Source organism: Oncorhynchus gorbuscha, linkage group LG02, assembly GCF_021184085.1.
Source record: "Oncorhynchus gorbuscha isolate QuinsamMale2020 ecotype Even-year linkage group LG02, OgorEven_v1.0, whole genome shotgun sequence".
Classification (NCBI taxonomy): domain Eukaryota; kingdom Metazoa; phylum Chordata; class Actinopteri; order Salmoniformes; family Salmonidae; genus Oncorhynchus; species Oncorhynchus gorbuscha.
In genome coordinates, this window is record NC_060174.1 from 99,941,907 (window position 1) to 100,013,995 (window position 72,089).

Here is a 72,089-nt window from a genome sequence, read left to right on the forward strand (position 1 = left end):
AATACCCGCCTGAGATACTATCCGTCTTATTAATGAAGGGGAAATAATGACTTGGTATGGGTAATGAGTTTGGTGAGAAATGCTGGGATTAGAGTGACAACAAATGTATGCAGCCATGTACAGAATGAGATGGCTGTTCAGTGCTGTGGCCATTGAGATAACTCCCAGATGGAGTTAGTTCCACTCCCTCAACAGGGAAGATTCTACTTTAATTTCTTTGTTGAAAGGATCTCAATGGAGCCGAGGTGTGTTAGTCCATCTGTTGTAAAATGTTTGTAGGACAGTTACATAGTCACAGTGAGGGGACCTGTGTGTGTGTGTGTGTGTGTGTGTGTGTGTGTGTGTGTGTGTGTGTGTGTGTGTGTGTGTGTGTGTGTGTGTGTGTGTGTGTGTGTGTGTGTGTGTGTGTGTGTGTGCGTGCGTGGGCGTGGTGGTGCGTGCACAGTTGGATAAATATGCATTATTCGAGGCGTCTGATCGTGTTTTAATGAGCTCCATAGAGTGGTTTGTTTTGATGTTCTACAGAAAACTGGTGCATCTGTTGTTCTGTGTCTGTGTGTGTGTCTGCGTGTGTGTGTGTGTGTCTGCATGTGTGTGTGTGTGTCTGCATGTGTGTCTGTGTGTGTGTCTGCGTGTGTGTCTGTGTGTGTGTCTGTGTGTGCGTCTGTGTGTGTGTCTGCGTGTGCACCATCACGTGCACGTCTTGTGCTGTGCCGTCTTTAGGTTCTTTATACTTGTGCTATGACATCAAACTGTCCCAAACAGAGCAGTATGCTGAGTGTGAGGGGTCATGTGTGGTCCTTATGATTAAGTGAGAGATTGATGGGGGGCTTCTCATCTGTTAATAGTAACAAACCTCCTTGGACCACATCCAAAGCCAGAACATACCCAAGCCAGGGAGATGAGGAGCAAATATTCACAAAGAGAGGAGCTATGATAGATGTGCTAAGATCTATCCTCCGCTGCTCTGCATCAGTGCCACACACACACACACACATTATCAATGCCATTCCCCACATCTTGCCACAGTGAAAGCCTCTTAACACCCAACAACAAGAGACACCATGCCATGTCGGACAAAAGAGCAGCAACATCAACGGGACCAGGACCTTATGAATCCTGTATGTAGAGCTAAATAAAAAACACACTTCAGCTTGGAGGTGTGAGACAAGATGATGCAGAGAAGGGATAGACAGATGGGGTCCTTTCTAACCAACTACTGTAGCCATGCCTGTTCTCCAATCCCTTCGTAAGGCTGGAGGAGGGGAGAGGAACCAGAGGAAATGGATTCCACAGGGAAGCAGCAAAGTCATGCCCCTAGCCAAGACTGATGCAGTGGACCATGGCAGAGGAACACAGAGGACTCGCCCTCAAAAAGCAGGCCAGCGGTAAATAGACGAAATAATGACCATCACCCCCTAACTGCCTTGGGGCGGCTGTGACTGACTATACATGCATCACTAGACTATACACCCCCCCCCCACCCCACCCCAAAATATTTGACAAATTTAAATCCCTCTCCACTCCTCTTGCCATGTATACAGTATAGAGAAGTTGCTGGCTGCCAGGCTATTAACATCTGAACAGTCCTTCCCGTGTGTGTGTGTGTGTGTGTGTGTGTGTGTGTGTGTGTGTGTGTGTGTGTGTGTGTGTGTGTGTGTGTGTGTGTGTGTGTGTGTGTGTGTGTGTGTGTGTGTGTGTGTGTGTGTGTGTGTGTGTGTGTGTGTGTGTGTGTGTGTGTGTGTGTGTGTGTGTGTGTGTGTGAGAGAGAGAGATAGAGAGAGAGAGAATCTGCCTGGGAAGCGAACTCTGTTATGTAAGCCCCAGGTGGCCGTTGTTGTCCTGGACAGAGTTATCACCAAGGGGACAACTTCCTAGGTCCCCCTGCACCACACCTCCTTTTCTTCCCATGTCATACGCTTGTGAGCGACTGAGACATGCTCTGTAGAAGGGATGGTATGGCAGACAAGAGGAGTGTAAGAAATGTCAATAAATCCAGGGGCCAAATCCTCTTAAAGCATCCTTTAAACTGAATACCTAGAAGCTGGAATGGTTATGCCAACAACAGAAGCCGTCACAATGGCTTCACTGCATGGAAGGGAAACAATGAGACAGTGTGTGTAAAATATAAAACTCATTACTTAACAAACCTACCACAGTGTGAATGTATGAGAAGAATACACAGGCAGGCTGGGTATGCATCTACAGTATCACCACTGTTGTTGTTTTTCCCCCTTTCCTCTCCTCCCTCTCTCTTCTCCTCCCTCCCTCTCATCATATCCTGGGCTCTGCAGTGGTTTGGCTCCAGCAGTCCCGCCCCCGAGGGTGTCTCACCACAGACCAACAGCATCATCTGCACACCTGGTGCACCAGGCGGGAGGAACACGCAAGCAGCTTTCTGGTCCCTGCAGAAGCCCAGGAGGCAGCAGAGCAGCAGTACTGCAGTTCAGGCAACACTGCCATCTACTGGTATATATATGTAAATGGAGCTGGGCTGATGACACGGTCACTAAGGCTGTCCATCTGGTTAGAACCAGATTGCCATTAGACATAAATCTTTTTCCATAATGAGAGCATGATGCTGATTGTTATTAGAGGATACATTCTGATGAAATCATAATACTGTATTAGCTTCCATGCTACTTTCATCAAGCTACTATCACCATGCTCCTAGCTAGCCACCCTCTTCACAGGTTGTCATTCATGCATATTTCATCAGCATACAAAAGTCAGGGGTCAAGGGGTCAAGCAAGAACTGCTGTTCTACAACAGGGAGATTAAATGTGAAGGATTGTTGGAAACTCACACTACCTCTTATGAACTCACTCAGTTGGATCAATGTGCTTGTAGTATAGACTAAAACAACTGTGTTCCATATTTGATGTATAATGCTGAATTAAGCAATAAACAGCAGTTAACAAATTGCATATTCAGCCTTTGGATACATCCTGGCTTGGTGTTGGTTGGCATTTGCGGTTCAGAGAGGGACGTGCAAAATTAGCTTACCGTGATTGTCAGCCGCAGGGTAAGGTCAGAAATAGAATAATACAATAATAATACAAATATGCAAATAGGTTTTATTATTTAATGGCTTAGCCTACATGGACTGTTTCATACAATTGGTTAGGAATTTTATTTTACTTTACAAACATTTATGAAACATTGTCTGGTAAAGTATCACTGATGTTCCACATCCTACACAGGCTCAAATACTAAGCCTAAGTCCCCATCCCCAAATACATTCTTAACTTCATTCTTAACTTAAATAACTTTATTTTACATATGCCGACTCATCTTAAACAAGGATGTCCTCAGAAACCCTAGAATGAACACTACACAATCCCATAAGACATCAAACGGGAACCTGTAGTATGATGACCCCGATAGAGACCTGTAATCACCATTTAGACGGATGTGACAGTAATCTGTAATAGTAATCATCCATCCATCTGTGACATAGTAATCATCCATCCATCTGTGACATAGTAATCATCCATCCATCTGTGACATAGTAATCATCCATCCATCTGTGACATAGTAATCATCCATCCATCTGTGACATAGTAATCATCCATCCATCTGTGACATAGTAATCATCCATCCATCTGTGACATAGTAATCATCCATCCATCTGTGACATAGTAATCATCCATCCATCTGTGACATAGTAATCATCCATCCATCTGTGACATAGTAATCATCCATCCATCTGTGACATAGTAATCATCCATCTGTGACATAGTAATCATCCATCTGTGACATAGTAATCATCCATCTGTGACATAGTAATCATCCATCTGTGACATAGTAATCATCCATTCATCTGTGACATAGTAATCATCCATCCATCTGTGACATAGTAATCATCCATCTGTGACATAGTAATCATCCATCCATATGTGACATAGTAATCATCCATCTGTGACATAGTAATCATCCATCTGTGACATAGTAATCATCCATCTGTGACATAGTAATCATCCATCTGTGACATAGTAATCATCCATCCATCTGTGACATAGTAATATGTAGACATCAGTGATGCACCAATGAAATGACATGAGCCTCTGAAGGTTCTATACACAAGCCAAGTTTGCTATAGTTACCAAGGTTAGATCATGAATATTGTAATATGAATAAGATGTGGTCCTGACCTGGATGAATGAATCAAACACACAGACAGCCATGTTGTCAGGAACACTCTAGTGCAGTGGATACCTTGTAGGTTTGGCTCTTCATCCTCCTCTTCATCTCTCGGATCATCTGACAGATGGCCAGGGGGTAGCAGCAATACACTGTAGTCCAGTCCTCACAGACGCTGCCCTGCGCGCACACGAACACACACACACACGCACACACACACAGCACACAACAGGGGAAAGTTCACATCTGGTCTCAGACCAGTCTTTATTTCTATCTGAAGCCTGGCTGCTGAACTAAATTAGTTTTTACATAAAATATCAGAATGAGTCTTTACATAACAAATCAGAATGAGTCTTTTCATAACAAATCAGAATGAGTCTTTACATAACAAATCAGAATGAGTCTTTACATAACAAATCAGAATGAGTCTTTTCATAACAAATCAGAATGAGTCTTTACATAACAAATCAGAATGAGTCTTTACATAACAAATCAGAATGAGTCTTTTCATAACAAATCAGAATGAGTCTTTACATAACAAATCAGAATGAGTCCTTTCATAACAAATCAGAATGAGTCTTTACATAACAAATCAGAATGAGTTTTTACATAACAAATCAGAATGAGTCTTTACATAACAAATCAGAATGAGTCTTTTCATAACAAATCAGAATGAGTCTTTACATAACAAATCAGAATGAGTCTTTTCATAACAAATCAGAATGAGTCTTTACATAACAAATCAGAATGAGTCTTTTCATAACAAATCAGAATGAGTCTTTACATAACAAATCAGAATGAGTCTTTACATAACAAATCAGAATGCGTCTTTACATAACAAATCTGTCACGCCCTGGTCGAAGTATTTTGTATTTATCTTCATGTATTGGGTCAGGCCAGGGTGTGGCATGGGGTTTTTGTAATGTGGTGTGTTTGTCTTGGGGTTTTGGTGGTGGTATTGGGATTGTAGCTTAGTGGGTTATCTAGCAAAGTCTATGGCTGTCTGGAGTTGTTCTCCAGACAGCCAATATTTGAGTTTGTTGTGGGTGATTCTGTAACAGTTTTCTAGGTGTGGTGAAGGAGAGTCGGACCAAAACGCAGCGTGTAGATTACATTCATGTTTAATGAAAAAAACTAAACACAAACACTACAAAACAATAAACGTAACGAAAACCAAAACAGCCTATACTAGTCAACTAATACAGCGACAGGAACAAAGACACTAAGGACAATCACCCACGACAAACTCAAAGAATATGGCTGCCTAAATATGGTTCCCAATCAGAGACAACGATAAACACCTGCCTCTGATTGAGAACCACTCCAGGCAGCCATAGACTTTGCTAGATAACTCACTAAGCTACAATCCCAATACCACCACCAAAACCCCAAGACAAACACACCACAATACAAAAACCCCATGCCACACCCTGGCCTGACCCAATACATGAAGATAAATACAAAATACTTCGACCAGGGCGTGACAAAATCAGAATGAGTCTTTACATAACAAATCAGAATGAGTCTTTACATAACAAATCAGAATGAGTCTTTAGATAACAAATCAGAATGAGTCTTTACGTAACAAATCAGAATGAGTCTTTACGTAACAAATCAGAAACAAATTTCCCCCCACATGCAATACAAAATTACATATGGTGTACAGCCACGGCTGCGTAGACAGGAGGAAAGTAAATGTGAGGGAGTGAGTGACACATAATTTGTTGTCCAATAATTTGTTGTACATGATGTGCATCCTACATCTCTTGAAAAAAATTGTGATACCGAATTGCTCTGAGAGAACACTGCTTTGGTCCCCATGACACCAGCAGGTCGTTAATGGATTCTAATAACACCCATTAACCCCTGTCATTATTGCGTAACAATCCTCACCTGTATCTTGTATTTCTCCCTGATGCCCACCCGCATGGCGAATGTGGAGCCAGGGAGCAGGGGCAGACACAGACACTCCCCGTACTGGTGGGCCAGACTCAGGTCCAAACAACAGGGCACAAAGGCCCCTAAGAGACCTGGGGAAAATGAGAGCGATACAGGGCTTAGGAAAACTAATTCTCCACAAGATAGTAGCAGTCGGTTATGGAAAACGTTTCCAATTTGAATACATGTTTAGCAACCCTACAGAGTATTGTAGATTGATATGGTATTATGCAAGAGAATCGTCATATTTACAAAGTATCCTCTCTTTACCATTGGGTAACATTGAATGTCCATAATTAACATAGGTAGAGCGTAAGAATATAAGATAGCAGGATAGCCATCCACCACCTGACTATTTCAGTTACTCAAACTGACAACTGTGACTTTTACACTTGAGTGTGTACAATGCAGTGTAATAAGCCCAATGCTGTGTCTGCCTCACATGTGGTCCTGTCTCCACACACGTTGAACAGACTGCTGCTCCAATCCCCTCCCGTCTGAGTGATGGTGGTCACTGTTGTCGTGGTTACCCCCAGGCCAGGCTGCGTGAGCACAGGGAGTTTCATCGCAGCAGAAGCGGCACTCTGTGTGTTCCAGCTTTCTGTTCCTATGTCCCAGCCCCCGGCTTCCTCGTCCTCCTCATCACCTGGGGCCTGCTGCTTTGCAGCTTTGGTGACTGGTGCACAACTAAGATAAACAAGAAAGGAACTATAAAATGTAGAAGTGAATGTAGGCTTAGCTGTGTTGCAATGCTGCCTAAGAACATCAGGCTTAAGAACATGTTGGAATGATTCATTACACCCAACAATGGTGATCTCTACTGGTAAGGGCCTAACACTTACTGGACTGTGGTGACTATGGCTGTGGTATCCTCCATGCTGACGGCTGCTCCCAGCCAGGGAAGGAAGGGGAGACTGGTTAAGTTTCCCACTGAGACGGGGTGTACTACTCCAGAGAGGGCTGGAGCTCAGCGGCTGCTCTGGGAAGATAAGACATTTTGGGCCTCCTCTTCTAGGGGCTCATAACACCCTCTTAGGACAGCATGTGCGCTGCCACAGCAAACAAAGACAGAGCCGGCCTGTTCAAGACTGTCTGGAATGGAGCCTCTAATTCACAGCGCAAATGCCACATTTCCACAGTGTAGGGGCCAAGGCCAAGGCAAGCCAGCAGTAAGTTCATACTCCCAACACATGCATAAACGGGCAGCAGTGACAACGAGAAAATCATTGTCAAATTAAGAGGCAACACTTACCCGAATCACAGACAACAGCAAAGTGCTACCGCTTAGTCCTGGACACAAGTGAGCTGTCTGGCACACATCCTCCTGATCACTTCTGCTTTTTGGTGCACAGTGTTGGTATGAGAATCGGCTGGGGGAGGCTTGTGGTAAAATAAGAAACATCTCACCCGGTTTCTCTGAACAGCCGAGGACATTTTCCTGCTGAGTGAGAGCAAAATGCAGAACATCTATTGTGTAGTGTTTATGGAAACAGAGGCAGACTGGGTTTCAACTGCATGACTGATTTCCAAGGGGGATTTAATTATCAGTGCTCATACTGCCAGTAGATGGCTACAGTCCATTACAGAGATGTTTTTCATGTGATTCACGCCAAACTGGTAACCTAGAAGACCACTGCAGAGGGAGTTTAATGTGGCCCTATGTCGCAATATGAATGAAAAGAAAGAAATGCACCACCCAAATACATAAAAATGTGTTTATTCAAACTTTGACAATTATGCCAGAATATTTTTTGTTTTGTTGACACATTTGTGGAAATTATTAATTGTATACGGTAGTTACTGGACATATAAGTACCGCTGAAGAGATGTTCAGAAAACACCTTTGCCTGGAACCCCTCAACATATGAATACAAAATATATGTCTTGTACCTAGTGGAAAGAGACCGTAGGCAGAGGGCTGTACAGGTAGAGAAGCTTTATTCCGTCTGTACTTTCGCACATAATGGCAGACACTGAGCCGCTGAAACAACATAATTACATTTCATTTCACATAAGATGAGAGGACGAAGGTACACATTCTATTGTACAACAACTTCAATAGAAAAGGTAAAGGCAAAGGACTTGTGCCTGTGTCACGACTTCCGCCGAAGCCGGCTCCCCTCCTTGTTCGAGCGGCGTTCGGCGGTCGGCGTCACCTGGCTTCTAGCCATCGCCGCTCCATTTTTCATGTATCCATTTGTTTTGTCTTGTTCCCTGCACACCTGGTTTTCATTCCCCAATCAATCTACATGTATTTATTCCTCTGTTCCCCATCATGTCTTTGTTTGTGTTACGTGTGTATTGTTGACGCGCCAGACTGGCTTGTTTTTCCAGGTTATTTTTCACAAAGATGTTTATTGTTAAACATATCTTTTTTTTACTGTTTTGGCCGTTTTTCACTTTTGCCTAAATAAAGTGTGCACCTGTTCACAATTCTCTGCTCTGCTGCACCTGACTTCGCTACCAGACGCACACATTCTGACAGCCTGGCTATACGTCACAGAGCTGTGCATGTTATCTACATAGACCTCAGACTCAGCAGGAAAATAGTGTCTTGTCATTCTGCTACAGCCCCAGCGGTTCAGTCCCACCCGTCTACACAGAGAGCAGGGCCCTGTTCAAATACTGTTAACATGCATCCTTCCTACCTTCCTAGAAGGTAATAACTGATATCTATGAGACTAGATGATCCCTTGTCAGACCAGTGATAGAAGTAGTAAAACAGGCCCCAGACCTGTGCTATTGTAGCAGGTAAATCAGGGTGTCTCCTATACCCACGCTGAGGCCACTGTCTGTCATGAGGACCTTCCTGTTGGCCTGGCTGATGCTGAAGGAAGACTTGTCAGAGATGGGCAGCTTACCCTGCTCCTCCCTCCCCAGTTTGGGCACCTGGCGATGCCCCAGGACAGGGTCCTCAAAGTACATCAGCTCCACTTTGGACAGGTCTGCATGGGGACCGAGGGGACATGTAGGAGGTCAGGCACCATGGTTACATTGCAGAGTTAAACAACAATAACCTTGTAGATGCCTCACTTCAGTCAGGTCTGCAGGACATAACAGGGGACTTGTGTTGAACTTCTGTTTATTGTATGATAAAAAGTTACTGTGTGAAAACTAAGAGCAGAGGACTCATCTAAATGACTACTAGACACAAGCTATTTGTACATCTTAAATACAACCCTCAGTAAAACTAACTTTTACATTTAACTAAGGGAATGGCAATAGGCCAAGGCAAGCAATTCAAAAAACATGATCAAATATGGTTAAATTACACGCTATCAATAGGAAAGCATTGAAGTCGCAAGGTCTTTAGGGGATTAGAAATATACCTTTAATTAGCCTGATGGCTTTGGATAGTCTGCAGATGATGTCGTCTCTGCTGTCACCCTGTCAGATGTTGATGGTGATGGTAAAGAGACCGTTGGATGGATGGGGGTTGACCAGGAACACTGCCACACCAAGCTAGGAGACACACACACAGCTCACTTGTCTGACTATACTCATAATTCATAAAGTGTTCAAATCATTTCACAGACAGACATACATGTTGTCATAAATAATATGTTGTGTCAAGTGTCAAGTTATTATTTATCATCGCTTTGAAAATGTTTAAGTAAACATTTAACATGGGACTGATTGAACACGTTTAGTGGTGTTTTCAAGATAAAATAATGAATAATAAAGAGGTCTCTCTGGAAACTATGTTGCTGTTACTATAATTATTCTAATAGCATCTAAAATGCCCTGGCTGTTTCTCTGTGTGGGGGGCTGATCAAGCAGAAAGACAAACTAGTGAAACAACCGACAGGCGCGTCTTTGTGGCAGAACGGCAGCTCAAACAAAAGGATGTGTCTGTCCGTCTTCCTCGGATCTGAAGACACTGAACGGTTTCCCAAGGCAACAGTCCTCCTTTATTGTGTCATCTCTCTGATATGAACACAGCATCTATCTGATCAAGCTGGGGAGAAGAAGAAGAAGAAGAAGAAGAAGAAGAAGAAGAAGAAGAAGAAGAAGAAGAAGAAGAAGAAGAAGAAGAAGAAGAAGAAGAAGAAGAAGAAGAAGAAGAAGAAGAAGAAGAAGAAGAAGAAGAAGAAGAAGAAGAATGAGCAGAAGAAGAAGAATGAGCAGAAGAAGAAGGGAGAAGGAGGAGGAAGAGTAGGAGGAGATGTAGGACAGGGAGGAGAGGGAGAGAGAGATAGGGAGAAAGATTGAGGGAGAAACCATTAACACAGTAGTTTAATATTTGATAGGGCCAGTGTGACATGCAGAGTGTTTGGAGCGTTGTGAATTCATACTGTGGGGAACAGGGGAGATGGTTGGCATTAGCCTGAAATCCTCATGTGATTGGTGCTGCTGAAAAGTTACCCACATTACACATTCAAGGCAACTGTTGTTGTTTCAGTATAATTAAGACTGGTTAGAGAGGGTATTAGAAACTAGATACAGTTAGTTAGACAGGCCTGGTGTGCCAGCAAATGCCCCAAATAAACATCACAGGCTGGCTGAATCACTATGGTCGCTATGGGAGTTATGTAAGGGATAATCAACAAGGGGCTATGCGTTCTATGGTAAATAATGAACGACGTGGAAAGTGTGTTCCAAGATGTTTTAGCAGAGTGCCACCAACCTTCCAGGGAGTTGCATTATTTTCCAGAGAAAGCATAGAGCCATGGTATAATATCACAGAACTAATAACACAGGTGAGATGAATAAAACACATTGGGTTGTATAGATGGACAATAGTGCTCTTAAACAGATAGCAAATAGCTGCATTCAACTCTGGAGGACAAATTGAAAGTCAAACTGAAAACAGTCAATTGGGAGAAGGCATGGAAAAAAAAAGAAACGCTTGATAGATGTTTCAGAGATTACCAGGGGGCGGAGTTAAGAGAATGAATGGCAGGTTGTAGAGCCTATCCTTCACAACTCATTCCACGAAACATGCATAGCTGGGAGAAAGTGAGGGAAGAGTGTTTGGTGTAGCTAACTCCAGAGAGTTTGTCAAACTATGTTCTCCAGGAGCACTGCACACGGCCATTCAGGTCAGAGTGTTCTCATCGTCCGTAGGAAGAAGACGTGCATTTCTCAGGACTTTTTATTGTCGACATTAACACCAATGTCTGAATGTTGTGCGGGGGGCTGTATGGCTGTATGGCTGTTGCTATTCTCATTCATGTTAGATTTGCCAATACTGCTCTGCTTATTGTTTATCTATGTAGTATTATTCCATACTGCCATAAGTGTTATTATTCCATTAGTTGCACAAGTAGGTCATTTCTTTTCTCTCTTTTGCACAGAAGTATCTCTACTTGTACATCATCATCTGCACATACAGTGCCTTGCGAAAGTATTCGGCCCCCTTGAACTTTGCGACCTTTTGCCACATTTCAGGCTTCAAACATAAAGATATAAAACTGTCTTTTTTGTGAAGAATCAACAACAAGTGGGACACAATCATAAAGTGGAACAACATTTATTGGATATTTCAAACTTTTTTAACAAATCAAAAACTGAAAAATTGGGCGTGCAAAATTATTCTGCCCCTTTACTTTCAGTGCAGCAAACTCTCTCCAGAAGTTCAGTGAGGATCTCTGAATGATCCAATGTTGACCTAAATGACTAATGATGATAAATACAATCCACCTGTGTGTAATCAAGTCTCCGTATAAATGCACCTGCACTGTGATAGTCTCAGAGGTCCGTTAATAGCGCAGAGTGCTTCATGCAGAACAAGGAACACACCAGGCAGGTCCGAGGTACTGTTGTGAAGAAGTTTAAAGCCGGATTTGGATACAAAAAGATTTCCCAAGCTTTAAACATCCCAAGGAGCACTGTGCAAGCGATAATATTGAAATGGAAGGAGTATCAGACCACTGCAAATCTACCAAGACCTGGCCGTCCCTCTAAACTTTCAGCTCATACAAGGAGAATACTGATCTGAGATGCAGCCAAGAGGCCCATGATCACTCTGGATGAACTGCAGAGATCTACAGCTGAGGTGGGAGACTCTGTCCATAGGACAACAATCAGTCGTATATTGCACAAATGGCAGCATCATGGTTTGGGTCTGCTTTTCTTCAGCAGGGACAGGGAAGATGGTTAAAATTGATGGGAAGATGGATGGAGCCAAATACAGGACCATTCTGGAAGAAAACCTGATGGAGTCTGCAAAAGACCTGAGACTGGGACGGAGATTTGTCTTCCAACAAGACAATGATCCAAAACATAAAGCAAAATCTACAATGGAATGGTTCAAAAATAAACATATCCAGGTGTTAGAATGGCCAAGTCAAAGTCCAGACCTGAATCCAATCGAGAATCTGTGGAAAGAACTGAAAGCTGCTGTTCACAAATGCTCTCCATCAAACCTAACTGAGCTCGAGCTGTTTTGCAAGGAGGAATGGGAAAAATGTTCAGTCTCTCGATGTGCAAAACTGATAGAGACATACCCCAAGCGACTTACAGCTGTAATCGCAGCAAAAGGTGGCGCTACAAAGTATTAACTTAAGGGGGCTGAATAATTTTGCACGCCCAATTTTTCAGTTTTTGATTTGTTAAAAAAGTTTGAAATATCCAATAAATGTCGTTCCACTTCATGATTGTGTCCCACTTGTTGTTGATTCTTCACAAAAAATACAGTTTTATATCTTTGTTTGAAGCCTGAAATGTGGCAAAAGGTTGCAAAGTTCAAGGGGGCCGAATACTTTCGCAAGGCACTGTACCAACGTTTTTACATGGTCTTTCTAGCCGGATTTAGTGACCAATAGTTTCACATAGTCCGCCATTTCTCCTGATTTAGAGACCAATAGTTTTTACACACACACACACACACACACACACACACACACACACACACACATTGGCCTAAGAGCCTTTATGTTCACAGCTATTTAGATTGGACCTATACAGTAGGGTTTTACAGTCCCAACACAGGCAATCATCTGGCTTGGAATATATTGTTTGTTGGATATTTTATCACTTTGATGCAGTCATACCTCTAGCAATACCGATGCTAAGCTCTGAACCACTGATAAATGCTATCCATTATTGATCACTGTGGTGCTGGCCCGGTAGTGAATATGGGTCGCAATGACCAGGTAGTGAATATGGGTCGTGAGGGCCCGGTTGTGAATAAAGGTTGTGCTGGGCCGGTAGTGAATATGGGTCGTGCTGGCCCGGTAGTGAATATGGGTCGTGAGGGCCCGGTTGTGAATAAAGGTTGTGCTGGGCCGGTAGTGAATATGGGTCGTGCTGGCCCGGTAGTGAATATGGGTCGTGAGGGCCCGGTTGTGAATAAAGGTTGTGCTGGGCCGGTAGTGAATATGGGTCGTGCTGGCCCGGTAGTGAATATGGGTCGTGAGGGCCCGGTTGTGAATAAAGGTTGTGCTGGGCCGGTAGTGAATATGGGTCGTGCTGGCCCGCTAGTGAATATGGGTCGTGCTGGCCCGGTAATGAATATGGGTTGTGCTGGCCCGTTGGTGAATATGGGTTGTGCTGGCCCGTTGGTGAATATGGGTTGTGCTGGCCCGGTAATGAATATGGGTTGTGCTGGCCCGTTGGTGAATATGGGTCATGCTGGCCCGGTAGTGAATATGGACTGTAGAAATACAAGTGATCTAATGACGGAAACAATGTCCTCAATATGCTTACCAACTGTACAGAGCCATATATGTTTTTCAAAAGAATGCAGAGAGCCTAGCAGAGGTCAGCCAAGGGTTGCGTTATAGTGAGACCCTGGCCCCCACCACAGAGACACACCAGGGCCCTGGGGGGTGGAGAGGGGCCAACTCTCTTGTCCTCAGCCTCACCTTGATCACAGCAAGGAACAGTATACCTCTCTCCATCTGTTTCTAGAGCTCCGGCAGGGCACCAAGCTCCATGGCAATGACCTTGGTATCAGGCAGAGTGCCCTTGTTGCTCTGAGAACACACATCCAGGGAAGAACAACACCCCCCCCCCCACACACACACCCACACACATACACATACACACACACTACACGTGGGAGTGTCAGTCTATCATCAGGGGGATTCCAGGCCGTCAGCAGCATAGCGACTTTCTCTGCCTGTGGGCGGATCACAGCTCACAGTAGGGTCTCTATATTCTGTAGCCACTCCTCCCCAAAACAACACGAGGGACAAGCTGAAATATAGATACGTTTCAGAACCATCTATTTCTGTGTCTCAAATTGCACTCTATTCCCAAGCTGCATTTATTGACCAATTAGATCAGCTCTTCAGTCAATAATTGGGCAAAATAAGCACAGCAATAAATTCAGCCATTGTGCACTACGTTTGACCAGAGCCCTATAGCACCCTATTCCCTATATAGTGCTATTTGGGACATAGAGTCAAGTTCATAGGCTCACTCGGTCTTCCCGGTCTGATTCCCAACCAAGCAGATTCCTGGGTGTTAGTACTTGCTTTGTAGTGTTTTCCCAGCACAGAGAAGGCATTGTGCTGCCAGGAGGGTTATGTCTTGGCCACGTAGATGGTGCAGTAGAAGGGCTTGGCCAGGGGTTTCACATCACCCTTCTGTAAAGGGAGGGAGGGGAGACGGAGTAACAGACAGAGAAACAGACAGACAATAGAGAGATCAGTCAGTCTGCAGCCTGCTAGCACAACAGTAGTGTTAGCCCGGCTGTGATGCTCATCAGAGGAGGAAGTCCTGACCCAGCCAGACGTCCATTAGCACCTGGGCTAACATGACATGACTGAGAAAAGTCACTCTCTAGTTAATGCTGCCAAGTCTACTGTGTTATATAAGATCCTAAACCTATCTGGAGGATGAGTATTCATTGTCCCCCCTCTAAGAGCTACTGTGTGAACTAGTCTCAGTGCCAAGTGGAGCCGGGCATCCGTGAACTCATTTAACATGACAGCTGTCGACTCTCTTCCAGTTACCACACGGGACACTGCCGCCACGTTCATTTTTCTCTCTTCTCAGAGTAGTGGAGGGTGTGTGAGCCATACATTAAAGATTCTGTCTAGTCCCTATGGCAGAAAGCTACAGCTAGGCTAATGGTCTGTAAATAGGTCTCTTTGAAGAAGAGCTGTTTTCACTGGCTGTTACCAACTATCCTACTCATAGGGGATGTGTTATAGCCGTGTCTATGTTTTCTATGGAACAAAATCATTTCTCTTTACTACATGCACCAAAAAATATAGACAGTGACTGAAGAGCCATCTGCCGAAGCTGGCAGAATACAGCCTCACATTGTCAATACACTCCTCGCCTTAGAATTACATATGGAACCATCTATGGAGATGTACACAAGATAGGCTACAAGATCAGAGTAGTATTTTAACTTCTATCTAGGACCCCAGCCACTTGACTGATAACTCATTGGTCTCTGTGATAACATTAGAATACAATGAGACCTAAATGTCTCCATTGGGTAATTGTTGTACTTGGTGACATATGTCTGTATGCAAGGCTGCTCGGTATTTTCAGGGTTTAATGAAGAGACTTGTTTTCTGGCTCACTGTGCTGTATGAAAGGGAGAGGATTCCGCAGGACCATTATGTCCCATCTAACAATTAAGCTATTCATCAACATTGACCACAAAGGTACATTTCAAACTTAGTTCAGCTCCATTAACCCTTTATACTCATGGGGAATTGGCCTACATGGACAGAGCTAATTTGAAATGTTTCTTACAGAAGAAATATGAAAAGCATTTGCATAACTGTGGTAGCAATTGAAAGGGAACAGTTTGGAGATTATGATGGAATTATTAGACCAAAGTTTAGGACACAGAAGTTCACCTGACAGAAGACTGAATCCAAACAGGACACTGTTGATTTGGTGTGCATTTTAAATTGATTGTACTTTTCGCCGCATTTGTTGATAACAAAATCAGAAAATACTCTGGATACATTCAGTAACCTGATAAGAATATTCCTGGAAGCCTCCCGGGTGGCGCAATAGTGTAAGGCTGATTCTGGGTTCAGGCCCAGGTTCTGTCTCAGCCGGCCACGACCGGGAGGCCCATGGGGAGGCTCACAATTGGCCCGGCGTCGTACGGGTTAGGCAGGGTTTGTCCGGCAGGAATATCCTAGTCTGATCGCGCACTAGTGACTCCTGTGTCGGGCCGGGAGCATTGCACGCTGACCAGGTTGCCAGGTGTACAGTGTTTCCTCTGACACATTGATGCGGTTGGATGTGCATTGTGTCAAGAAGCAGTGTGGCTTGGATGGGTTGTGTTTCGGAAGACGCATGGATCTCGACCTTCGCCTCTTCCGAGTCTGTACAGGGGTCGCAGCGATGAGACAAGACTATAACTAACCGATTAAATACCATGAAATTGAAAATAAAAAAATATCCTGGAAAATGTGGTTTAGGTGCAACATAAGACAAAAAATGACAAGGGTTTGAGTGAGAGGACTACTGGTGTCTCCAAGTGGCCACACACCTCTCCAAAGTGTGCACAGCTCCGAAGTAATTTCAATGCACTTTTATGACTCAAAGAAGAGTCTTCAACTGCAGTTGAAGTCGGAAGTTTACATACACCTAACCCAAATACATTTCAATTCTGTTTTTCACAATTCCTGACATTTAATCCAAGTAAACATGCCCTGTCTTAGGTCAGTTAGGATCACCACTTTATTTTAAGAATGTGAAATGTCAGATTAATAATAGAGAGAATGATATATTTCAGCTTTAATTTCCTTCATCACATTCCCAGTGGGTCAGAAGTTTACATACACTCAATTAGTATTTGGTAGCATTGCTTTTAAATTGTTTAACTTGGGTCAAACGTTTCGAGTAGCCTTTCACGAGCTTCCCAAAATAAGTTAGGTGAATTTTGCCCATTTCTCCTGACAGAGCTGGTGTAACTGAGTCAGGTTTGTAGGCATCCTTGCTCGTACATGCTTTTTCAGATCTGCCCACAAATGTTCAATAGGATTGAGGTCAGGGCTTTGTGATGGCCACTACAATACCTTGGCATTGTTGTCCTTAAGCCATTTTGCCACAACTTTGGAAGTATGCTTGGTGTCATTGTCCATTTGGAAGACCCATTTGAGACCAAGCTTTAACTTCCTGACTGATGTCTTGAGATTTTGCTTCAATATATCCACATAATTTCCCCTCCTCATGGTGCCATATATTTTGTGAAGTGCACCAGTCCCTCCTGCAACAAAGCACCCCCACAACATGATGCTGCCACTCCCGTGCTTCACGGCTGGGATGGTGTTCTTCTGCTTGCAAGCCTCCCCCTTTTTCCTCCAAACATAATGATGGTCATTATGGCCAAACAATTCTATTTTTGTTTCATCAGACCAGAGAACAAAAAGTAAGTTATTTGTCCCCATGTGCAGTTGCAAACCGTAGTCTGGCTTTTTAATGGGGGTTTTGGAGCAGTGGCTTCTTCCTTGCTGAGCGGCCTTTCAGGTTATGACGATATAGGACTCGTTTAACTGTGGATATAGAAACTTTTGTACACTGTTTTTTCCAGCAATTTCACAAGGTCCTTTGCTGTTATTCTGGGATTGATTTGCACTTTTTGCACCAAAGTATGTTAATTTCTAGGAGACAAAACATGTCTCCTTCCTGAGCGGTATGACAGCTGTGTGGTCCCATGGTGTTTATACTTGCGTACTATTGTTTGTACAGATGAGCGTGGTACCTTCAGCATTTGGAAATTGCTCCCAAGGATGAACCAGACTTGTGGAGGTCTACAATTTATTTTCTGAGGTCTTTGGCTGATATATTTAGATTTTCCCATGATGTCAAGCAAAAAGGCACTGAGATTGAAGGAAGGCCTTGAAATATATCCACAGGTACACCCCCAATGGACTCAAATGATGTCAATTCGTCCCATCAGAAGCTTCTAAAGACATGACATAATGTTATGGAATTTTCCAAGCTATTTAAAGGCATAGTCAACTTAGTGTATGTACATTTCTGACCCACTGGAATTGTGATACAGTGAATTCTAAGTGAAATAATCTGTCTGTAAACAGTTTTTGGAAGAATGACTTGTGTCATGCACAAAGTAGATGTCCTAACCGACTTGGCAAAACTATAGTTTGTTAGCAAGAAGTTTGTGGTTGATTAACTTTAATTCAGAAGAGGATACTTTTTTCTCAATTTCCGCCTGACTGATGTGCCCAAAGTAAACTGCCTGTTGCTCAGGCCCTGAAGCTGGGATATGCATATAATTGGTACCATTGGAAAGAAATCATTCACACTCTGAAGTTTGTAGAAATGTTAAAATAATGTAGGAGACTATAACACGATAGATATGGTAGGAGAAAATCCAAAGAAAAATCAGACAGAATTTATTTTGAGAGAGAGCCCATTACAATGGAGTAAGACGAGTAAGAATAATGAGTTTTAGTACAATGACATCTGCTTGGAAATTCGTGTGACCATGCACCATGAAGACAACGCGCACCTGCTAATATCGCTTTCCTATTGACATACTTATTTCCATATGAAAAAATATAGTTTGATGACATTTTAGGGTATTTGAGGATTAATTAGAAACATATTTTGACTTGTTGAAACAAAGTTTAGGGGTATATTTTCATTTGATGACATTTTAGGGTATTTGAGGATTAATTAGAAACATATTTTGACTTGTTGAAACAAAGTTTAGGGGTGGATCCCTGAAATCGATGGCGCCAAATAAACAAACCTTTGGGGATATAAAGAAGGATTTTTTCTAACAAAACGACACTATATGTTATAGCTGGGACCCTTTGGATGACAAATCAAAGGAAGACTTTCAAAAAGTAAGTGAACATTTAATCTCTATTTGTGAATTTATGATACCTGTGCCGTTGGAAAAATATTTTCAGCTTTCGCTGTAAAGCCTACTGTAAATCGCACAGTGCGGTTAGATTAACAAGAATTTAAGCTTTCAACCGATATAAGACACTTGTATTTACCTAAATATTTAATATCCATAATTATTATGATTATTTATTTGAATTGCGTGCCCTCCAGCTTCACCAGAAGTTGTCCCGCTAGCGGGACGCCTTTTTAATGACTCCAACATAAGTGTAAACTTCTGACTTCAACTGTATAAGCTTCTATTTTGAGATCTCCTAGCTGTGCCATTGGGGAACTAGAGAAAGCACACGTATAGATTTTCTGAACATAACCCTGCATCCCCGTCATCACACAATTAATGTTGTTCATGCCAGGTATTCCCAAACTGGGGTACGCAATGCCGTCGGGGGGTAAGCCAAATTAAAATGTGATTCACATTTTAAAAAGTACCAGCAGTACAACACCTGCACCTGTCGACGACACAAGTTTTTCTGCTTCCACGAGCATATCTAATGCTAGCATCAGTAATTCTACATTTGTTGTTAGCCCAGCTAGCATGGATACTGACAGTTGTGAATCTGATGCAGCCGAAGAGCTACTGCCCCTTACCCGGAAAAGCACCGAACAACAGACAGGGACGTTGGACCATCGAAAAGGCGCAAATATGATGAGAACTACATTGATTTTGGGTTCACCTATATTGGGAGTATTGCCTTTCCTCAGCCACAGTGTGTTAAATGTGCAAAAGTACTATCTCACATCTCGATGAAACCTTCACTCTTGCACAGACATTTAGAAACAAAACATGCCCATTTGAAAAATAAGCCACAGGAGTTTTTTGAGCGAGAATTAAGAAGACTTTTGAGTTGTAAGACATGTATGAAAGCAACAGATACCATTAATAAGAAGGGGCTAGAAGCGTCGTATATGGTGAGCTACCGAGTGGCTAGACAGACAAGCCCCATACTAATGTGGAGGACTTCATTATTCCTGCTGCCGCGATATGGCTGGAACAATGCTGGGGAAAAAGACCAATTAAGGTTCAATTAAGGAAGACATCCTCTTCTGCAAACCACTGGAAACCACGACAACAGGAGAGGATATTTTTAAAGTACTGGACTTTGGTAGTCAAGATGTGTTGGTATCTGTACTGATGGCGCAAAAGCCATGACAGGGGTGACATAGTGGAGTGGTAATATGCGTGCAAGCAGTTGCTCCCGACACCACTTGGGTACACTGCAGCATCCACCTAGAGGCTCTTGCTGCCAAGAGAATGCCTGACAGCTTGAAAGACGTTTTGGACACTACAATGAAAATGGTTAACTTTGTTAATTGAAGCAAGGCGCCTGAACTCTTGTGTATTTTCTGCACTATGCAATGATATGGACAGTGACCATGTAATGTTTTTACAACATACAGAAGTGTGCTGGTTATAAAGGGGAAAAGTATTGACAAGTTTTTTTTAAATTGAGAGACGAGCTTAAAGTTCTTTACTGACCATAATTTTTACTTGCCTGACTGCTTGCATGATGACGAGTTTCTTACACAACTGGCCTTTCTGGGTGATGTTTTTTCTTGCCTGAATGATCTGAATCTAGGATTACAGGGACTCTCCGCAACTATATTCAATGTGAGGTTCAAAATTAAGGCTAGGATTAAGAAGTTGCAAGGACAACACACAGGTCTTTCCATCATTGTATGATTTTTTGTGTGCAAATGAACTCAAGCTTACGGACAATGTTAAATGTGATATAGCGAAAGACCTGAGTAAGTTGGGAGTGCAATTACACAGGTACTTTCCCGAAATGGATGACACAAACAACTGGATTCATTATCCCTTTCATGCCCTGCCTCCAGTCCACATAACGATATCTGAACAAAAGAGCCTCATCGAAATTGCAACAAGCGGTTATGTGAAAACTGAATTTAATCAGAAGCCACTGCCAGATTTCTGAATTGGGCTGCGCTCAGAGTATCCTGCCTTGGCAAATCACGCTGTTAAGACACTGACGCCTTCTGCAACCACGTACTAAGGTGAGAGTGGATTCTCGGCCCTCACTAGCATGAAAACTGAATACAGGCACAAACTGTGTGTGGAAAATGATTTAAGACTGAGAGTCTCTCCAATACAACCCAACATTGCAGAGTTATGTGCATCCTTTCAAGCACACCCTTTCTCATTAACCTGTGGTGAGTTATTCACAATTCACAATCGATGAACAAATAAAGTATTATATGTAAGACGGTTAAATAAAGAGGAAAATTATTGATTATTTTTATATTATTATTTATGCCCTGGTCCTATAAGAGCTCTTTGTCACTTCCCACGAGTAAGGTTGTGACAAAAACTCATTCTTATGAGTGTGAGATGTTGTTACCTACCCTCACCACCTGGAGGGCGGCCCGTCAGGAAGTTCAGTGCAACTGGGTACTGGACTCCCTGACGGGCCGCCCCCAGGTGATGAGGGTAGGTAACATCATCTCTACCCCGCTGATCCTCAAGACTGGGGCCCCGCAAGGGTGCGTTCTGAGCCCTCTCCTGTACTCCCTGTTCACCCATGACTGCGTGGCCATGCATGCCTCCAACTCAATCATCAAGTTTGCAGATGACACTACAGTGGTAGGCTTGATTACCAACGACGAGACCTTACACTGAACGTCATCAAAACAAAGGAGATGATCGTGGACTTCAGGAAACAGCAGAGGGAGCACCCCCCCTATCCACATCGACGGGACAGTAGTGGAGAGGGTAGTAGGTTTAAGTTCCCCGGCGTACACATCACGGACAAACTGAATTGGTCCACCCACACAGACAACCTCAGGAGGCTGAAGAAATTTGGCTTGTCACCTAAAACATTCAAACTTTTACAGATGCACAATCGAGAGCATCCTGTCGGGCTGTATCACCGCCTGGTACGACAACTGCTCCGCCCACAACCGTAAGGCTCTCCAGAGGGTAGTGAGATCTGCACAACGCATCACCGGGGGCAAATGACCTGCCCCCCAAGACACCTACACCACCCGATGTCACATGTAGGCCATAAAGTTCATTAAAGATAACAACCACCCGAGCCACTGCCTGTTCACCCCGCTATCATCCAGAAGGCGAGGTCAGTACAGGTGCATCAAAGCAGGGCCCGAGAGACTGAAAAACAGCTTCTATCTCAAGGCCATCAGACTATTAAACAGCCACCACTAACATTGAGTGGCTGCTGCCAACATACTGACTCAACTCCAGCCACTTTAATAATGGAAAAATGTATGTAAAAAATGTATCACTAGCCACTTTAAACCTACACTACTCATCTCATATGTATATACTGTACTCTACACCATCTACTGCATCTTGCCATCTTTATGTAATACATGTATCACTAGCCACTTTAAACAATGCCACTTTTATATGTTTACATACCCTACATTACTCATCTCATATATATATATATATATATATATATATATATATATATATATATATATATATATACTGTACTCGATACCATCTACTGCATCTTGCCTATACCATCACTCATTCATATATTTTTATGTACATATTCTTCATCCCTTTACACTTGCGTGTATAAGGTAGTTGTTGTGACATTGTTAGGTTAGATTACTCGTTGGTTATTACTGCATTGTCGGAACTAGAAGCACAAGCATTTCGCTTGGATGATGATTCCACACTCTGTTAGATTCAATTATCTCATTGGACATTGCAAACTACCTGGCGAAAGCTGGCCCTGTCCTCAGGTTGTTCTGATTGGCTATCATCTCCTTGAAACACTCCACCCAGGTGTAGAGGTGCAGGACGCCAGCATCGGCCATGGCCTCCACAAAGTTAACGTCTTCCACTCTGTCCTCTAGACATCCATGGGCAAGGACACAGACAACATGGTAAGGCTGTGTTTTACACTCAGGACACATAACATGGTAAGGCTGTGTTTAACACTCAGGACACTCAACATGGTAAGGCTGTGTTTAACACTCAGGACACACAACATGGTAAGGCTGTGTTTAACACTCAGGACACACAACATGGTAAGGCTGTGTTTAACACTCAGGACACACAACATGGTAAGGCTGTGTTTTACACTCAGGACACACAACATGGTAAGGCTGTGTTTAACACTCAGGACACACAACATGGTAAGGCTGTGTTTAACACTCAGGACACTCAACATGGTAAGGCTGTGTTTTACACTCAGGACATACACAACATGGTAAGGCTGTGTTTAACACTCGGGACACACAGAACATGGTATGGCTGTGTTTAACACTCAGGACATACACAACATGGTAAGGCTGTGCTTAACACTCAGGACACACACACACCATATTACAGTGGCACTGGTAGAAACAAAGCACTTTGATACTAAAAGCTGAATTTTTGCAATTAGTATAATGATGCATAATGACAGCCTTACATCATCCCTCCTCCATCCCCCCTCCTGTCTTCTACAAAAGTATGTGAAGAGAACAGTGCATTTAGGCAGTCCCACTTCTTCATAAATAACCAGAAGGAAGCAATCAGCCAGAGGAATGGCATCAAATCAGCATGACTAATTTACTACCACCACTCTGGGCCAGACCATGGTGTTTATTTCTACTCTCCAAGTAGGAAGAGGTGGTCGGAAGGAATGCAGGAAACGCTATCTCAATGCTCTGCTACCCCTTCCAATTCTATTTCTGTTTCCCAAATAAAGCAAACCCACCCTTCCATCAGAGGAGAAATAGCAGGAAACGTTTAGCCATCAAGAAGTAAAGAATGACTAATTGATTATGCTAATAACTTCTGGAGAAAAGGCCTGTAAAAGAATGACTGTTCCTCTCATAAAGCGTCTTAGTAATTAGGAGATGTTAAGTCGACCCGACACGCATGCGTCCCATCTAGCCATCTGGAAATGCAAATGCGCTACGCTAAATGCTAATAGCTCTCGTTAAAACGCAAACGTTCATTAAAACACACATGCAGGGTACTGAATTAAAGCTACACTCGTTGTGAATCCAGCCAACGAGTCAGATTTTTAAAATGCTTTTCGGCGAAAGCATGAGAAGCTATTATCTGATAGCATGCAACACCCCGAAATACCTGAAGGGGACGTAAAAAAAAAATAATTAGCATAGCCGGCGCTACACAAAACGCAGAAATAAAATATAAAACATTCATTAGATTTGACGATCTTCTTTGTTGGCACTCCTAGATGTCCCATAAACATCACTATTGGGTCTTTTTTTCGATTAAATCGGTCCATATATACCCTAAATATCGATCTATGAAGAGTGTGTGATCCAGGAAAAAACACCGTTTTAAAACGCAACGTCATTTACAATAAACTTTCACAAAACACTTCGAAATACTTTTGTAATCCAACTTTAGGTATTAGTAAACGTTAATAATCTATCAAATTGATCACGGGGCGATGTGTATTCAATAGCTCCACGTCTTCAAATCATGTTCGGAAATTTCTCATCCAAAACATCCTGTCGGAGACCGGAAGGAATGGGCTCTCTCTCACTCCTTTGACCAAGAAACAAAGCCCAGGCAATTGACAAGACTGGCGACATCGTGTGGAAGCTGTAGGACTTGCAATCTCAGCCCCATGTAATTTGCTTTCCAATAGACAATACATGCAAGTGGCGCATTGATATATTTTCCAGATTTTGGTGATCAGTTTTTCTTGAGCTTTTCGATGAAACACACGTTATGTTATAGTCACAGCCGTGATTTAACCAGTTTTAGAAACGTCAGAGTGTTTTCTATCCACACATACTAATCATATGCATATACTATATTCCTGGCATGAGTAGCAGGACGCTGAAATGTTGCACGATTTTTAACAGAATGTTCGAAAAAGTAGGGGGTAGACTTAACAGAGACTGGAAGGCTTATAGGGCCCTACTTACCGTTAGCAGAGAACTTGGAGATGGCGATACTCAGAATGAAGATGTTGCCATCTGATGAATATGAACAAAGACTGTTAGTAGGATCGCACACAAACACACACAGTATTTGTGCATGACCCTTGGCGTCTTCAGACCATATCAAACACAAAGGTCCCATGATGCCAGAGCAGGCGACAGAGTAATTTCAGTGCATCGGTGACTTGTTTGGAGTTAACAAAACCTCTTTCAGAGAAGGGAAAACATGCCTTTTCAGAGGTGAGTAACAGGTGACCATTCACCCGGACTGCCTGCAGCCATTTTCTGCTGTGTACACAAAGATAATCTCCTTCAAAACATGAGAATCTCCAGAGGGGTTGTCTTCCCATCCGTACCATCTGCACAGTGCCTTATCCCATAACTGGTTACACCCTGCAGTAATTAGGCTTATCCTGCCAATCCTTTCCAATAATATAGGTATGGAACTGCATAATTATTCTACACTTACAAGTTCACCCAAAACTGCATAAATCAGAAAAGACAAACAAACAAACCACTTCCAGATATCTTTAATATACAGCACTCGCACCCATTTCATCATAAAATGAAGGCTCAATTAACTCAATCAATACAGCATTCCAGCATTCAATATAGCAAAACAACATTCCCATAAAGCCCAAATAGCTTGTATCCCTGTAGCAGCCTTAGCACCGTAGAGAGGCAGGCCCGGCAGACAGGCAGGTAGCCGGGCTGGGGGTTCATCTCACCTGGCATTGGGCCACACGGCCACATGGCTGTACAGGTGGTTGGGCACCAGGTCATTCCCAGACACACAGGCATCCATGGGGTACATGTACCCAAACCCCCTCCTCAGCCTCTGCAGGTGTTCTTTGGGGATCTCCATCTTCGGGAAAGAGAGAGCTCTTAAAGAAGATGAAGTCCCACACCTCCCTGCTCATCTGTTCTGGCCTGACAGACAGAGAGAGAGACAGGGAGACAGAGAGAGCACAGACACAGAGACTCAGATTGTAAAGTGGCTCCACTATATATATCCATAACCATCTATTGGGATTTAAAAAGCTCTGGCACACTGCTTTCTTCCTCTTCCACTAAATAAGGTTGAAGTCGGAAGTTTACATACACTTAGGTTGGAGTCATTAAAACTCGTCTATCAACCACTCCACAAATTTCTTGTTAACGAACAATAGTTTTGGCAAGTCGGTTAGGACATCTACTTTATACATGACACAAGTAATTTTTTCAACAATTGTTTACACACAGATTATTTCACTTATAATTCACTGTATCACAATTCCAGTGGGTCAGAAGTTTACATACACTAAGTTGACTGTGCCTTTAAACAGCTAGGAGAATTCCAGAAAATTATGTAATGGCTCTAGAAGTTTCTGACAGACTAATTGACATAATTTCAGTCAATTGGAGGTGTATCTGTGGATGTATTTCAAGGCCTACCTTCAAACTCAGTGCCTCTTTGCTTGACTTCATGGGGAAAAAAATTAAAATCAGCCAAGACCTCAGAAAAATAATTGTAGACCTCCACAAGTCTGGTTCATTCTTGGGAGCATCTTACAAACACCTGAAGGTACCACGTTCATCTGTACAAATAATAGTACGCAAGTATAAACACCATGGGACCACGCAGCCGTCATATGTTCAGGAAGGAGATGCGTTCTGTCTCCTAGAGATGAACGTACTTTGAGGGGAAAAGTGCAAAACAATCCCAGAACAACAGCAAAGGACCTTGTGAAGATGCTGGAGGGAAAAGGTACAAAAGTATCTATATCCACAGTAAAAAAAAAAACATAACAAGTCCTATATCAACATAACCTGAAAGGCCGCTCAGCAAGGAACAAGCCACTGCTCCAAATCCGCCGTAAAAAAAGTAGACTACGGTTTGCAACTGCACATGGGGACAAAGACTGTACTTTTTGGAGAAACGTCCTCTGGGCTGATGAAACAAAAATATAATTGTTTGGCCATAATGACAATTGTTATGTTTGGAGGAAAAAGGGGAAGGCTTGCAAGCCGAAGAACATCATCCCAACCGTGAAGCACGTGGGTGGCAGCATCATGTTGTGGGGGTGCTTTGCTGCAGGAGGGACTGGTGCACTTCACAAAATAGATGGCATCATGAGGAGGGGAAATTATGTGGATATAGTGAAGCAACATCTCAAGACATCAGTCAGGAAGTTAAAGCTTGGTCGCAAATGGCTCTTCCAGATGGACAATGACCCCAAGAATACTTCCAAAGTGGCAAAATGGCTTAAGGACAACAAAGTCAACGTATTGGAGTTGCCATCACAAAGCCCTGACCTCAATCCTATAGAAAATGTGTGGGCAGAACTGAAAAAGCATGTAAGAGCAAGGAGGCCTACAAACCTGACTCAGTTACACCAGCTCTGTCAGGAGGAATTGGCCAAAATTCACCCAACTTATTGTGGGAAGCTTGTGGAAGGCTACCCGAAAAGTTTTACCCACGTTAATCAATTTAAAGGCAATACTACCAAATACTAATTGAGTGTATGTAAACCTCTGACCCACTGGGAATGTAATGAAAGAAATAAAAGCTGAAATAAATCATTATTCTATTATTCTGACATTTCACATTCTAAAAAGGAAGTGATGATCCTAACTGACCTAAAACAGGGAATCTCTACTAGGATTAAATGTCAGGAATTGTGAAAAACTTAATTTAAATCTATTTTGCTATAAGGTGTATGTAAACTTCCGACTTCAACTGTATATGCATGTGCAAAATAGTACATTATAATCATATCACCAACCATTACATTACACACTTTCTCTATTGCAATAATGTGTTGAAAAGGTCATATTAAGGAGTTATAAAGCCCTCAGTCTGCATCTACAGAAGCCTATTCCCAATCAATGAAATTGAGCACTCCCCCTGGAGGAAGTGAGCCACAGTGTCGTAGGCCATGTAAATGGTCGAGTCAGACGGGGACTCGATTAGCCACTGCTGGTCCCATGGCAACCTTGTTCCTATAGCAACAAGCACACCGGACAAAAAAAAAAGACCAAGAAAGAAAAACAATCAACCACCTTCTAGTGTGAACGGTAAAGGATATGCTTATCATATAATTACTGTGGTTTTACACGCTGGGTCCTCCATTGAAATGGAAAACTGATCATTAAGCATGTGAAACATGTTTCCTTCCTGTAGTTTGGCACATTATCTACTAAAACATGCTTCCTTATTTTGGGTATTTTGCCTCCAAGCCAAATTTTACACTATCCCAAAATTCCCCAATGCCTCTGGTCTCAAAAGATGTGTTCCCGGACGTGAGAGGTTATGTTCTGGAACCATTACAAGCCCCCATCTCATTGTCATCTAATTATTAGAGATATACACATGTTTTTGCACCCACCATGCATCATGTCCGTAATGGTCATGTGAGGTGAAATGTATATATTTTTGGATGTGAACACTCAGTGTGTTTGACCTGACGAAGTTCAGTTTCGGGCCCAGAGCTTAGTCAGACTGTATGTTACTGGTAGAACTAGGCCCAGAGTTTTAGTCAGACTGTATGTTATAGGTAGAACTAGGCCCAGAGTTTAGTCAGACTGTATGTTACTGGTAGAACTCGGCCCAGAGTTTAGTCAGACTGTATGTTACTGGTAGAACTAGGCCCAGAGTTTAGTCAGACTGTATGTTACTGGTAGAACTAGGCCCAGAGTTTTAATCAGACAGTATGTTATAGGTAGAACTAGGCCCAGAGTTTAGTCAGACTGTATGTTACTGTTAGAACTAGGCCCAGAGTTTTAGTCAGACTGTATGTTATAGGTAGAACTAGGCCCAGAGTTTAGTCAGACTGTATGTTATAGGTAGAACTAGGCCCAGAGTTTAGTCAGACTGTATGTTATAGGTAGAACTAGGCCCAGAGTTTAGTCAGACTGTATGTTATAGGTAGAACTAGGCCCAGAGTTTAGTCAGACTGTATGTTATAGGTAGAACTAGGCCCAGAGTTTAGTCAGACTGTATGTTACTGGTATAACTGGGCCCAGAGTTTAGTCAGACTGTATGTTACTGGTAGAACTGACCAAGAGTTTAGTCAGACTGTATGTTACTGGTATAACTGGGCCCAGAGTTTAGTCAGACTGTATGTTACTGGTAGAACTGGCCAAGAGTTTAGTCAGACTGTATGTTACTGTTAGAACTACGCCAAGAGTTGTCAGGTCACATGGTCAGTAAAAATCCTGGCCCTGCACAGGATATGCTTTGCTGTGACACCAAACTAACTCCACTGATTCTGTCCCATGTCCCCTGTCCAAACTAACTCCACTGATCCTGTCCCATGTCCCATGTCCAAACTAACTCCACTGATCCTGCCCCATGACCAAACTAAACCCACTGATCCTGCCCCATGTCCCCTGTCCAAACTAACTCCACTGATCCTGCCCCATGACCAAACAAAATCCACTAATCCTGTCCCCTGTCCAAACTAACTCCACTGATCCTGTCCCCTGTCCAAGGTAACTCCACTGATCATGTCCAATCTCCAAACTAACTCCACTGATCCTGCCCCATGTGCCTGTCCCCCTCCTTACCCAGGGCATAGGTACGTGAGCATGCATGCTCCTGGAGCCAGTTCAGAGTGGCCTCAAAGCTCTTCCTGGTCCCATCACAGAACCTAAAGAGTGTGTGGTCACAGAGTGTGTGGTCACACTCACTGCAGAGCTCACCATCACCTGCTTCTCTGGCTCCATAGAGATCAAAGCTTGGCCCTGGAACATTAGTAGAGGTCCAGGTTAGAACACACTAATGCACAACAAAGAAACGTATCAAACACATCAGTGAAGAGCCCACGTCAACAACCGTAGCAAACAGCTCACGTCAACAACCGTAGCAAACAGCCCACGTCAAGAACCGTAGCAAACAGCCCACGTCAACAACCGTAGCAAACAGCCCATGTCAACAACCGTAGCAAACAGCCCACGTCAACAACCGTAGCAAACAGGCCACGTCAACAACCGCAGCAAACAGCCCACGTCAACAACAGTAGCAAACAGCCCACGTCAAAAACCGTAGCAAACAGCCCACGTCAATAACCGTAGCAAACAGCCCACGTCAACAACCGTAGCAAAAGCCCACGTCAACAACCGCAGCAAAGAGCCCACGTCAACAACCGTAGCAAAGAGCCCACGTCAACAACCGTAGCAAACAGCCCACGTCAACAACCGTAGCAAACAGCCCACGTCAACAACCGTAGCAAACAGCCCACGTCAACAACCGCAGCAAACAGCCCATGTCAACAACAGTAGCAAACAGCCCATGTCAACAACAGTAGCAAACAGCCCACGTCAAGAACCGTAGCAAACAGCCCACGTCAACAACCGTAGCAAACAGCCCACGTCAACAACCGCAGCAAACAGCCCACGTCAATAACCGTAGCAAACAGCCCACGTCAACAACCGTAGCAAAAGCCCACGTCAACAACCGCAGCAAAGAGCCCACGTCAACAACCGTAGCAAAGAGCCCACGTCAACAACCGCAGCAAAGAGCCCACGTCAACAACCGTAGCAAAGAGCCCACGTCAACAACCGTAGCAAACAGCCCACGTCAACAACCACAGCAAAGAGCCCACGTCAACAACCGTAGCAAAGAGCCCACGTCAACAACCGTAGCAAACAGCCCACGTCAACAACCATAGCGAACAGCCCACAGTGTAAACAAACAATATAGTTAAAAAGCATAAACATGAACACAATAAATATAGATTGGTGTCGTATCTGTGGCAGCGTGAGAAGCATGGGCATAGGTGAAGGAGTCCCAGTACAGCACCATGGACAGCAGCACTCAGTTCAGCACTGCGGAAGAGTGCACTATGTTCAAAACCAGGCCAGCCGAAGACAGCTCCACAACTCCTCTCACCCAACACACATGGTACAAGATTACTAATCAGCACACCTGCAAGGCATTCCTTAATCAACTGACTGGCACAAGGGCGCAGGCTGGACCTCACACAGCTGGAGCAGTTAGGAAGACAGCCAGCCTACTCACACTGTGTTTTTCGCTCTCCTGCCACAGACTCTGCCAGTGAGGCCACATCGCCGCAAGAGGCTACAGGTGGCCGCCATATTTAACCACCCTCTTTGCCTGAACGGCTTGTGGACAAGAACTCCAGAGACACTGAAAGCTATAGTAAAAGCTTATGAACCTTGAACTCTGTTGTTGTGTGTTTACTCCTTTTCCACTTGTGTAGTCGGGCACACCCCACTCTTCCCGACAGTATCAAATAATGGATTTCAACCAGGGTCCTCCATCATTGTCTTCTGGATGGGTTTATTGACGTCCTGCAATTTTTCGGCCCTTCTAGTCTTCAACCTGCATGATCTGAGAAAAGAGGACAGTTCATTACAAACTATGTTGTTGATTTTTAAAAATATTATTCTAGATTGTTGTATAGGTCTGCTGCACCTCTTTAGCCATAGCTGTGCTACGAGGATAAATAAAGTGGTATTGTAATACTGGTATGCATAGTTGAGATGTTATGTGTAGCCATTAGGACTCACCCCTTCATTGAAGCCCTCGAGGTAGACCCTTTCCTTGGCCTCTGCCAGCTTCTCGAGGTTATTCTGGCTCGGGATCGTCAACTGGTCACAGAACTGGAGGAGTCGACAGGTTCCCATAGCCAGGGATCTCAATGATGGGCAGATGGAGTAGAGCAGTGTGAGTACAAGGCACACAGTACACTGTCTGGACATTTATAACCAAATAAAGGTTGCGAGAGGCAGCTTACCAGCTCAAAAGGTAAGACCATCTTGTATTTGATTCCACATTTTTCTCTCAGGACTTATAAGAGGAATCCAAGTGATCTCCAATTACTTCATTGACCAAAACATATTTTGAAATGCATAGGTTAGCTAATATAGACCAGAAGCCACAAACAAGCACAAAGTAAATTATTAAGTAGTACAGTTAAAGCATCACCTGTTTCTTTTTTATATCCCTGAGGGCAGCGATGTCATTGGGTGCATCGGACGGAACGCTGGTGACAATTCCAGTGCCTGGTGGTCACAAAGCAAGTAGACCAAAGTCACATGAGAAACACAACCAACACCCAGAGGCACAAAAATTCCCCTGCGGTGTCCTCTGAGAATGTTTTCCCTCATTGCCTTCTCTACCAAACACAGGACATTGTGCATCAGCGAGAGAACAAGGCCATAGACATCTGCATTCTGACGTTTCAATTTAGTCAGACCATTTCAATGCAGATGTAAACCCCTGGAGCAAAACAGACCAAAATAATTCACTGTAATGACTCATAGCAAAAGAGGCAATGCTGTGGGAGTTGTGTGTAGCATCCCCTCAGGTCCTAAATCAGTAATCATCATCTTTTTACTTGCTCTACAATGACTTATGCCTCCCTCACTTTAGCTCTTCAAAAGGAGGAATGCCTCAAGCCCGATCTTGACGTGCTGGAGCAGAGACATCATGGAAGCAATTAAGTGGTATTTAGAGTATTCTTGACTATTCCAATACCATTGCCCTGCTTGATGGTGAGCGTAGGCAGAGCATAGATGGTCTGGTAAGATGGCAACGGGGCACTAAGAGCACATCCAAGAATATCCTACGGAGAGAGTTAAACGTGAGTGTGTGTGGTCACATGAGATGTAGTGTGTGTGTGTGTATGTGTCAGGCTCACATATGTTGCAGTGTGTAAGTGTATGTGCAAATACTTAAACATAAGGATGTCATTTAAATGTACATCTCTTCACCCAGAACATCCATGATCCCTGTGACCTTGCCGTTCTTCTTCGTGAATCCCTGGTAAGACATGTTCCTAGTAGACCTCCGTGTGTTGATGAACACGTCTCCACTGGCCGTCTCGAAGGCTAGGTACTTGATGTCAGGATGGACCCAGCAGTTAGTCTGGCCAAACATGCTCTCTGGTCTGAGAGTAGCTGCCACCAAGAAGATGCTCTGATTATTAAGGGCACTCCAGGGTTAGGGTTACCAGGAAAATAAGTGTTCAGACGAGTGCAAAACAATTATTGTATTCTCAAGCAGCACCCTGCAATAATCTGCTATAACCTGCTATTAGGACAACCAACTTGCACCTTATGTCACAATTAACAACACAAAATTGATTGGTTACATCAATGAAAAAGTTGTTCCGAGTCTCATGCTACTAAATAAAATACAGTGTGTCGGGTTCACATAGAGTAGTAACTTAGTTTGCAGGGTAGGGCTCGACAACCTTCATCTTAATGAGGGTGTATCCTGTGGATCCCTAGAATGTAAAAATATGATGATTTTATTTTTACTTCACCTGTATTTAACCAGGTAGGCAAGTTGAGAACAAGTTCTCATTTACAACTGCGACCTGGACAAGATAAAGCAAAGCAGCGTGACAAAAACAACACAGAGTTACACAGGGAATAAACAATCTCTGACAGCTGACGCTTATAGTTAGTGAGGGAGATACAAGTCTCCAACTTCAGTGATTTTTGCAATTCGTTCCAGTCATTGGCAGCAGAGACCTGGAAGGAAAGGCAGCTAAAGAGGGAGTTGGCTTTGGAGATGACCAGTGAAATATACCTGCTGGAGCGTGTGCTATGGGTGGGTGTTGCTCTGGTGACCAGTGAGCTAAGGCGGAGGATTACCTAGAAAAGACTTATAGATGACCTGGAGCCAGTGGGTTTGGCAACGAATATGTAGTGAGGACCAGCCAACGAGAGCATACAGGTCGCCGTGGTGGTAGTATATGGGGCTTTGATGACAAAAGCTGCAGAGCTGTAGTCACACAACTCATTGAGATTATGTAGTGGTAAAAACATTTGACCTCTCCAGTCTGCCTGTCGTGGTCCATACACAGCTTTCCATCTTTCGGTGATTAGATGAAAGACCTGCAAAACGTAATGGCATGACAATGTAATAATGCTCCATGGAAAATGAAGGGATATTTATAATCATTTCCGTCAGCTTTACTTTTACCAAACTTTAATTTATTCCTCTCATTTAGGGGTTGTGATGAAGGCGCGTCACCAGCACCACCTGTGATATAATCACCTTTTTTTAAAACATTGTCAGCACCTGAAATTCTTTTTTGAAAGTGAACTAAAGCATGGTTGTTGCTCTGCACATTCAGGTCTGAATCTTAACTTGAGATCCACACACTTAACTTAGAATTATACATTGATGTAAATGTGAGATTTGCAAGAAAATGTAAGGTATTAGCACAGATCTCGAGTTAGGAATCAGATCTCATGAAACAAATGTATGTCTATTGGTTAACATCAGGCTTCCTGGTACTGAATAAGATAAAATTAAGAAACAAGCTCAGTTTGATGGTTTCTTGTCATAATCAGTCACCTATACACCCATCCTCTTTTGGTCTTTCAAGGCCTGGGGTGAGAAGTTCTCCAGGCAGTGTTCCATGTTGGCAAACGACACCATCTCCTTGTCACTCAACCCCAGAGACCACATAATGTCCCATTGGAACTTGGAACAGCAAACTACAACAAAATAAAGAGCCATGTGTAAAATACATTTTTCACAGAGGATCTTGAATGTAATAAGACCTACACTTACTTAGTACATCTACAAGTCAAATCTCTATATATCTTACTTCGAAAGGCAGAAAGTATGACTGAGATGCAGCCTTCCATTCAAGTAGGGGTGGGTGACAAAGTACTTACATTAGGTTGGGAAAAGTGGCCGTGAAAACTAAAGTAGGATAGTCATATTAACGGTCCAAGTAGACTTACAATGTGCTTTCACAAATAGTGGTGGGTGAGTCACAATCACGCCTTCTTTCCTTCACCCATTTCTGTTGGATTCCCCCCTCTATCTTTTGAGAAAGTCCAACTTTGCTGTTCCGTTTCGCTCCTAAAATGAATATGTATAATTAATTTAGATTGAAGAACAACAACATCCTCGTTCCTCATCATTATTGCTGCAATCAGCAGTTGAAACAATAACAAAGATAATTCCCAGGTAAAAAAGGTAAGGGACGGGGCTGGAGAAATGTAGCCACTCTCATATTCATAGACAGGCCTATGGATGCAAGGGCTGACCATTTAAATTATAGTTTTAACCATGTTTTGAGGCTATATAGTATATGTTTAGATTTACTTTGTTTATAAACATTGGAGTAAAACGAACCTTCAGCACTTAGCTGTTGACATCTACAGCTCATTCACACAGCGTAGACTTCTGGGAAATGTAGTATAAGTGAGGGGCTCTTTCACGGTCAGGGCAAGAAGGGACCAGCTTTTGTCAAATGAACGTAAAAAAATGTTTTGCATTTAGCTAATCTTAACTTCATTCTCCTGACCTGCTACGTTAAGTACCCTAACCTGCTGCGTAATTTCTCCTAACCTGCTACGAAAAGTCCAATCTGACATTAATTTGTCAAAAACTGGATTTCTTCTGGCCATGGACCTCTTTCGCAGCAGAAGAAAGCAGCCTACTTTCTCTGGAGTACGAAAACACAATCAGAATATTCCACACCAATATTTTTTAATTTTTTATTTAACCTTTATTTAACCAGGTAGGCCAGTTGAGAAAACAACAACACAGAGTTACACATGGGATAAACAAATGTACAGTCAATAACACAATACAAAAAGCTGTATACAGTGTGTGCAAATGAAGTAAGGAGGTAAGCCAATAAATAGGCCAATAGTGGCGAAGTAATTTGTTATATGTGCAGACGAGGATGTGCAAGTAGAAATACTGGTGTGCAAAAGAGCAGAAAAATAAATATGGGGATGAGATAGGTAGTTGGTTCGATGGGCTATTTACAGATGGGCTGTATACAGCTGCAGCGATCGGTAAACTGCCCTGACAGCTAACGCTTATGGTTAGTGAGGTCTCCCTAAGTAAGTCTCCTACTTCATTGATTTTTGCAATTCGTTCCAATCATTGGCAGCAGAGAACTGGAAGTAAAGGTGGCCAAAGGGGGTGTTGTCTTTGGAGATGACCAGTGAAATATACTTCATATACCTATCATTGGAAATATATATTTATAGATTATAATTTACATTGTTTAGATTTTTTAAAGGAGTGAAAAAAAAAAGATTTGATATAAGATTTTAGTTAAGAGTCAACCCTTGCCTGAAGTTTGTTCAAAGAATATTGAAACTTCGACATTAATTAAAATGTTAAGTAGAGCTGCAAAACCAGAGTCTCAGGATTCAGTTTCAGGGTGGTTGGTTACTGGTTACTAAACCCTAACATTAACCTTGCCCAGTTAAATAAAGATTAAAAAATATATAAAAATAAAAAGTACCTTAACCATTTTATATATAAACTTCAATTGGGGGTAGGGATGTCTTAAGGATCCCGGATAGCACTAAACCCCAATCTTAGTGTGGCCAGCTGATCTGTTTACGACATTGCCAGTTAAGTTGCGATGCCTGTGTTTGAACGTAAAGCAATTCGTCCGACCTGCAAGTGGAGTGACTATTGAAGGCCTAGCTAAGCCTAATATACATTTATAGACGATGAAAGGAGGAATATCACAACGCACATTGAACTTGTAGTCAGTATTGTTAAGTCGTTTTCATGATGATCATAGAAAATGTGGAAGCTTTGAAGTCTTGGCTGGCAAAACTCCTGGAGCCAATGTGAGTGTTGATTAATTGAAATGACATTTAGCTAGATTGCACGAGTTAGCACTAGCTACGCCACCGCTAACGTTAGCTCGTTATATGGCAATAAAAATACACATTTAACGTTTGTTCTGTCAATTATGCGACGCTACACATTCTGCATATCGGATTTGTTAGATAAATTGCAGACACTAATCTGATTATGACATTTTAGATATGTGTTTTGCTGTCGCTGCCGCAATTTAGCTAACTATTTAAGTAGCTAACGTTACAGTAGTTCATTTGGCCAGCTAACTAAAAGCTAGCTTGCTCAACTCAATCAACATCGTCCCAATCAAGGTGAATTATTTATATTAATGGCTGCACATTACGTTTGGCTTGTGATGAATGGGTAACTACTTAGTCTACTCATAGTTAACATCCTATCATACATTTAGTGGCTAAGTTAGCTGCATATACCCGGCCTTAGACAGTGCTAGCAGTGACGTCTAGCATTTAGCCAACCAGCTAGCTAACCATTTAATTAAGAAGCATGTCATCCAAGTTGATGTAACTACGTGTGTTGTCATTTGCAGCATATGTGTTATGTAGCATGAGATTAGGGTCTAACCTTCTGCCTTAACCTCAACGTTTTCCTTACAACTCTCTTGGTTACAAATGAATGATTCTAGCTAGATATTGTCTAATGCAGTGTTTCCCAACCTTTTTCGGTTACTGCACCACCAACTGAATTTTGCTCTGCCCGGAGTACCCCACATGGGCATTTTACAAGTATCCTATGGTCTTCTAATGTACCCCATGTGGATAGGGAAAGTACACACAGGTATCCTAGTACCTCTGGTTGGGAACTATGCAAACCCTGTTGAGTAATATGGATAATGTTTGCTTTTGCAGCTGTGAGGCCGACCCCTCTGCTTTAGCCAACTATGTTGTGGCTTTGGTAAAGAAGGACAAACCTGAGAAAGAGTTGAAAGCACTTTGTGCAGATCAACTGGATGTCTTTTTACAAAAAGGTAGGCTACGTAACTCCTTAATGTCAGTGTTGGTTTGCATCTCACCAACTAATGTTAGTATTTTTGTTGCGTAAACATGTAGTTGACTGACTGTGAAATCATTTGAGGGAAATTTTTATAGAGGTCTTATGCCTCGATGCTTTCCCTATTGCAGAAACCACTGGTTTTGTTGATAAGCTCTTTGAATGTTTGACCACCAAAAACTACTTGGGGAATCCACCTCCTAAGGAAGTTCCCAAAGAGGAGCCCAAACTCCCTGTGTTAAAACAGCAGGCTGTGGAGGTAAGGGCTTTTTTTGAGCTTCCTCTGTCTTATTATGTCAGTCTTTGATCGTGGGGATATACCTAACTATTGTTGTTTTCTTAAGGCTGAAAATGTAGAAGAGGATAGGGGGGATAACAGGAGGCGGAGAAGTCCACTGAGAAACCGCTCTGACTTAAACGAATCAAGGTGAGGCTGGAATCTATAGGTTTAGTTGTTTCCTGGTGTTCTCAATTGAGTTCCTCTTGACAGTGATGTAGCTCTCTGGGGTCAAGGTGTTAGTTTGATTTTAATGGACTGCACCTTTGACACATCATTTAGTTATTGTTGTTGAAATGCTAGTCACATCAATAGTACAGATTACCACAAAGACAGGAAACTCCTTGAGTTCCGGTGCTGTATTAAAGGTGCTGCTAAATGACCAACCTACATACCTGACCTCACAGGGGACGTGGTGACCGCAGACGAGACGACCGCAAGCGGCGTGACATGGACCGCCACGGTAAAAGCACCGAATCCCACCGTGAGAGGCATGACCGGCACGGAGGCAACTCTCGTGGGCGCAGCTACAGTCGCAGCAGGAGCCGAAGTGGGAGCCGAGGCAAGAGCAGGGACAAGGAGCACAGCAGAGGGAGAGGTGAGACTCACAGGGGCACGGACATGGACATTTGCTTTACTTCAAATGTTTAACCTGACAGGTTGAAAACAAATCTTTGCTATGAACAAGCAAAAGACATTAGTGTATTTATTGGACTTTTACTCTGTGATCCTTAAATGCCCCCTGTGGTGAGAATGTTTCCTAAAGTGGGTATTTTTTCCTGGGCTATGTTGCATTTTGTGTCCTTTTAGGTTAAGCTTTTCTGTGTGTCTGTGTATGTTAAACAGATTACAGGTCAAAGTTTGAAGTGGAGAGAAAGGAGCCCGAGAGTTTCAACTCCACCTCTGGGTCCCTGGTAACCCACCAGCACCCTCCGCCCCTCCTACCTACCCCCCAGCAGCACCCATTTCCCTCCTCCGGGGGCCAAGCAGTCCCCAACTCTGTTACCGTGGTAGCACCCGCTCACTTGCCCGACAGCACTACAGAGAGCTGGTCTAATTACTACTCTAATCACAGGGAGGGCAAGCCGTTCAACAAGGTCACTTCAGTCAAGCACCGCTGCCGTGACTATGACGGTAAGGGCTAACTAAAATGGTCTAATTTCAGTCTGGCCTATATGATACAAGATGTTACAGATTTGCTGTAAATCTAGCAACAATATCTGGGTTTTATTTTTGCCAGGTAAGTCGTTCAGGACACTTTCTCTTTTACAATATCCATTTTTTTTATGTAGCTAATCAGCTTTATCTTTTTGTTAATGAAAGGCACTTATCCATAACCAAAATAATTTCTAATGTATGTACTTGCAAAAATGTGTAAAAGGATGTTGAATATGGAAGCAGGTGGCCTCGCATGGCCTTCTAATCATTGTGTGCTTCAGGGTTCATATCTGTTGACCGTTAAGCTTATGTCTACTCTATTCGAATTGTACAAATATTTAGTAAAATACCAGTCGATCGTGTTTTCTTTGTGGATTAAATGCAATCGGTTGTGTGGTATTCCAACCCTCAGTAGGGTGTTTGCCTGGTTTAAAGCAGCGCTAATGACCCAAGTTGAACATCTATCCCCTGAGGGACACTGTTTATATTCATCCAACAGTCTCAACAGCAATGACATTTCACTCCACCCCACCTTGAGGGTTCAGAGATGAGCCTGGATCTTGTCAGGAACTGTAAACAAAAAGTGTCAAGGTTGCCAAACCGATAATCTCATTTGGGCTGATTTATTTTTAAAAGCTATTATTGGCAAGCATCTTGTTGAGTGCATTTACAGTAGGAATTTTTTTTAATGGAATTTTGATCAGTCTCTGTCTTCCACAGAAAAAGGTTTCTGTGTGCGTGGTGACCTCTGTCCCTTTGACCATGGCAATGATCCTCTGATTGTGGACGACGTCACGCTGCCCGCCATGATTCCGTTTCCTCCACCTGGCATGCCTCCACCGGCCCGCATGGCCATGCCCCCCCACGGCCAGCCACCCCCGGCCATCAGGATGCCAATGCCCCTCCACGGCCAGCCACCCCCACCGGGCATCTTCCCTATGCCGCCTCCTGGTGAGTAATGCTCTCATGTTTCTCCAATTAGGAACTCAACCCGGAATGCTCAACAGTCATTGTTTGACATGGGCTAAGGCTAAGAGTTTTTCCTGGTCAGTCCGTGTGATTAAGAAAAACCCAGGGCCCTAGCTTTAGTTCCTGATGTGGTGAGAGCCTAGAGATGGAGGACTCATCATGGATATAACCCGTTTTAGTGTGGACATTGCCATTGAGGACTTCCACCATTTTTAAAGTAGTCAACTAGGTGGGGATTCCTATGGGTTGTAGCCTCAATGGGGCACTGCCCATGCTGTCACAGATGCTACAATGGCATAAAGACAAGTTCTATGGATGAGTCATTTTAGGGTGCATGGATGTGTGTTTGTATCAATGAGAAGAAAGCTGTTTCCCTGTTGTTCAAGGCTGGCCTGTTCCATGGAGAAATAACATGTTATAAGGACTGTTGTGCTACATAGAAACACACCTCAGGGAAACGTCTGTCTTTGTTGTCTTACCCTCACTAGTACTCACCCTATACTTAATTTATATGTCTGTAGTACTTTACCTAGCCTATTCTGTTAGAGTTTATTAAGTAAATTACCAGTGGCTTTTATCTACTGGGTTCAGCTTGGAACTTTATCTCCCATAGGGCCCCCATTGATACCAACAAGTGGGATAGAAACTCCCAACCACTCAGGGACGAGTTCTGCGTCCTCTCTAGGACCGCCTGGAGTGGGACCTCCTCCTCTTCCTCCACCACCACCACCTCCCTCTTCTGTCTCTCTACACCCCCAATATTCTCAGTCAGAATGTAAGCAACTATGCTTTTTTCAATAAGCTTGGCAAAGTGGTACTTTTATGAGCATAGCTCCCATATTGTTCACATTTATGTCAATTTGTTTTATTTGACATGCACTGACTTTCAAATCCATGTGAACAAAATGGTATTGTTTGACTGTAGTGAGGAAGGACATATAAATGCTGTTTGTCTTAAAGTATTTATGTTCACATGGTTCATTCATGTGTTGCAAATTATTTCCTTTTTGAGTCATGGTGTTAGTTTTGTTTTTGTGCTACTGCCTGGCCTGCATGATCTAGTCGTTTCTTTAGGGTGCAGTAGCATCTTTTCACCAGAGGGTTGCACTGTTGATGAACTAAAGTCCACTGTTCCTGTAAGCTGCACATTATACAGTGCAAAAACTCTATTTTAGTAGTCCTGCCCACATAAGAGAGGAAATTAAAATGCAGTTGGTTTCACTTCTCAATTGAAATGTTATTTTTAGTTGCTCTAGTTTAGTGCATGCATTTGAGTCCCAAGCCATTGAACATTATAGAGCAAAAGCAGACTGTATAATATTGAGTTCAATACTAGAACTGTATTTTCTTTCTCCCTGTAGTTGTAGTGTAGCCATATAGTTAAAGTAGGTGTTGTGATGTATAGGCCTATTTTGGTAATCTCACTGTGTAAAACACTGACTTCTTCTAATGTTTGTCTGTTCTCCCTTGTGTTGCCAGATAATTATGACCCAGAGGGTTACAACCCAGAGTCTCCAGGCATGACAGCACCCGGCCGGCCCCAGTACAGGCAGTTCATCCCCCGCATCCAGACCCAGAGGCCCAACCTGATCGGCCTCACCTCCGGGGATGGCCAGGGATCCAGAGGTATCACATGTGGGTCATACTTTGGTGGTTTAGTTTGGGCTTTCTTTCTGATCCTAACCCATAGTAAACATGAGGACTTCTGTATTTATTTATTATTATTATTATTATTTTGACCTGATTCCATTTAGATTTTCCCAAAACTAAATTGGATGTTCTAAGTCCACAGCAATGCTTAAATCGTATCCGTAGACCACTTTTGAGGTCAGGGTAAAATATTAGATTTTGGGGTGTAGTTACTGTAATTGAATTGTGCACCTATCCAAGAGGTTGTTTAGCAGTGTTTTTTTTTTATAGCGCCCATGTGATGGTAGAGTTTTCAAAACAAATACCTACTGGACTGATTAACATAATCCTGATATAATTCTTCCAGGTAAGTGTAGGGCTTTGTGAAATTATGCAATTATATCCTGAAGTTTGTCATTAGCATTTAATGTTTGGGAAAGCCTTTCCATCAACCAGAAGATTGTTTTCATTAGCTCGCATCATCGCTAACAGCTACACAGTGGTAGAGGTGTGCACCACCCAGACAGTGGCATTCTTTTTGCTCTTCAGAAAGTTGCAGGAAATGTGAATTATTGATGCGTTCTATTCATGTCTTGTGATAAACTTGGGCAAATGAATTCATGTTTAATACATTGAAACTGAACAAGAATATAAATGCAACATGTAAAGTGCTGGTCCCATGTTTCATGAGCGGGAAGAAAAAAGAAAACAAATCTCCATATGCACAAAAAGCTTATTTCGCTATATTTTGTGCCCAAATGTGTTTATATCCCTGTTAGTGAGCATTTCTCCTTTGCCAGGATAATCCATCCACCTGACAGGTGTGGTATATCAATAAGCTGGTTAAACAGCATGATTATTACACAGGTGTAGCTTGTGCTGGGGACAATAAAGGACTACAAACATATATATTTTTTTCTCTACAAACGTAATGTTAGAGAATTTGGCAGTAAGTTCAACCGGCCTCACAACCGCAGACCAATACTCAAAGCATATAAACCTTTATTATTCAAAAACACAAAATTTGAAAAATGTTTTTTTTCCATATTGCCCAGCCCCACTACCATAGCATTTACATTACATTTACATTTAAGTCATTTAGCAGACGCTCTTATCCAGAGCGACTTATAGCCATTTGATCTTTGATATTTTTGAGCTAATGTAATGTTGCAATGTTTTACATAAATGGTGGTTAACCATCCTCCAGGCTTTTATTCCAGTCCCCCTTTAAACTACCCACATTTTAGAAATGAGCTGCTCAACCAAACCTTGATAAACTGACTCTGTCAGGGCAGGGCTGGACCAAAGCCTGCTCACGAAGAAGCTCTCCAGACTGAGGGTTGATCACTTTTTTAAATGTTTATATACAGTTGCCTAACAGGTATTCTACTTTGTGGCGGGGGGTGGTGTTTAAGTGCCTTGCACAACGACAGGATATGGTACATAGCATCAGAGAGCAGTCACTCATGCTTTTTTTTTTATACGTACATAGACTAAACCAATTGTTGGTCATGGGGAATTTGGTGAAAAGTCACAATACCATATGTCAAAATGTGTATGAATCCTGCCTTTACGTATCCTCCGTCTCATCCAGACACAGCGGTCCAGATATCGAGTTGTCATTATGACTGACAATGTGTTTCTCCTGTCCCAGCGGCTAACATCGTGATCCAGACAGAGCCGGCGGTGGCCAGTGTCCCCAGCAGTGTGTGTCGTTACAGCAGCACAGAGCATGAGGGTAGGAAGAGGCCCCTGGGGCCCACAGAGGGTCCACTGCCCAAAAAACCCTGGATGGACAAGTAAGCACATTGTAAAATTGTACCTTACAGTGAAATGCTTTCTTACAAGCCCTTAACCAACAATACAGTTTTAAGAAAATACCTATTTGAAAAAATGTAAGAGACGAATAACTCATTCTCTTCCAGGCCCAACTACCAGGCCAACAACCAGCTCAACTTCCCCAACAACAAGCCCCAACACGGGGGCTTCCCCAAGAAGAATCACTACGTCAACACTAAGCTTGAAGTTCGCAAAATCCCCCGAGATCTCAACAACATCACCAAATTGAATGAGCACTTTAGCAAGTTTGGTACCATCGTAAACATTCAGGTAAGAAATCTGACAATTCCTTGAAACCATGTGTACCACTACAAAAATGTCTTAGATCAATAAATGTTAGGGCGTGTACATGCGTTTTACTTTGGAGGGTGAATAAGGGACATAACTTCTGGCCTTCCTGTTTACTACTTTCTGACCTGTCTCCTCCAATAGGTGGTATTTGGTGGCGACCCCGAGGCAGCGCTGATCCAGTACACAGCCAACGAGGAGGCACGGCAGGCCATCTCCAGCACTGAGGCGGTGCTCAACAACCGCTTCATCCGTGTGTACTGGCACCGTGAGGCCAACACCCAGCAGGGACAGGGCATGGGTCAGGGCCAGGGGGACGGACACGGACAGAGCTCTGCTATGGGGCAGCAGCACCCCAGTGTTCATAAGGTGGACAGAGCACTTCTGACTACTGCTAAAACCTTTTTAGCTGGCCAAGCATTTATTCATTCAAACAGTAGTTTTGATTTTGAATGGAGAGGTTCTAAGTTCCAGGTTAGATGTGATCAACATTTCTTTCATGACTCTTATGTACCTCTGTATAAACCAGCAGGTGATCAAGCAACACAATCCCGGAGCCTATGTGCTGAATAATAAGACGTTGTCCAAACATGGTGTTGGGGCTGTGGCCGGAGGCAAACTGGACGTCTCGCACCCCAGCGCAGACCCTGCAGCGGTAAGCCGTCAGCTCCTATGCTCTGAGAGTGCCCCTATGCAGAGTGTGGTGTTGTATGATGGCAAAGAGAGTAGACTGGGTCCGGTAGTAATCAAAGGGTCTGTCTCTTCCTGTCCTAGGCACTCTTCTCTACTTCTGTGGCCCTTCAGAAGGGGCCCTATAGCTCCACAGTCCACAAGGGAGTGTCCAAGTCACTTGGTAAAACTGCCAAAGCACTTGAAGCACAGGAAATCTTGAAAAAGAAGCAGGCAAGTAATTTTTGCCAGCTGCATTTTGAATGACTTTCATAGTCAGTCATTACCTTTTTTATACACAAATCAAAATTACACTATAAATAATTGCTTTATTCTTGTTTCAGGAGACATTGAAGTTGCAGCAGGACATGAGAAAAAAGAAGCAGGAGATGCTAGAGAAGCAGATTGAATGTCAAAAGGTATGATGGTTGCTTATACTACATACAGTTGAAGTTTACAAGTTTACATTAACTTGTTTTTCAACCACTCCACAAATTTCTTGTTAACAAACTATAGTTTTGGCAAGTCGGTTAGGACATCTACTTTGTGCATGACACAAGTAATGTTTCCAACAATTCTTTAGTCAGATTATTTCACTATCACAATTCCAGTGGGTCAGAAGTTTACATACACTAAGTTGACTGTGCCTTTAAACAGCTTGGGAAATTCCAGAAAATTATGTCATGGCTTTAGAAGCTTTTGATTGGCTAATTGACATAATTTGAGTCAATTGGAGGTGTACCTGTGGATGTATTTCAAGGCCTACCTTCAAACTCGGTGCCTCTTTGCTTGACATCATTGGAAAATCAAAAGAAATCAACCAAGACCTCAGAAAATAAATTGTAGACCTCCACAAGTCTGGTTCGTTCTTGAGAGAAATTTCCAAACACCTGAAGGTACCATGTTCATCTTTACAAGCAATAGTACGCAAGTATAAACACCATGGGACCACGCAGCCGTCATAGCACTCAGGAAGGAGACGCGTTCTGTCTCCTAGAGATGAACGTACTTTGGTGCGAAAAGTGCAAATCAATCCCAGAATAACAGCAAAGGACATTGTGAAGATGCTGGAGGAAATGTGTACAAAAGTATCTATCCACAGTAAAACAAGTCCTATATCGACATAACTTGAAAGGCCGCTCAGCAAGGAAGAAGCCACTGCTCCAAAACCAACACAAAAAAGCCAGACTACTGTTTGCAACTACTTTTTGGAGAAATGTCCTCTGGGCTTATGAAACAAAAATAGAACTGTTTGAGGGGATGCTTGCAAGCCGAAGAACATCATCCCAACCGTGAAACATGGGGTTGGCAGCATCATGTTGTGGGGTTGCTGGCATCATAAGGTAGGAAAATTATGTGGATATATTGAAGCAAAATCTCAAGACATCAGTCAGGAAGTTAAAGCTTGGTCGCAAATGGGACGACCCCAAGCATACTTTGGGTGACCCCAAGCATACTTCCAAAGTTGTGGCAAAATGGCTTAAGGACAACAAACTCAAGGTATTGGAGTGGCCATCAAAGCCCTGGCCTCAATCCTATAGAAAATTTGTGGGCAGAACTGAAAAGGCGTGTGCGAGCAAGAAGACCGACAACCTGACTCAGTTACACCAGCTCTGTCAGTAGGAATGGGCCAAAATGCACCCAACTTATTGTGGGAAGCTTGTGGAAGGCTACCCAAAACGTTTGACCCAAGTTAAACAATTTAAAGGCAATGCTACCAAATACTAATTGTGTGTATGTAAACTTCTGACTCACTGGGAATGTGATTTAAATAAATAAAAGCTGAAATAAATCACTCTCTATTATTCTGAGATGTCACATTCTTAAAATAAAGTGGTGATCCTAAGACATTACTTTTTTACTTGGATTAAATGTCAGGAATTGTGAAACTGAGTTTGAATGTATTTGGCTACGGTTTATGTAAACTTCCGACTTAATTTAAAGGATGCCACCATCACCACCTTTCATTTTAGTCGCAAATAAACCACATGCTGTGATCATCATCGTGTTGTCCTTTCACTATCAAAACAAGGACACCTCTAGACCAAGAGACCCTGGGTGTTGTCCTGGATACCCTGCTCGTCTTACATTGATTAGTCAGTTAATCTCATGTCCTCCCTCCTATAGGCTCTGATCAACAGACTTGAAAAGAACAGGGCCACATTGAAGCCAGAGGAGAGGGCCAACATTATGAAGACTCTGAAGGATCTGACCGACAAGATTTCCCAGCTTCAGAACGAGATGAACCCAGCCTCCCATTCCACAGCCAACACGGCTCAGTCCAAGACTAAGACAGATGTAAGTCTACCTACCATATCATATTCTGTGATTTGTTGAATCAACTCAACTGACATTACAAAAATGACATTCCATTGCATGGGCTTGGTCAGTTACAAAATGTGAATGAACAATAACATGGAAATTATTGCATCACAATACCAGGCAGCCATTGTAAACCCATGAGTTGACCAGTCAAATTGTCAGGGTTAATTAAGCTCAATGTCCACTGGCACTTAAAATTAGGGCATATTAGAGCTGGCTCGATTGAAATTCCTAAATTCGCGCTGGGTCGAGGGAAACCCGGGCCAGCTCCCCCCAGTTTCACAACTGGTGCCAGCTCTATTAGAGTTCGAGCTAGTGAAGACCAGATAGCTAATTAATCACTGCAGGATGCTGACACATTTAGCTAGCTCGTCTGGGCTTGTCCATGTGCTAGCTAACAGCAACAAGCAGTATTGTAACAGTCAGACATTACACAAATTACCACCATAGCTGGATCCTTAATTCATTTTGGCGCTACACAAACTTTTTTATAAGAACAGTTAGCCTTCTGATGCTAGCTACCAAACGTTAGCTAGCAAATCAGTTGAAACAAGCTAGCAAGATACAATTCCTGTTAAGTTATCTGGCCAGGTCATTAAAATCTAGCTTCGCATCAAACCTGTCGTCCGGTTTGCTTGGTTAGCTAGCTAGCTTGTAATGCTAGCGACTACACTAACTGTTTTGGTAGCGAAATGAAATACATGGCTATGATTCTGGCTGGCACTGGCAGGAGTATGGGGTGCGAGATTGCTAGCAACATTAGCAAAAGCCACCTGCATAGTCACAAATTGGCTACCCAGCAACATGACATTTCTAATTCCTGGAGGCACTGGAAACGCAATTTGAGCCAGCCCACCAAGGCCAGCCCAACCTGGGAAACTGGGTTTCAGAGGCTCCAAGCCCCTTCTGTACTCTGTCTATTTACGTCATAAGAAGGAATTCCCCTTGACCACGCCCACAAATTGGGGAAAACAATAATTATTTCCCATTGACCCCCATTGTAAAAGAGTCAACTATATTGTCGATTTAAAAAATATATATGTATAAATAAATAATGTTTAGTTCTACAGAAACAACAAAACATGACAAAGATGTGGTGTTCAATATACATGTAACCTGGTCAAAAATCCGACTGCATGTAGAGAAGCCTGCCAGAAGAGCCCTCGTGGCTACTAGCTTAATTTAAAAGGCGGCATGAGGGAAGCCCTTTAATATTACGCTTTTTCTAAGTAGTGAGAACACTCTGGAGCAGGCAATGTTGAAAGTAATCTTTAGACATGTTGTACTTTTCCTAAATTTATTTTTGCAATTGACTAAAACATGTAGACAACAAGAATATTGTTTTGAAAAGGGTCAAGTTTTTGCTGTGAGCCAGTGGGGTAACCAAGGTAACCTCAGGTTGTTTTCCCCCATAGCAGTGGGCCAGAACATTCGGACTAATACCAACTGGGAGTATTCATTCTATTTCTATGGAGCATGCATTTTGGAAATCCCAAAATAATGGTGCTCTCCCTCAGGCACAAAAGGAGCTTCTGGACGCAGAGCTTGATTTCCACAAGAAGATGAGTTCTGGAGAGGACACGACCGACCTGAAGAGGAGACTGGGTCAGCTGCAGGTTGAGGTGGGTACACAGGGCATCCATCATTTGGGAAGTGCTCTCTAGCATTAATGAACATGTCTGGAATGTGGCAGTCTTCTGGCATACTGGAGGAGTGGCAGCCTCAGCACCTCCAGAACATGTGTACTGTTGGTTAAAATGCAACCTTTTCAAGAATGGTTTGAAGTGAGCAGAAAGGCATCACCTTGGAAGTGAACATATTCCTTGTCCCACAGCTGTTCTGTCTGTCGCTAGTCACATTATGTCATAGTTGATGTCAGAGGATCAGGCTGAAAACAAGAAATTAATTTTTGTTAACAGCCCTCTGCATTGCTTTTCCAGCATGGTGTGCTTAAATTAGCCCCCATGAAATATGCATGGCTTTACCCCTCTTCTGCACATTAAACTGCAGGCACTTACCAAGCCCAGAGGACACCCACTAATGAATCCTAACCAAACAGATCTTACATTGATGCATCTGATGTCATTAAAGTTTGAGATTGTGTTCCTTGTAAGAAAGTGGAGGGATGACAATTAGGATGAGGAGGAGTGTTGGTGCTCTGCTCCAAGCCATCAGGGCCACCACAGTCAGTCTGCTGGTACATGTTCCCTTGGACACATTAAATATGGATACCAAGCCTGTGGGGACACTGGTTCTCAGTAGCACTACATTTTCTTCCTAGATACTGATGCTGCTGCCTGGCACTGTTTGGTGAGGACATGCCAGGTAGCACCATCTCCACCACCTTGGTTTGGGGTCTGGTGACACGGCCAGCTGTCTTATTTCCACATGTGGATCTGTGGCATCACCTTAGTGTCAGCTGGCACCTCGTGCTGTGTGTTGTTGAGAAATGGAAGTTAGTTTTGGATCTGATGACCTTGTTGATTGTGTTCCCCCAGGCCACCCGGTTGGGCCTGATACCAACCGGGCGTGGGAAGGTGGGCGACGCAGCAGGTGTCAGGGGCAGGGGCCGAGGAAGGGGCAGGGGACGGGGACACAGAGGAGGTGGCAGAGGAGGTGGCAATCACATGGTGGTGGACCACAGGCCCCGAGCCATCGCCATCCTGGGAGTCACACAGGAAGAGAAGGAGGAGCTGATGCCTCACTTTGTGGTAAGGAAATACACCCTTATCAAATCCAGCTAGTTGTATAATTTTCCCAAAACGTCTTATTTGAATATTGAAAGTTCTGTGCTAGAACTCAAGTGGTACAAAGCATGAATCATTATAGTTGTAAAAACAGTGCTTCCACCAGAGAGATGTGTAAAGGAGTTTCTACAGGTACTTACGGCTGTTTCTGTATTCTCGTCCTTGTCACAGAAATTTGGTGAGATAGAGGAGCTCCGTGATCAGGATGCTACCAGTGTTGTCATGACGTTCAAGACCCGGAGCGACGCGGAGAATGTATGTCCTGCAGATGGCATGCATACAGTAACATTTTGATGCCTTTATAACCGAGAAAGTTCTCAAGTTTTAGTTTGAATTTTACCATTCACGATCATTTTCACGTTATAGGCTGCAAACCAAGGAGCAAAGTTCAAAGGTCGCGTTCTACAGATTGCATGGTTCAAGCCGAAGACACCATCCGTATCCACAGAACCTGAGGAGGAGGACTCGAAGGAAGAGGTCAATGCGGTAAGTTACTGTACTTCTCTCCCTATTTCCTGTTTTCTTATAGCATTTTGGAAATCCATGTAAAATCATCACTCAATGAACTGCTTGATCTAAAGATTATTATTTAATTTGATTCCTCCAGGAGGAAGTCAGCCCCTACCTGCTTATGGAAGAGGAGGAAGACGACGATGAGGATGACGAGTATGAGAGTCGTTCATGGAGGCGATGAAGGCAATACGAACGTCACACTTTTTCGTGGGAAGGACTTTGATATATTTTTTAAACTAATTCAAGCAGATTTGACGGAAATCACTTCTTTAGGTTTTTTTTAGACCAGCTTCCAGTATTTTGAGACTGAAAAAAAAGGACTAATATGAGTCTATACTTTAATGATACGTGTGAAGCTTGAAAGGGCAGACTGTTTTCTCTGAATAATTATTAAAATCTCACTTTTGCTGAGAAATCTAAACCGTTATAAATAAATGTATGTTTCGATGTGTTTACCAGATAATATCAGTACAACATTTATGACTACTGTGAATAGGTATTTTTATAAATATTTAAGCTATGGTTTCATCCTCTCTTATTTGACTGATGTTGTCTATAATTACGAGGCTCAAGGTCCAGGGATGGCTATGCTGTCACAGCTACAGATTACAGAATCAGCGTCCCTTGTTGAAATGTAAATTAGATACAGCCTCCATCTTGGATTCAAAGAGAGACACACTTGATATTTCACTGAGTATTTTGTTGTTGACTAAATGTGTGGTGCCACTTTGTGCACATATGAACACCAAGACTAATGTTACGCACTTTTGAGATGGTGTTCAACAACTCTATTTTCTCTTTTCCCGAGTCATCTCTTCTGTCATCTGAGACCAAAGACATCTTTGGATGAGGATCTAGTCATCTATTGTCAAATTTGTTTGAGATCTGTAGACAATGGTGTTTGAATGTATACTGAGCATTTGGTTTTATATATAATTTTGCCTTACATAATCAGAAGGCTGCATTTTTATGAGATTTGTTATTTTTCTTGCAATAGGAATTACTTTGATATTTTTTCAGTTTGTCATTTGAATGAATGTTGAAGTTGTCAGGAAAAGAGGGCCCATTTTATTTTCAAGCAAGAGTACTTAATGTCCCTACTTAAGTTAGGTTTGTGTTAAACCAACCCTTGTGGCGTCACTTCACACAACACATTCTTACCAGCTCATGTCTGCCAGGATTTAGCTGCATGGTTTTGAGAGCTGACAAGTAAACCAGACATTTGTAACAGATTTCTCCATACACAATTTCTGATCTTATTTTACAGTAGCAATATTCGGCAGCAGTTTAATCCATTCGGTGTGAGGCACTTAGTGTTAATGAGTGAGGACTCCCTGCAAGTCAAGAAGCATTGTGTTGGTGGCTATGAAATGAGCAAAGTAACATCCTCTTTTGAATGTGTATACTTGATGAAAAAACATATATTATTTGTCCTTACATACTGTATTTACATTTAGTCAGGAGAGGAAAAAACGAATCCTGTATTGCTGCTGCTGATCTATAGATATTGAACTCTAGAGCATGTTCTTCTTTCATATTTGGCCAGGTTCTCTCTAACTCAAGACTAGACCATTTAATTCAACGTTGAGTGCAAAGGAAAACCAGTTTTATGTTGCCGTAGCCCTAACAGATTTTTGATCCCTGTTCATTTTGCAGTCCTGTTGAAAGAGTTTGAGATGTGGAAAGTTGGAGGCTTACTCTTGGACTCCTAGGCTTTGCCTCATCTCCATCAGTGAGGCTTGGTGTAACCATGTAACAGACATCAGCATGACACTTATATCATGTGGCAATATATTTAGTTTTGGAAATAAATAAAATGCCCATTGAAATGTGAGAAAGGGATGGAAGACCAGAAGGAAAAGGCTAAAGAATAAGATCTTTTTCACTGCACCGTACCCTCACACTTGTTTTGTGCTTTTATGAACAGTCCTTTTCTTAAATGTCACTTATGGACAGGACTATTACATGTCAAAGTGGGATTTCAGAAATTGCTTTGAGAAACTTGTACACTTGTTTGTACTGCAATGTGGATGCTACTGTGACATCGTAGTGTAAAATGCAACTCATTTATTGGAAGAATCATTTTGGGATTTGTTACTGTTTATATTTGCGGGATGTGGGTGTATTTTTGATTTATTCTGTTTGTAAAATGGATTTCTAACTCACAGGCATGTTTGCTTTTACCAATAAAGATGGAGGAATGGGGTGCTTGGAAGAGAAACAAAATACAAAATATAAACAATTTGAATTTGACACCAGCAAAAAAAAAAAAAATACATTCAAATTTCTACCTGGGTGGGAGAACATTCCAAAAGAATATTACCTTCAAAACCTGTGTTGTCATTCCTTTAGTAATGTCTTACTAACTTTTTCACCCGTCATTCAGGATTATCCATAATTATGGTAGCACCCGCATTCGTGTAAAAGTGTTGACAAAAGTAATTCCTAAATGACACGATACATTATTCACCATTCACTTCCTATTGTAGAAAACATAATCCGAAACACAACCAAAACAAGCTGGAAAATGCATCGAACAAGTTTGATGTAGTTATTGTGTGCAAGAAATATGTGACCAAATACTAAACTTTCTCCAACTTGAATACACTAAGTGAAATTCGTCCAAATACTTGTGACATCTTCAAATCGTGGTAGTAGATATATAAAGTGCTTTCATTTATTAACGCTAAATCAGATGTATGAAAATACCCTCAAATAAAAGGTTACATTCTGTACTGTTACCTCATGAAACATTTGATCTCAAATCCAAAATGCTGGAGTGTAGAGCCACAAAATGTTTTAATTGCTTCACTGTCCAAATACATATGGAGAGGGGCTGTACCGGCACATAGTTTCTTTTGTATGATCATGGAAAAACAGGGTCATTCTCGGGTGGGCTTCCTCCATGGCACCCATCCCACCCACCAAAACAGAATTCCAACACAGAGAGGAACTTAAATTGGCTTCAGTGACTTTGACATATTCAAATGTGGATAAATAATGCATGAACATTCCTTACTTTAGGAAGTGAAGTGAAAAACACTCAAGAGTCTATTTGATTTAATGCAAGCGCTGTTGGGTTACCCGTGGGACGAAATGTCAACCACAGCCACTCGTCCTCACATCCCCTGTCGCCCAGGTGATGAGCACTACGTGCACGCGCCACAGATCCCAAAGTGGAGACAGACAACAATTGGAGGGTCATTTGGTGAAGGAAACCTTATGAGCTGTACACAGGCTAGGGAGATGAGTGCTGCTGTCACATCTCGATACAAACAAATCCAAAAAAACATGTCAGATGCAATCTTCAGAATGGGAATGCACACAGATGACAAGCCAACAATGACCACTGAATTATACATACTGTTATTAAGAAGTCTAAGAATAAGAGTTCATGTGAGCAAGAGAGAGAAGGACATTATACTTCATTCTGGGTAAAATATTGAATGGAATAATACATGACATAGTTTGTTTCTCAGTTCTGAACATCTTTGCAGCCCAGCCGGGCAATGAGTCGGACTTCCTTTAAAGTATAGGCCTACTGTACAGTATACAAAAGTCTACCCTGACAAGATGTTCTCTCTCTCACTCACTCAACAGGTCCAGTGGTGAGAAAAGACCTTGCCTGTTTTAATCTCTATAATGAATAAGGACATGCCAACGTGGTAATGGATGCCTGCCACCATGCTGCTGAATTATTCACTGTCTGAGGAACCGGAGGAGAGGTGGCCAGGATCAGATGGAAGCGCTGTGTCACTGGCCTGCCTGGCTCCTCTTTCTACTGCTGGGAGATGCATTCAGCCTGCCACATGAGATCTAATGCACTGAGGACAGGTGCTCTGTTCACCTGCATGGGAGGGAGACAAGAGCAAGGCCCTGCCCTGACCTGCTCCAATTATATTCAGCCAATATTGCTGTTGTGTGTACTGTAGGTGTCTTATCTACAAGATCATGTAATCAGATTTGGCCAAAGTCTATCATCTTGAACTGACCCTATCCCAATGCAATGATGGGAAGGATTAAGATCAGGAATACCTGTAAATAACAAGTTTGTCGTTTTGGATGTGCATCATTAAAGTGATCCCTATTTCAGTCAGTCCAGATTCAACTAACATACTTTTGGCTTTAGCCTGGTGCTATATGGGGCATATGAGCCGCAGTTTTAGAATAATTTTGACAATCATATTTTTTAATTACTAATAAAAACAATATTTTACTTTTACCCCTTTTTCTGCCCAATTGGTAGTTGCAGTCTTGTCCCATCACTGCAACTCTCGTACTGACTCGGGAGAGGCGAAGGTCCAGAGCCATGCTTCCTCCGAAACACAACCCGCCAAACCGCACTGCTTCTTGACACACTGTCCGCTTAACCCGGAAGCCAGGCACACCTATCTGTCGGAGGAAACACCGTACACCTGGCGACTGCGTGAACATGCATGCGCCCATCCCGCCACAGGAGTCGCTAGAGCGCGATGGGACAAGGCAATCCCCGCCTGCCAAACCCTCCCTAACCCGGACGACGCTGGGCTAATTATGCGCCGCTTCATGTTCTCCCGGTCGCGCCAGCTGCTCGAGAGATAGACATGGAATTAATAAATATCCCAAATCATATTTTCAAGAGAAATCTTATTATAGATTGCTCTTTCGTTTTTGATAAAGTATGAAGTACGCTAGTTCTTTATCTATACATTTTCAAATCAATGTAGACCTATAACATTACTTAATGTTGATCATTTTTCAAGGAATTTTCTTTTTAATATGACCAAGTTTTTATTTATTTATGTTTCTTTTTGAGCTACCTTTGTTTCTTTTTTGCCTCTTGAAAAAATGTTTGTACATAAATCAAGAGTGGTTTCATATTCTAAGCATACATTGACTGGATTGTAGGGAATGAATCTATTGGTATATTTCATTTACACATTTTATAATTTCATTAATGGTATAGAATTTGTGTGGAATTAGATTTCACGTCTGCTATTCATTTGCCACGCCCTCTGATTGTTGAAGACTGGTCGAAGCACGGTTCCCTCATTTAACTGTGTGAGAATCACCTGTCGCCTCGAGAAGCCAATACTGGAGCTGTCCATGCTGCTGAAGCTAACCACGCTCCTGTTTTACCCTTGATGAGGAAAAAAACTGTTAAAAAACATGATAAATTAATAAAAATAGACTGCACACATGATCTGTGTTCATTATATTACGTCTGAAACCACAACTTAATGCAGCAGAAATATATAGGCCTAGAGTAGTTTATTGAGAATATGAACAAACAATTGTATAGGCCTAATCATATCTAAAATCCATTATCACATGTTATGTATAGCTGATAACGAGCCTCATAGGCCCATTGTTTTTAGTTTCATGGGCAATTTAATTGCGTTCACTTTCAACCGTGCATCACGCTTGCGCACAGCACCCAGCCCATTCCCATGACTTGTAAACTTGTAAGTTGAGTAAAGGAGCAGGTGGGGTGAGAGAGGCAGAACGGGAGGCGCTGCCAATGGAAATAGCTCACTAACAGCAACGAGCCAGAGAACCGAGCCTGCCTCTATGTCAGGGCCACTTACCTGCAAGGTGCGCATCGAAGATGATGACCATGAACGGAAAGCAGCATTTCTCTATGCACCCTGTGCTGCAGGAGCCCAAATACTCTGGCCTGCACGCAAGTTCGGAAAGCATGCGCAGAGTTTGTCTGCCTGCCCCGCAGGTATGTTTCTCAGTCAATTATTTGAGGCACAAATGTATGAACAAATATCAATTTAAGACGTTTTAAGTGGATCAGAAAGGACTTTGTTTTATCCACTCTCGTACTCGTTCTTTCTTTCGTTCTCCCTCACAACCCCTCCCCCTCCCTCTCTTTCGCTCTCTCATCATCTAGTCTATTCAAGCAAAGCTGCTGCTTTCATATTAATTTTTATGACCTGTGCTTTGAGGAGGGTTCTCCCTGTGCTTAACATTTATTTGAATCCTGAGTTGACAGAATTCCCCACTGATTCCAGTATGCGCACTCTTGCTTCCAGCTCCAGGGCAATATCTTCGGCGGCTTTGATGAGAGTCTACTGGCACGCGCGGAAGCTCTGGCGGCTGCTGACATAGTCTCTCACGGCAAGAGTCACCATTTCAAGCCAGACGTGACTTACCATACCATGAGTAGTGTCCCCTGCACCTCCAACTCCTCTACGGTGTCCATCTCCCATCCTTCCACCCTGACCTCTCACCACCACCACCACCACCACCTCAACCAGAGCTTGGAGGGGGATCTCCTGGATCACATATCGTCCAGTCTCTCAGTGAGCGGGATGGGAGCTCCGGATTCCTCTATGATTACCACGCACCAGCACCACCTCCAGACCATGGGTCATCTCCACCAGGCAATGGCCATGGGTCATCCGCACTCTCTATCTGTGCACAACGGAATGTCGTGTGTCAACGACGTGGAGTCAGATCCTAGGGAGCTGGAAGCCTTTGCTGAGCGATTCAAACAAAGGAGGATAAAACTCGGGGTGACCCAGGCGGACGTTGGCTCAGCCCTCGCCAACCTGAAGATACCAGGGGTGGGCTCTCTCAGCCAGAGTACTATCTGCAGGTTTGAGTCCCTCACCCTCTCTCACAATAATATGATTGCGCTAAAACCTGTCCTCCAAGCCTGGCTCGAGGAGGCCGAGGCTGCTTACCGGGAGAAAAACAGCAAGCCAGATCTTTTTAATGGTAACGAAAGGAAACGAAAACGCACTTCGATAGCTGCACCTGAGAAGCGCTCGTTGGAGGCATATTTTGCGATCCAGCCCCGTCCATCTTCGGAAAAAATTGCTGCAATTGCTGAAAAGCTGGACCTTAAAAAAAACGTGGTTCGTGTGTGGTTTTGCAACCAAAGGCAAAAACAGAAAAGGATGAAATATTCTGCTGTGCATTAGTTAATTAACATAATGCATAAAATACGACATTTTGAAGAGATAACAGGGATCTATCAACATTTCATCATGTCCGACTGGAATTTACAACCGAGACTCTATAGATTTATTTAAATTGTTATTATGTTGTCTCGTTCACTTTTTTGTCCTCTAACGGGCACATTTTATGTTGTAGATTGGAATGAAACGTGTTGTGCTAAAGGTCTCTTGGATTAAGTTTTCGTTGTTGTTGCTTTTACTTGACCGCATATCACAACTCTCTTCAATCACATATAACTATAACAAATAGGCCTATAGAAAATGACCTATCTCTATCATGTGAGATGTCCTGTTGAATGCTCGTAAGTTCGTTTAGTTGTTTGGACAATTTAATCATTGACACCAACATTTTCACGTTTACTGTATGTCTCGGACTGTTTGGGTTCATACTTGTATAGGATGGAATTAATGTGTTTTCACTCTATCGGTGTAACACCCCCCCCCCTTAAAAACATATTGCAAATTAATATGCTCTCTTTGTGAACTAGCTGAACTTCGTTGACAAATTAATTCACAGTTGTGTGCAAAAGAGGAAAATCACATTTCACAATATTAACGAAACAACACGAGTTGATTTTCTTTAGTCATTTTTAAGATGTCACTATTTTAACTAAGGCACGTCAAACGGGCATGGGAAAGCTGCTATATTTTGACATTACGTATTTTGATGTGAACATGTAAAACAGTTTGGAGTATCACTGAAATATTGTTAGTATTTTTCTTCACTCTTGAATTTTACTTGACAAAATGTGTGAAGTTGAAACTGAATGAATAAATCATTGAATATTTTATACAATTCAATTGAATCAGCAATTGATTATTTTGATTACATTGTACATGCTTAATTTGTGTTTTTGTCAGTTGTAGATAATTAGACCTAGAATTATCACTTAATTTAAAGACAGGAAGAAAAAGTTTACCTAGGCTTAAAATAATTTTGCTATTTGTGTGAGTCTATGTTAAATACAATATCTCTTTCGTTTCTGGGGTTGGAGTAAGGGAATATTCACTCAGGGTTTGTTCTTCCGTGGTCTTTGAATAAATCATGCTTCAAGATACAGATGGGCAATAAAATCATTGTATAACCTTGAGTTTCACAGAGAACTTGACGTGTTGTATTTATGAATTCCCAATGCTTTGCTACGATTTAAAAGGAATCATATAGCACATAAATATAGAAGAAGAAAAAATTATTTTCAGTGCTGAATTTATAAACCAAAGTCAAACACCATGTAACACCACGCAACAATAACAATAAGAGACACACTTTCTGTTTTCCTTTTCTTTGGCGCGCTGTTACCAGGATCTTGGTCCTAATTAGATCTGTTTAAATAACGAATGCCCGTGTGTTACTGGAGTATATCGTGGGTTTTCAAATGATTAAATAATGAAGATGCAATATTAATTATATAGGCATAAAATGAGGATTGTTGCTGTGCGGAGGGCTGAGAGTGTGGGAGCTCGTGACTCGAAGGATAGAGGCTTGTGACTCTCACAATTTCAGGTAAGGATTTGAAGACTTCTATTTATCTTTTAAACCCGTGCGAAAATAACAGATTTTTTTTCACCCATTTCATCTGTGTGTACTGTTTAGGTTTTTTACCGCGTCATTTTAAATGTGTGATTATCTAACTGACTATTAAGGGTATAGCTATGCTTTTTTTCTCCAATCGTTTCGATGTTTTTAAAAATCTTTTTATAAAGGAGTTTTTGGACTCAAGTTGAACCTGTTATTATACGAATAAAAATGCAACAATAGAATTCTGAAATAGTTTGTCAATCTGTTATTAGTATTATTTAAACTAATAACAATAATAACTCACTTCATTGTAATTGTATTTAATCTCTTCGTGATTAATAAGTACTGCTGTATGAGTAATTTATTATTGGATATTTTTTGGTAAAAGTGGAGCAGGAGGTCTATAGGCTTTAAATAAATACAAATGTGGTTCGATTTGTGTCAATTCGATGCATGTATTAAGGGGAAGTGAAAACAAAAACAAAATATTGTTGATGAAAATAGAAAACAATATACTATAGGGTGAATTAGGAATAAGTGGGACACTTTGCATTTTCGTATTCTGTAACCTCTTTGAACGTCTATTCAACATATTATCCCAACACATGATACATTTCTGAAATCCTCAAGATGTGTCCTAATCTCACACACACACACACACACACACACACACACACACACACACACACACACACACACACACACACACACACACACACACACACACACACACACACACACACACACACACACACACACACACACACACACACACACACACACACACACACACACACACACACACACACACACAAAGCATATTGACAGGAGGCATGAAACACCCATGTGTGTACACTGAGTCAAAACCATATTTTCAGTTCTCATTCGGTAGGTTATAACTTGGGACAGCAGGTTATAACTTCGGACAGAACTTTAAACTGGGACAGCAGGTTATAACGTGGGACAGCAGGTTATAATTTGGGGCAGCAGGTTATAATTTGGGACAGCAGGTTATAACGTGGGACAGCAAGTTATAATTCGGGATAGCGGGTTATAATTTGGGAAAGCAGGTAATAACTTGGGACAGCAGCTTATATCTTGAGACAGCAGGTCTCACTTTACAACACAGTGTCCCACTTTACAACACACTTTAGCAACTCCATGTTGTCACACATTAGCTACTCCATGTTGTCACACTTTAGCTACTCCATGTTGTCCCACTTTACACCACACTTTAGCTACTCCATGTTGTCACACATTAGCTACTCCATGTTGTCACACTTTAGCTACTCCATGTTGTCACACATTAGCTACTCCATGTTGTCACACTTTAGCTACTCCATGTTGTCACACTTTAGCTACTCCATGTTGTCACACATTAGCTACTCCATGTTGTCACACTTTAGCTACTCCATGTTGTCTCACTTTACAACACACTTTAGCTACTCCATGTTGTCCCACTTTACAACACACTTTAGCAACTCCATGTTGCCCCACTTTACACCACACTTTAGCTACTCCATGTTGTCCCACTTTACAACACACTTTAGCTACTCCATGTTGTACCACTTTACACCACACTTTAGCTACTCCATGTTGTCCCACTTTACACCACACTTTAGCTACTCCATGTTGTCCCACTTTACAACACACTTTAGCTACTCCATGTTGTCACACATTAGCTACTCCATGTTGTCACACTTTAGCAACTCCATGTTGTCCCACTTTACACCACACTTTAGCTACTCCATGTTGTCACACATTAACTACTCCATGTTGTCACACTTTAGCTACTCCATGTTGTCACACATTAGCTACTCCATGTTGTCACACATTAGCTACTCCATGTTGTCACACTTTAGCTACTCCATGTTGTCACACTTTAGCTACTCCATGTTGTCTCACTTTACAACACAGTGTCCCACTTTACAACACACTTTAGCAACTCCATGTTGTCACACATTAGCTACTCCATGTTGTCACACATTAGCTACTCCATGTTGTCACACTTTAGCTACTCCATGTTGTCCCACTTTACAACACACTTTAGCTACTCCATGTTGTCCCACTTTACACCACACTTTAGCTACTCCATGTTGTCACACATTAGCTACTCCATGTTTTCCCACTTTACACCACACTTTAGCTACTCCATGTTGTCACACTTTAGCTACTCCATGTTTTCCCACTTTACACCACACTTTAGCTACTCCATGTTGTCACACATTAGCTACTCCATGTTGTCACACTTTAGCTACTCCATGTTGTCCCACTTTACAACACACTTTATCTACTCCACGTTGTCACACTTTAGCTACTCCATGTTGTCCCACTTTACAACACACTTTAGCTACTCCATGTTGTCCCACTTTAGCTACTCCATGCTGTCCCACTTTACAACACACTTTAGCTACTCCATGTTGTCCCACTTTACAACACACTTTAGCTACTCCATGTTGTCCCACTTTACAACACACTTTAGCTACTCCACATTGTCACACTTTAGCTACTCCATGTTGTCCCACTTTACAACACACTTTAGCTACTCCACATTGTCACACTTTAGCTACTCCATGTTGTCCCACTTTACAACACACTTTAGCTACTCCATGCTGTCCCACTTTACAACACACTTTAGCTACTCCATGTTGTCCCACTTTACAACACACTTTAGCTACTCCACATTGTCACACTTTAGCTACTCCATGTTGTCCCACATTACAACACACTTTAGCTACTCCACATTGTCACACTTTAGCTACTCCATGTTGTCCCACTTTAGCTACTCCATGTTGTCCCACTTTACAACACACTTTAGCTACTCCATGTCGTCCCACTTTAGCTACTCCATGTTGTCCCACTTTACAACACACTTTAGCTACTCCATGTTGTCCCACTTTACAACACACTTCAGCTACTCCATGTTGTCACACATTAGCTACTCCATGTTGTCACACTTTAGCTACTCCATGTTGTCATACTTTACACCACACTTTAGCTACTCCATGTTGTCACACATTAGTTACTCCATGTTGTCCCACTTTACAACACACTTTAGCTACTCCACGTTGTCACACTTTAGCTACTCCATGCTGTCCCACTTTACAACACACTTTACAACACACTTTCATGTTGTCACACATTAGCTACTCCATGTTGTCACACTTTAGCTACTCCATGTTGTCCCACTTTACAACACACTTTATCTACTCCACGTTGTCACACTTTAGCTACTCCATGTTGTCCCACTTTACAACAAACTTTATCTACTCCACGTTGTCACACTTTAGCTACTCCATGTTGTCCCACTTTACAACACACTTTAGCTACTCCATGTAGTCCCACTTTACAACACACTTTAGCTACTCAATGTTGTCCCACTTTACAACACACTTTAGCTACTCCACATTGTCACACTTTAGCTACTCCATGTTGTCCCACTTTACAACACATTTTAGCTACTCCATGTTGTCCCACTTTAGCTACTCCATGCTGTCTCACTTTACAACACACTTTAGCTACTCCATGTTGTCCCACTTTACAACACACTTTAGCTACTCCACATTGTCACACTTTAGCTACTCCATGCTGTCCCACTTTACAACATACTTTAGCTACTCCATGTTGTCCCACTTTACAACACACTTTAGCTACTGCATGTTGTCCCACTTTAGCTACTCCATGCTGTCCCACTTTACAACACACTTTAGCTACTCCATGTGGTCCCACTTTATAACACACTTTAGCTACTCCATGTTGTCCCACTTTACAACACACTTTAGCTTCTCCATGTTGTCCCATTTGACAACACACTTTAGCTACTCCACAATGTCCCACTTTGCAACACACTTTACCAACTCCATGTTGTCCCACTTTATAACACACTTTAGCTACTCCATGTTGTCCCACTTTACAACACACTTTAGGTACTCCATGTTGTCCCACTTTACAACACACTTTAGCTTCTCCATGTTGTCCCATTTGACAACACACTTTAGCTACTCCATGTTGTCCCAATTTACAACACACTTTAGATACTCCATGTTGTCCCACTTTACAACACACTTCAGCTACTCCATGTTGTCACACTTTAGCTACTCCACATTGTCCCACTTTACAACACACTTTACCAACTCCATGTTGTCCCACTCTACAACACACTTTAGCTACTCCGTGTTGTCCAATTTTACAACACACTTTAGCTACTCCATGTTGTCCCACTTTACAACACACTTTAGCTACTCCATGTTTTCCCACTTTACAACACAATTTAGCTACTCCATGTTGTCCCACTTTAGCTACTCCATGCTGTCTCACTTTACAACACACTTTAGCTACTCCATGTTTTCCCACTTTACAACACACTTCAGCTACCCCATGTTGTCCCACTTTAGCTACTCCATGTTGTCCCACTTTACAACACACTTCGGCTACTCCATGTTGTCCCACTTTACAACACACTTTAGCTACTCCATGTAGTCCCACTTTACAACACACTTCAGCTACTCCATGTTGTCCCACTTTACAACACACTTTAGATACTCCATGTTGTCCCACTTTACAACACACTTCAGCTACTCCATGCTGTCCCACTTTACAACACACTTTAGCTACTCCATGTTGTCCCACTTTACAACACACTTCAGCTACTCCATGTTGTCCCACTTTACAACACACTTTAGCTACTCCTTGTTGTCCAATTTTACAACACACTTTAGCTACTCCATGTTGTCCCACTTTACAACACACTTTAGCTACTCCATGTTGTCCCACTTTACAACACACTTTAGCTTCTCCATGTTGTCAAATCAAATCAAATCATCTTTATTTATATAGCCCTTCTTACATCAGCTGATATCTCAAAGTGCTGTACAAAAACCCAGCTTAAAACCCCAAACAGCAAACAATGCAGGTGTAGAAGCACCCACTCTAGTATTCCATGTTGTCCCACTTTACAACATACATTAGCTACTCCATGTTGTCCCACTTTACACCACACGTTAGTATTCCATATTGTCCCACTTTATCTAGCTATAGTTGGTAAAGCGTGATAAAAAAAAGACTGAATTACAAAATGTAAACAACATTGGCAACTTGTTTCTGTATTTTGATGCAACAGTACATAGTATACACATTTACATCACAATGAACAGTGAATTATTTATGACAGTTTCATAACCTAAACATCAAAACAGAAGAAAATATATGTCACTGATCTTACCACATGCTTTGCGGAGTGAGCTTCCAGTTTGAAGCTTACTCTGTGCTCCTCTATGATGTCACACAAATGAGCTGATGAGATTTTGATCATGTGGTTTCTCTGCAAGGGCTTAGTAACAATAGTTTAGATTTTCTCTTGTCAGACCAAGAAATAAACACTTCAAGATTAAGCTGCCCCAGTTTCTGAATTCACCCTATGTTATATGTCAATATAACCTGCAGTTATGCTATTTTCCCAAGTGTGATCAAGGCTCTCTCCTGGATATTTTAGCCCGAGGAACAATATTTTGCAAATGAAATATATTCTCTTTGATCTTGAGATATAATTAATTGCTTAGGCAATGTATAATTTACGGCGATAAAGAGGAATTTGAAAGAGTGGCAAAAGCAATGCAAATATATAATCGTCTGCTTGCTCATTATGGTAACCTAATGGACACAATTCTCTCTCTTTTCCTATGTCTTGGGCTCATGTGATATGTGGCTACTACAGAGACCGTTTTAAATCAGGTTAAAGGCGTATTGTAGACGCTTTTATCTCAATATCAAATCAATTCTTGGTAACAATTAAGTACATTAGTGTTATTTATTTTATTTTATTAAAATGGTCAAAAAGAAACGAAAATAGCTTCTTAGCAAAGAGATATTTCTCAAGCAAGAATTTAGCTAAGAGTGTCTGTGAGTGGTCTGCATGATGGGCCTAATTGGTTGAGGCTAATGGGAGAGATCTGTAACTTAAAAACGAGCTGTTATTGGCAGAGAGGTTTTCAACTCTCTTTGTTATTGGTCTATAAACTTATAGTGCATTCTGAAAGTACACAGACAGACCCGTTGACTTTTTACACATTTTGTTACATTACAACTGTCACGCCCTGGCCTTAGTTATCTTTGTTTTCTTTATTATTTTGGTTAGGTCAGGGTGTGACATGGGGGATTTATGTCTTTAGTCTGGTCTAGGGGTTTTGTATGTTTATGGGGCTGTTTCCTTTCTAGGTAAATTGTATGTCTATGGTTGCCTAGATTGGTTCTCAATTAGAGGCAGCTGTCTATCGTTGTCTCTGATTGGGAACCATATTTAGGCAGCCATTTTTTGTGGGTACTTTGTGGGTGGTTGTCTTCTGTCTATGCACCAGATAGGACTGTTTCAGTTTGTGCACATTTGTTGTTTTGTATTTTATAGTGTTCATGTTTATTGTCCTTATTTAACATGTTGAACACTAACCACGCTGCATTTTGGTCCTCCTCTCCTTCAACGGAAGAAAACTGTTACAACAGCCTTATTATAAAATGGATAAAATAGTTTTAAACTACACACAATAGCCCATAATGACAAAGCAAAAATAGGCTTTTAAAAGAAAATAATCTATGCAGACGTCACCATTCTGTATACATCTGGCCCTTCTTTGGACACTGCTAACAAACCTCCAAACAAGCTTCAATGCCATACAACAACACTCCTTCCGTGGCCTCCAACTGTTCTTAAATGCTAGTAAAACTAAATTCATGCTCTTCAACCGATTGCTGCCGGCACCCTCCCGACTAGCATCACTACTCTGGACGGTTCTGACTTAGAATATGTGGACAACTATAAATACCTAGGTGTCTGGTTAGACTCTAAACTCTCTTTCCAGACCCACATTAAACATCTCCAATCTAAAGTTAAATCTAGAATTGACTTCCTATTTCGCAAAAAAGCATTCTTCACTCATGCTGCCAAACACACCCTCATAAAACGGACTATCCTACCGTTCCTCGACTTCGGCGATGTCATTTACAATAGTCTCCAACACTCTACTCAGCAAACTAGATGTAGTCTATCACAGTACCATCCGTTTTTGTCACCAAAGCCCCATATACTACCCACCACTGTGACCTGTATGCTCTCGTTGGCTGGGCATCACTACATATTTGTCACCAAACCCACTGGCTCCATGTCATCTATAAGTCTTTGCTAGGTAAAGCCCCACCTTATCTCAGCTCACTGGTCACCATAGCAACACCCACCCCAGCAGGTATATTTCACTGTTCATCCCCAAAGCCAACACTCCCTTTGGCCGCCTTTCCTTCCAGTTCTCTGCTGCCAATAACATATCTCCCTCTCTAACTTTAAGCATCAGCTGTCAGAGCAGCTTTCCGATCACTGTAGCTGTACACAGCCAATCTGTAAATAGCACACCCAACTACCTCATCCCCATATTGTTACTTATCCTCTTGCTCTTTTACACCCCAGTATCTCTACTTACACATCATCATCTGCACATCTATCACTCCAGTGTTAATGCTAAATTGTAATTATTTTGTCTCCATGGCCTATTTGTTGCCTTACCTCTCTACTCTTCTGCATTTGCACTCACTCACACATATATTTTTCTATTGTGTTATTGACTGTACGTTTGTTTATGTGTAACTCTGTGTTGTTGTTTTTGTCACACAGCTCTGCTTTATCTTGGCCAGGTCGCAGTTGTTAATGAGAACTTGTTCTCAACTGGCCTACCTGGTTAAATAAAGGTGAAATGAAATGAAAATAAACTTTGTTGAAGCACCTTTGGCAGTGATTACATCCTCGAGACTTCTTGGGTATGACGCCACAAGCTTGGCACACCTGTATTTGGGGAGTTTCTCCCATTCACCTCTGCAGATACGCTCAAGCTTTGTTAGGTTGGAAGGGGAGACGTCACTGCACAGCTATCACAGAACTATAACAAATAGACCTATAGAAAATGGCATGTCTATATCATGTGAGATGTCCTGTTGATGTCCTGCTCAAGTCCAGTTAGTTGTTTGGACAATTTTATTAATTACATTTTCACGTTTATGTCTCAGACTGTTTGGATTCATATTTGTATAGGATGGGAATGAATGTGTTTTCACTCTACAGGTGTAAAACACACCCCCTTAAAATACATATTGTAAATGAATGTGCTGTCTTTGTGAACTAGCTGAACTTTGTTTAAAAATATATTCACAGTTGTGTGCAAAAGAGGAAAATCACATAACAGTGCATTCGGAAAGAATTCACACCCCTTGACATTTTCCACATTTTGTACAGAGAGATCCTTGATGAAAACCTGCTCTAGTGCACTCAGGACCTCATACTGGGGTGAAGATTCACCTTCCAACAGGACAACGACCCTATGCACACAGCCAAGACAACGTTGGAGTGGCTTCAGGACAAGTCTCTGATTGCTCAGTTTGGCCAGGCGGCCAGCTCTAAGAAGAGTCTTGGTGTTTCCAAACTTCTTCCATTTATGAATGATGGAGGCCGCTGTGTTCTTGGGGACCTTCAATGCTGCAGACCATTTTTGGTACCCTTCCCCAGATCTGTGCCTCGACACAATCCTGTCTTGGAGCTATACGGACAATTACTTCGACCTCGTGGCTTGGTTTTTACTCTGACATGCACTGTCAACTGTAGGACCTTATACAGACAGGTGTGAGCCTTTCCAAATCATGTCAAATCAATTGAATTTACCACAGTTGGACTCCAATCAAGTTGTAGATACATCTCAAGAATGATCAATGGAAACAGGTTCCACCTGAGCTAAATATCGAGTCTCATAGTAAAGGGTCTGACTACTTATGTAACTAAGGTATTTTGTACATATTATTGTTTTGCAAACTTAAAACAGCAAACATAATGGGGTGTTGTGTGTAAATTGAATATGTTTTAATTTTGTATTTAATCTATTTTAGAATAAGGCTGTAATGTAACAAAATGTGGAAAAGGCAGGTCAAATCTCCATTCCACCCAATCAGGCTAAAATTGCAGGTGATCTTTTCAAACGTCTCTGATAGTCCCACTAAGCACAAACCAGAAGGGATGGTGTATCGCTGCAGAAAGCTGTGGTAGCCATGCTGCTTAAGTGTGCCTTGAATTCTAAATAAATCACCCTCAGTGTCACCAGCAAAACACTCCCACACCATCACACCTCCTCTTCCATGCTTTATGGTGGGAACCACACATGTGGAGATTATTCATTCCAATGCTCTGCGTCTCACAAAGACACGGCGGTTGGAACCAAAAATCTCAAGTCCGGACTCATCAGACCAAAGGACAGATTTCCACCAGTCTAATGTCCCTTGCTTGTGTTTCTTGGCACAAGCAAGTCTCTTCTTCTTATTAGTGTTTTTTAGTAGTGGTCTCTTTGCAGCAATTGGAACATGAAGGCCGGATTCACTCAGTCTCCTCTGAACAGTTCATGTTGAGATGTGTTACTTGAACTCTGTGAAGCATTTATTTAGGCTGCAATCTGAGGTGCAGTTAACTCTAATGAACTTATTTTCTGCAGCAGAGGTAACTCTGGGTATTTCTTTCCTGTGGTGGTCCTCGTGAGTGCCAGTTTCATCATAGCGCTTGATGGTTTTTGTGACTGCACTTGAATAAACTTTCAAAGTCCTTGAAATTGACTGACCTTCATGTCATAAAGTAATGATGGACTGTCGTTTCTCTTTGCTTGTTTGAGCTGTTCTTGCCATAATATGGACTTGGTCTTTTACCAAATAGGGCTATCTTTTGTATACCACCTCTACCTTGACTCAACATAACTGATTGGCTCAAACACATTAAGAAGGAAAGACATTCCACAAATCAACTTTTAACAAGGCACACCTGTTCATTGAAATGCATTCCAAGTGACTACCTCATGATGCTGGTTGAGAGAATGCCAAGAGTGTGCAAAGCTGTCGTCAAGGCAAAGGGTGGCTTCTTTGAAGAATCTCAAATATAAAATATATTTAGATGTTTTAAAACACTTTTTTGGTTACTAAATTATTTTATGTCATGTCTAACATTTTATCTGTGTTGTGTAGAAAATAGTTAAAATAAGAAAAAAATCTTTGAATGACTAGGTGTGTCCAAACCTTTTGAATGGTAGTGTATATAAAACACAGGAAAATCACATTTTTGACTGCACTGGACCTTGAAATAAGATTCACCAAAAAGTTAAACGCTCATATCATTCAATTGAACTGTTTTGTTAGCGTTGTTTGCATGTGTTTCTGTTGACGTTTTACAAACTTTAGACTAGAGCATTTTCTGAATGTATTTTATCTCCCCAACACTGATTTAAGTTGTTTGGACAATTTGACCATATTAATGTTAAATAAATGACTTGGAGAGGACGGTTAAATCTTTTTTCGGCCAGGAAGCCGTGTAAATGATTGATTGCTGTAATAGCTGTATTGATATCATGATTCATAACCCTCTTGCTATGAGGTAAGTTGAGCTAAAGGTTAGCGCAGACAAGGAGCGTGTGGCGAGTGAGTCCTGTTCTATTATTCATTCCCAGTTGAAAGGTATTGCAATTTCGCATTGCAATTATTGAGCTGTGGAACCTGTATTTATTAAACATTATTACGTGCATTTTCACTTCAGTTCATTTGCAAAATTGCGGCAAAATATGGCTGAAATAAGGCTCTGAAATCTAAGTATTAGATTGAGTATTTTTCAAGTCAATTAACAATATTTGGGGGAGAAAATGTTAAGCCAGCCACAAGAATGGTACATTTTAGGTATTGCAAAATTAAGGGCATACAAATATAATAACCAAACATTACATTTTTTATTAAATGGGGAGTCATTTTCTTTCGTAAAATATTGAAGAATAAGATGCATTTTGGTTGTCAAGTCTTTTTGGGTGGTGGCCTTGATATGTCTGTATTTGTGGGTGTGAGTGTTTGAGAGAAAGAGAAGAGAGAGGGGTAGAGAGAGAGGGAGAAGGAGAGGGAGAAGGAGAAAGTTACGTTTGCTTGAGATGTTTTCATGGAGCGGAGAGAGGCGGTGCTTGACAGAATGGGGATGAGAGCACTGTTTAATTGCTGCAGACTGCATCCAGGACAGTGTTCTGCACCCCACACCCCTCCCTTCCCCTCCCCTCCCCTCCCCTTTGCCTACCCTGGGTGGTTGTTCAGTGTTCAGCAGTCCCTGTGAGGAGAGCGAGGGGGAGGTAGGGGCGATGGCAGAACCAAGACACCACCATCTCAATTATTCATAAAGTGCCAGCAGCAACAAATGAGAATGTGACCAATGTGGAGGCAGACAGCTACCTCTGTGCGTTTTGTTAGTCTTCTCTTATTATCGTCACATGCCAAGCCATTCCAGGTCTCAGCTCCTCCCCAGCATGTCACCGAGTCATCCCATCCAGAGGGATTCTGTTACTGGGAAACATGAGGCTAGCCACCCTTCAAAACGAGCGTCCTCTATTCCTCCTGTTTCCTTCCTCTCTTTCTCTCCACCCCCACTTTTGTTTTACTTGTCTTTTCTCTCTGGTGATGAATCTTAATCGATATGTTTATCAACAAAAGTGACAGAGGTGTGTCTGTATGACAATGGATACTTGCCACTGCTACCGTAAACACTGAGTGTACAAAACAGTACGAACACCTTCCTAATATGGAGTTGCACTTTTTGCAAGACACCACCAATGCTTCTCACAGTTGTGTCAAGTTGACTCGATATCCTTTGTTTGGTGGACCATTGCTGATTCACAAAGGGAAACTGTTGAACACGAAAAACCCAGCTGCATTTCGGTTCTTGACACAAACCGGTGGGCCTGGCACCTACTACCATACACCGTTCCAAGGCACTTCAATATTTGGTCTTGCCCATTCACCTTCTGAATGGCACACATATACAATCCATGTCTCAATTGTCTCCTCCCCTTTATCTACGCTGATCGAAGTGGATTTCACAAGTGATATCAATAAGGGATCATAGCTTTCACCTGGATTCACCTGGTCAGTCAATGTCATGGAAAGAGCAGGTGTTCCTAATGTTTTGTCCACCCAGTGTAAGTTACTAACGTTGCTTTTGATAATCTTTCCCACCTTGACTACCATCACATCTGTACACATTTCTATATACAGTAGAATACATATGGACACCAGGTTGGGATTGTTTTGTCACTTTTAGGCTCTCTCTCTTTACAAGGGAGGAACCTTGTTACAGAAGTATTTTAAACATTGTTCAACTGAGCTTGGGAAAATGTTTTTTTTTTTCAAACAAATACTACACTGCCCCTCTTCCTCGCTCTTCATACTAAACAATACAACCAAACCTTGCTGCCCAGAATACCTGTCTCTCCATATAATGTCACGACTCCCGCCAAAGGTGGCTCCCCCGCCTGTTCGGGCGGCCCTCGGGGGTCGTCGCCGCCGGTCTACTAGCCAACACCGATCCCTTTTCCCTTTTCTGTTGGTTTAGTCTTATTAGTTGCACCTGTATCTTTTCTTTTCTTCTGGTCTATTTCAGCCTGTTAGGCCAGTTTAGGTTTGTGCAGGATTATTTTGTGTTCGCTGTCTGTTGTGGATGTATTTTTGTTCTCCGGATCGTTTTGCCCTGTGTGTTTGGGCTGGTCAGTGTTTGGCGTGACCGTTTTTGTGCCGGAGAAATAAATCATCTATCATTGAACCCTCTGCTCTCTGCGCCTGACTCCTACCTTCCACTCCTAGTAACTCGCGACATGTAGGCTCCCACTGCTGGACAGGCTGAGCATGGGGGATGCTGAGCATGGGGGATGCTCAGCCTGTCCAGCAGGGTCTTACGTTGAGAGAATAAGGGATGTGTGGAAAGCTGGCTATTCAATAGCCTCTACAATCAGGGTATTTTCAATTCCGGTCCTGGAGGGCCAAACCACTTCTAGTTTTTGTTTATACCTGGTGTCCCAGGTCTGAATCATTCCCTTATTAGAAGGAGAAGATGAAAACCAGAAGTGTTTCAGCACTCTAGGACCAGAATTGCTTATCCCTGCATTATGCATGGGTCAGTGGTTATTTCTGGCCACTTGTCCCTTGACCTCCCATACTGACACTCTGCTCTTCATTTCAGCACGAGCACAACAGAGATACTCACAATAGCCCTCCTGACTAAGGTATCTGATTACCCTCGGTCCGGACACCCAAATTGCACAATTTGACCTTGTATGCAATGGAAAACAGACTAAGCTTATTTAAGTTGCATATTTAAATCATGAATCTGTTTTTATAGCTCACATGAAACTAAGGATAAATATGCGCAAATCCAAGAGCATTGCTATATTTTCTAAACATATTTTTTTAAATGTTTTTTTACGGTCAAGCGCATAAAACACTGCTAAAATGTCTTCTCACTGTGCTAGCTAATTCAAACAGTGAGTCAGGGTAGGGAGGGCTACTGTTAGGACATACAGCCTGGGATGTCACCTGCTTAATTCAGCACCCCCAAGAATAGTATTATACACCACATGCATAATTAAACAACGCTCCATTATAAAAGTGCCATGAGAAATGAGATTAACCCACTCAGAAATAACTCACACTGGCGTGATTTCCACAGAAAAGCACTTAAAAGAGCTTGTGAAACCAGAAACGATACGAACACATCTCGTCAGTCTCTAGAAACCTTATCCAAAAAGTTAACCGAGAGAAAGAGAAAAGGTAGGAAGCGTTCAAAATAGTACGGCCATCTTGTTTCATCTCTACTTTTCCAAGTCGATCACATCAGGTGGGTTCACTTTATGACCTGTGGAGTTTGACAGTAAGGTCTTGTGACAACAGGCGCCCATGGAAAGCATCCGGATCAAAGCACTAGAGTGGGCTGCAGGGCAATCACATTATTGTCAGGAGTTGAATTCTGTCA

At 42.3% G+C, this 72,089-nt stretch overlaps 3 protein-coding genes and 1 pseudogene across 8 annotated transcripts; 2 read left to right on the forward strand and 2 right to left on the reverse strand.

Moving 5' to 3' along the window:
- Positions 1 to 3,591: 3,591 nt before the first annotated feature.
- Positions 3,592 to 7,514, reverse strand: LOC123995008 (cornifelin homolog A-like). Of its 4 annotated transcripts, none has more exons than XM_046298227.1 (5): positions 7,334 to 7,514; positions 6,924 to 6,966; positions 6,524 to 6,768; positions 6,037 to 6,173; positions 3,592 to 4,323 (listed from the first exon to the last, which is right to left on the reverse strand). In XM_046298227.1, the coding sequence occupies exons 2-5, from the start codon at positions 6,956 to 6,958 to the stop codon at positions 4,192 to 4,194; spliced, it is 549 nt and encodes a 182-aa protein (XP_046154183.1). In that variant the 5' UTR covers positions 6,959 to 6,966; positions 7,334 to 7,514; the 3' UTR covers positions 3,592 to 4,191. The 4 variants fall into 4 exon arrangements, with proteins under 4 accessions (XP_046154183.1, XP_046154173.1, XP_046154165.1 ...); XM_046298217.1 differs by having other exon boundaries at positions 6,924 to 7,055; XM_046298209.1 differs by having other exon boundaries at positions 6,924 to 7,130.
- Positions 7,515 to 7,880: 366 nt separating this feature from the next.
- On the reverse strand, positions 7,881 to 33,617 carry LOC123990854 (annotated as a pseudogene).
- A 2,461-nt stretch (positions 33,618 to 36,078) lies between these two features.
- LOC124014173 (RNA-binding protein 27-like) lies at positions 36,079 to 52,117 on the forward strand. Of its 3 annotated transcripts, none has more exons than XM_046328934.1 (21): positions 36,079 to 36,354; positions 37,234 to 37,352; positions 37,507 to 37,634; positions 37,720 to 37,802; positions 38,060 to 38,250; positions 38,499 to 38,786; positions 39,531 to 39,761; positions 40,393 to 40,554; positions 41,259 to 41,414; positions 43,063 to 43,207; positions 43,334 to 43,517; positions 43,680 to 43,904; positions 44,065 to 44,190; positions 44,310 to 44,438; positions 44,549 to 44,623; positions 46,332 to 46,502; positions 48,044 to 48,148; positions 49,025 to 49,237; positions 49,445 to 49,528; positions 49,640 to 49,759; positions 49,881 to 52,117. In XM_046328934.1, exons 1-21 carry the CDS (start codon positions 36,293 to 36,295, stop codon positions 49,965 to 49,967), a joined length of 3,084 nt encoding a protein of 1,027 aa, XP_046184890.1. In that variant the 5' UTR covers positions 36,079 to 36,292; the 3' UTR covers positions 49,968 to 52,117. The 3 variants fall into 3 exon arrangements, with proteins under 3 accessions (XP_046184890.1, XP_046184896.1, XP_046184902.1); XM_046328940.1 differs by having other exon boundaries at positions 44,068 to 44,190; XM_046328946.1 differs by having other exon boundaries at positions 41,259 to 41,405.
- Positions 52,118 to 55,306: 3,189 nt separating this feature from the next.
- On the forward strand, positions 55,307 to 57,532 carry LOC123995023 (POU domain, class 4, transcription factor 3-like). The gene is made up of 2 exons (XM_046298250.1): positions 55,307 to 55,493; positions 55,807 to 57,532. The coding sequence occupies exons 1-2, from the start codon at positions 55,374 to 55,376 to the stop codon at positions 56,698 to 56,700; spliced, it is 1,014 nt and encodes a 337-aa protein (XP_046154206.1). The 5' UTR covers positions 55,307 to 55,373; the 3' UTR covers positions 56,701 to 57,532.
- Positions 57,533 to 72,089: the final 14,557 nt, after the last annotated feature.

Bases quoted from the DNA above. Each gene is read 5' to 3' on its own strand.
- LOC123995008 (XM_046298227.1), bottom strand. From the start codon at position 6,958: ATGGAGGATACCACAGCCATAGTCACCACAGTCCA. The intron at 6,174-6,523 runs GTGAGGCAGACA...CATTTTCCCCAG, and splicing joins GTGTGGAGACAGGACCACAT to GTCTCTTAGGGGCCTTTGTG. The intron at 4,324-6,036 runs GTGAGGATTGTT...GTGTGCGCGCAG, and splicing joins GGGAGAAATACAAGATACAG to GGCAGCGTCTGTGAGGACTG.
- LOC124014173 (XM_046328934.1), top strand. From the start codon at position 36,293: ATGATGATCATAGAAAATGTGGAAGCTTTGAAGTCTTGGCTGGCAAAA. The intron at 36,355-37,233 runs GTGAGTGTTGAT...TTGCTTTTGCAG, and splicing joins GCAAAACTCCTGGAGCCAAT to CTGTGAGGCCGACCCCTCTG. The intron at 48,149-49,024 runs GTGGGTACACAG...GTGTTCCCCCAG, and splicing joins TGGGTCAGCTGCAGGTTGAG to GCCACCCGGTTGGGCCTGAT.
- LOC123995023 (XM_046298250.1), top strand. From the start codon at position 55,374: ATGATGACCATGAACGGAAAGCAGCATTTCTCTATGCACCCTGTGCTG. The intron at 55,494-55,806 runs GTATGTTTCTCA...TCTTGCTTCCAG, and splicing joins TTTGTCTGCCTGCCCCGCAG to CTCCAGGGCAATATCTTCGG.